This window comes from Aythya ferina, assembly GCF_964211825.1.
Source record: "Aythya ferina genome assembly, chromosome: 2".
Classification (NCBI taxonomy): domain Eukaryota; kingdom Metazoa; phylum Chordata; class Aves; order Anseriformes; family Anatidae; genus Aythya; species Aythya ferina.
Window position 1 is genome coordinate 100,141,448 of NC_140297.1, and position 70,235 is coordinate 100,211,682.

The 70,235-nt window shown below is 40.0% G+C and overlaps 2 protein-coding genes and 1 long non-coding RNA gene across 8 annotated transcripts; 2 read left to right on the forward strand and 1 right to left on the reverse strand.

The window, feature by feature from the left end:
- Positions 1-1,476: 1,476 nt before the first annotated feature.
- On the reverse strand, positions 1,477-23,088 carry LOC311431430 (uncharacterized protein C18orf63). Of its 5 annotated transcripts, XM_084508885.1 has the most exons (16): positions 22,934-23,088; positions 19,962-20,035; positions 18,150-18,319; positions 17,346-17,424; positions 16,759-16,815; positions 15,191-15,302; positions 13,989-14,030; positions 12,968-13,044; positions 11,364-11,473; positions 10,637-10,733; positions 10,426-10,511; positions 9,800-9,983; positions 7,656-8,720; positions 6,294-6,413; positions 4,119-4,206; positions 1,477-1,861 (listed from the first exon to the last, which is right to left on the reverse strand). In XM_084508885.1, exons 1-15 carry the CDS (start codon positions 22,992-22,994, stop codon positions 4,150-4,152), a joined length of 2,391 nt encoding a protein of 796 aa, XP_084365011.1. In that variant the 5' UTR covers positions 22,995-23,088; the 3' UTR covers positions 1,477-1,861; positions 4,119-4,149. The 5 variants fall into 5 exon arrangements, with proteins under 5 accessions (XP_084365011.1, XP_084365010.1, XP_084365009.1 ...); XM_084508884.1 differs by lacking the exon at positions 4,119-4,206 and having other exon boundaries at positions 9,806-9,983; XM_084508883.1 differs by lacking the exon at positions 4,119-4,206.
- A 370-nt stretch (positions 23,089-23,458) lies between these two features.
- Positions 23,459-36,508, forward strand: CYB5A (cytochrome b5 type A). Its single transcript, XM_084508897.1, has 5 exons — positions 23,459-23,684; positions 30,703-30,831; positions 32,724-32,753; positions 34,554-34,588; positions 35,370-36,508. Exons 1-5 carry the CDS (start codon positions 23,532-23,534, stop codon positions 35,446-35,448), a joined length of 426 nt encoding a protein of 141 aa, XP_084365023.1. The 5' UTR covers positions 23,459-23,531; the 3' UTR covers positions 35,449-36,508.
- A 7,498-nt stretch (positions 36,509-44,006) lies between these two features.
- Positions 44,007-59,515, forward strand: LOC311431441. 2 transcript variants are annotated; one of them, XR_014689429.1, is made up of 2 exons: positions 44,007-44,062; positions 52,394-53,542. It is a non-coding gene; the product is annotated as an uncharacterized lncRNA (long non-coding RNA). The 2 variants fall into 2 exon arrangements; XR_014689430.1 differs by lacking the exon at positions 52,394-53,542 and adding an exon at positions 58,078-59,515 and having other exon boundaries at positions 44,020-44,062.
- Positions 59,516-70,235: the final 10,720 nt, after the last annotated feature.

Sequence of the window (70,235 nt, forward strand, 5' to 3'; positions counted from 1 at the left end):
ATTGACTCAGACATAGAGCCAGATCATTTGAAAACTGGTAAGAGGGCTATAAAAAACTATAAAACCCACTAACCATCAAAGGGCAGGTGATATCTTCTGCCGTTTAGCCTCTTACCAGTTTCTCACACCTGGGGATTGCTTTAACCTTTTACATTTCTATTTGCTGTGATGTACATCACAGGATATTGTGGGGCAGGTGGGTCTGTCTGTTCCTTTAACCTTGAGATATCCAGCCTGCAGACATCGCATGTGGAGGCTCCAGCTGATCCTATGTAGTGAGGGCTTCTGTGCTTTGACAGCCAGGCGTGCCTGCCAGCAGCAAGGACATCTGCCCAGTTTGTGAGAATGGATTAAAAGGGGAAACAAACAGGCTCTTGCCTCCCCTCCATGTGAACAGTGAAAGGTAAAGGCAGCAGCAAAGGTCCCTTCAGCATCGATAAATCCTCAGAAGGCAGCCACAGCACTGTTCCTCCCTCATCAGCAGTGGCATTTCCACCAGCACTCCCACACCCCATGTGTTTTCACTCCGTATCAACCCCTTACTACACTTTTATGAGGAGTGGGAGGCAGGTGGGTCAGAGAAACAGGTTCCCTCCCACACCATAGACTAGAAAGGATTTGGCAATTCATCACATATGAATTATTCAGTAGTTTATTTTAAGTGGAATAAATTGCATCTAAAATAATTGTGTTTTCTCTATTTGGAGTAGATAACACAAAATGATGCAAATGTTTTAAAATACAAGAATAATGAAGAATGACTTCCACTAATAACAAGATATGAGGCAAATGTTGGCAACAGGCACCATTTAAAAAGCAACAACAGGAAACAGATCAGATGAAGCATTAATTTATGTGGCACAGCAGAAATGTAGTTGCTCTACCAGCTTTTCCATATTGTCAGAAAGAAAAAGAACAATTACATATAGTGAAGCCTATGAAGGAATAACTAATTCACAGCATTTGAAAAGTAGCTTTGTGTACCAATTTCCAGAAAAAAAGGTAAATATGATTTAATGTCTTGCTGACTATATATTGCTCTTCTTGTGTTATTTGTATTATTTTGAATTTTTTGCATTCCATACAAGAAATTTATATGTTGAAGTGACCATTTCCTTTTAAACAGTGGCTCCATTAAATTAGAGCTATGCTAAAAGTTAACATTAGAAAATAATAATTATTAAAAAAATCTTGTTGTAGTAGGGAAAAATCTCAATTTGAAACATGAGGTAAATAAAAACACAACTATGACAATGTAAAGTTTTCATAAAGCACATAGAATTTCACTGTACCAATTCCTTTAGAAAAAAAAAAGTTCTGCAGATGTACATGTATATCCAAAGCAAATGTTATACTGCAGTTGAATAGTATCTGAGTTTATGAGCTAGTGTTGTGACATTTACTTCCTAATTTCCATGTAACACAATAATATTCACTTAAAAACAACAATTATGGAACAACAATCACAGATACATATTTATAACTACATCTTCAAGTAGGTCTTTGAAGATACATTTATTTTGATAAAATTACTCAAGCGACAGCACACATATTCTGCATGAATTGCTAAAGATAGACTTCAAACTTCAAAATAACTTGGAACAGTGATTAAGTATGTAAGCAAGTACTAGGACAGACATAATGTGATTCAAGGACTCTAAGCAATTAGCTGAATTTACAAATCCATTTGAGGATTATTAACTAAACTGTCTGGAGATGAAGCTGATATATGGATTCACTTGACTGCATGTATTTAACCCTCCATTTTTCATCCAGAAACAGGTAGCAATGACACAAAATAAACAGAGCAAAGTTCACGAAGCTCAGAGATCCTCAAGTCTGTTAATGCACTCTTGAAAGCCTGAAAATAGAGAAAAAGCTTAGATCACAAAAGAAAATAAATGGCAATTCAGAGCTGTATGGCTACTATAAAAACAAATGCTGCTGTATTTCTGAATTTGTATTTTGATTTTCTTTACAAAGTTTGTATCTAAAGCATTCAAGTTCATTGTTTTTGCAGTTTCACACAGCAAAAGTAACAAAATCTGTCCTTGATAAAGCTATGGTAAATACACACTATACTCAGCGTTGTCTTTCCTCTTATGGTTGGGTCTTTAAGTTTAAATCCCTCAAAATACTGTTCCTGCCATGCTGGAGAAAGCAACTTCCATTGCAGAAGTGTATTCACACCTTCTTAACTAGCTGAGATCAGGTAACCCAATCACATTTTTAGTTCTACAGAAAAGTAAGAGAAAGAATCTGAAGAAACCATTCTTCAGCATTTTAAAACGTTTGACCACGAAGTAAATTGGATTATCCCTAAGCCGGAACAAATGTGCAGCAATGAAAAATGGAGAGGATAACAGCAACAACGTTATGGTAGCATCTACTTTTTGGGGCATGGCTGAAGTATCTAGGTACCAACAACTTACTAATGCATGTAGTCCAAAGATTGTATCTGATAGTAGGTCTGATTTGGAAATAAGTATTCCTTCCTCATAAAAGAAAAAGTTGCTTGTTCATTGAAAGATTAAAATCTTTCAGAATCTTTTTTATAAAATGAGAATACAAATGTTTTCACCACATATAATTTCCAGGCAAATGTTTTCAAATTTAAGTTGAAAGTGTTTCTTTATAAAACCAGATTGTGTAACATTTATACAATATACAAAAAGGTATTATTTTGACTTGATATGTCACATCAAGAAAACACTTGAAAGATGGCTTTGTTGATATTTCTGTGCTATATCCTTCTAATCACAAGAGAAATTCCTAAATATTAGCCTTGGGCAATCCACGTTTTAGAAGAAACAGTCCAATAGAGCTCTAGCCTTTATATACAAAACTAATGAAAATTTTTACATAACTCCAGTTGTGTGAATCCCCTGCCTTCCTCTTTTGTTCATATAGCTTCCTTACAGCAAAGGCAGCAATTACTTTCATGTAAAATAATATTATTACTACTATATCTGATTGCTTCTTGTTTGCTAAATGGAATTGGTCAACTAAAACCAAAAGTCTTTTTATCATTTGACAACACAAGGGTAGAGCTACAGGAAGAGTTCTATAGACTATTGGCTTGGGAACTTCAGCTCTGCTATTTTGAATATGGCCTTCCCCAGAGACTGGGGGAACAACTGATATACAACGGATATATATGTTCCTCTGAGGAAAGTTATCCATGCAAAGAATGGAAGGACATAAAGTGTACTTCTGAGACAAAAATGCATGCTAGGCTACCAGGCACATTATCCCTTATGTTGAAGCCAAAAGCCCTGTTAAAAGACAAGCATTTTATATTTTGCTTCTTTCTTGTTGTATTTTTCTATTTGTTCTGTATAATGTATATTTTCATGCTGTTGTGTCATGCTGTACTGTCATGACTGTTGTGTTTATACCAGTATTTTTTTTCTGAGTAAATACACTTCTACTTATCTCTGAAATAGTTAACTGCAAAGGCTACTGCTTCCAGCATATTTTACTCCTAGTAATGTGCAATAAGCAAGGAGAACAATAAAAGTAGGTGTTTTCGTATGCTATATATATCCTTAATATTCAAAGGAATATTCAATGCAAAAGATTGTTCTATCCTGCAAGACAGTTATCAACAACTGTCTATGCTGTGAGTTCAGATATCTGGCCACAAAACTAATTTTCATTAATTTTGCATGACGGGCCATTTCATCCTTGGATTAGATCCTGGCACCACAAAAGCATCTAGCCACACTATTACATATAGCGATATTAAATAATATACAAAACTTCACTTTAATGGTTTATGGTTTTAACTTTAGTTCGGGTTCCAATAAAAACCAACAGAAAAAAAGATTAATTTTAGTCTAAAAGAAAAGGAGCCAATCCAAATACAAGTTGAAGCCAAGTTCTCAGTACCACTAAGTACAAGATGCCTTCGTATTTATCTGCTAGTGTCCAAAGAAACCAAGAATCCTGGCTTCTGCTACCTTCTTATTTTGCTCTAGAAGCTATTTGTTCAGCAAAGTGATTCCTCTGGAGACATTTGATATCATTATCAGAATCCAGATGAATACAAGGAGCTATTATAGATGTGCAGTTATTTTAACAAAGAGAAAACTCTTTTAACTCCGTAATGACCATACCAAGAATTTTCTTTCAGTACTCCATGACATCCTAAATAGAAGGCTTACTTCTTTTGACTTTCTTTGGTTTTGAGGAACCTTCTTCTTTCTGTTAAAAAAACAAACAAACAACAGGAAAGCCAACAAAGCAGTAATACTAACTAAAAAGTCCTTTCTGAGTGAAAGGTTCAGCTGAATGCAGTGTTCAGCTGTGTCCCCATTACACTATTACTATTCCCTTTAACACTATTATATTTTCATCTGGATGGAGGAGGGATCAGACTAATGAGCACAGAAGAGTCCCTAGAGCTGTGCATCCACCTCATGTGGTGCCAGCAGCAGCAGTGCTAGCAGTCAGCCAGCAAGGACTTGTCACCTCCTGCCACTTCCCTAAAGCAGCTGTCAGGACTCAGGTGCTACCTGTGCTACTACTGACCTGCCTGGAGAGGGAGGAACAGCGCCGGGCACTTGTGATTCATGACTTGGACAGGACAGTGCCCCTTCCCATCTCAGCAGGGCTGCTACAAGCCCTGCTACAAGCTCTGTGCTTGTCCAGCCTGCTTACACCCCCTGGTGGGGCTGAGATCGGTCTCCCCCAGTGGAAGGCAAAGGCCTCCAGCACTTCATTCGGATTATGGTCTAAATCCCTCTTTAGTAGTCAGACACGTGGGGTTGTGATTCTTATATCCATAGCTATTTTTACTTGATTTTTGTTTTGTTTTGGTTGGTTGGTTTTGGTGTGTCTGTGTGTGAGAATGACTCCTGGCTGCTGCAGCATCCGCAGTGACTCAGCTGTGGCTGTGTTGAAGGGCTTTTCCTAGCTGCAGTTGGTCTGGGCCAGCTCAGAGCAGCTGGGCGGTGTCCCCCAAACCACCTCTTCCCGACCCTGCTGCAGCTTGAGCTCTAGGGTACTTCCCAGTTCCTGCTGCAGGCCTTTGGGGCTGCTCTGCTGGCCATTTGAACTGCACTCACTTTAATCACCATTCAAAGCCCCAGAATTGTCCCATTTGGCTTGAAAAACGTTAACAAAACAAAAAGATGGCAAATCAAACCTAATGTTAACAAATGCAAATTACGTGGAAGAATCTGAATGATTTAGTTCTTAATAGTTTAGGAGTAGGTTTGACAAGTTTATATATTGTACCATGTGATTAGGCACAGGCAATTCATACTGAGCATGGGTAAGGAGACCTCTAATGGTCATGGGATTGCTTGAGATAAAATATAAAAGGCAAGAGAATCTGGGTGGAAAGGGAGTAAAATGTAACTTTTCCTCCTTCTGGTTTATTTTGTAAAGTAATTGCACGTATGTTCAGTTGCCTATTAGCACAAATAATTACGTATCTATATAAGAACATACAACTCTACTGAGCTTTGGAGACGCAGGACCTTTTCCTTGCTAATGTGCCTCATTTCTAGGTAGTGAAAACATTAAGAATGTGGTTGTAAGGAAGAAAGGCTAACTGATGATACCACCGAGTTTTAAAGACCTGATATTGCGAAACAGAAATGAAGCCCAGAGATAGGTAAAAGCAATACTTAAGAATCACGGGAAAAATAGTTTGAGGAGGAATTTAAAAGCACACACTGCATCACACAACGGTAGAGCAGAATCCAGAGGAAAAGGCATAAAAAAATCCAATTGGTGTTAAGAACCTATTTAATTGCTGCTGTTGGCTCTTGTCAGTAAGACAATTACAACTGAAATATATTTTAAAAATAAGAAAATACTTCTTTTAAAATGCCACACTGAATTACAAGTAGCCTCTAAGAGCTCATTTCTGCTGAATAATGCTGAATTCAAGTTCTGAAGATGAGTTATTTACATAGCCAGTGAGAAGGCCCATAATTCAATTAGAGAGAATCAAACTGTTTTCTGTAGAATCAGAAAACCTGCTTCAGAAGCATATTTACTTTACATACCATCATTGAATGCTTTCATTTTAGTATTACCTTTTGCAGAAGATGAACATTTTAGATGCGTGTTTGAAGTAATATTAACATAACTGACAGTTAAGGTTAATTTCACCCAGGGTGGGCTCAAAAATATTTATTGGTTTTCCTATTTTAAGTGGAACATGATAAAATGATAAAACTGACATTTTCCTTCTTATCTTTTCATTCAAGTCCTCATAAACTGGGCTAAGGCGTGTATGTGTGGTGTTTTTTTGTTTTGTTTTTTTTTGTTGTTTTTACCTGTCTCCTTCTGGCACAACCTTTCTTTACAGATGCTTCCATGCTGCTCTCCTTCGTTGAGTAAGTCAGTTTTGATGCCATTGTTTCCTCACATCTCAGATTTTCTTTTCCTGTAAACATCTTAAAATAGAGACGTTTGTACCTTTATTAGAAACAAAAACCACAGTATCTTGTCTATCAGATCTTATCAACACAACACATCCCGATCTATAATTTTTATCACCACTAACACCAACATGATTTATACAGATAACCTCATTGCTCCTCAACCCAGGCATCATCTTGATAACCTTAGTTATCCCATTTAGCAACTGCTGCATGTTTTCACACTCTAAAAGCTAATCTGTGACTGTCAGATGGTAATAATCTTATGCTGTTTAATTTATGATTGTTTGGCATTTAGGAACTAACACAACTGAAGGGCTGTGCTCATGGAATGGCAAAATACGCACTAATAACACGAAGTTGAGATAATCCTGCAAATTACATTTTATAGGTGAAGACAGTGATAAACACAACACATTTGTACCCATGTGCTCAATCTGTGGGACATTATCCTCATAAAAACTGCACTGAAATCAGCTCAGCTACTTATTTTATTAAAATGCAGTCAGAATCATAGAAATTTAGGCTATAAAGGATGCCTGGAGGTCATCTAGTTGTAACTTTTACTCCAAACAAAGATAACTTCAAAATTCGATCACATTGCTTTGGGTCTCACCCAGTCACATTCAGAGAATCTGAGTGGGTACCAATTCAACAGTTTCTCCATGCAAATTGTTCCTGTGCTTAACCACGCTCTCTCTAAAGATTTTTTTCCTTATGCCCAAAGAATTACAGTATGTTAGGGACTGGAAGGGACCTTTAAAGATCATCTACTATGCGCAGTAGGTTGTCTTCTTGTTGGAACTTCTGATTTTAGTTAAACTTTGATTAAACTTGTATTTTCAAAATCTTCCATGTTTGTCTATATGCACTGCAGTCAGGTTTGGTATGAAGACAGAATGAACACAAAAAAATTCACCATACTCTCCTTACACAAATCTTGATAAGCCGATAAAACTCTTTTAAAGAAATTAAAACTAATTATCCCACCTTAAAAGTCCCAATAAAAAAGTGTGTATCTCAGAGGACAAAGTAAATAATCCCTTTTGGAAAAAACAAAGCAAGCAAACAAACAAAAACAAACAAACCAAAAAAAACAGCAATGGGTGAAAGCATATATATATGGTACAAATTTTAGAAAACTATATCAAGAATGTTGGTAGAGCATCATGAAAGTCACACTCTTTATTGCTTATTATTGTTTTAGAATATATAGAATTTGTGACAACCAGTGAGAGTGAGCGTTATTTACTATACCTGTTCACAGTTAGGTCTGGAATGAAGACAGGTTGTTTTAGCAATACAATCCTTAGAACTGCAAGATGCTTTCCTTTCATCATTTTTGGTGATGGACACCGTATCATTTAAGATGGATTTGTGAATATTTAACCCTGGTCCTTCGTTTGTTTGTTGCTGTGATAAATTGCAATTTGTCATTCCATTGTCTAATTTACAAATCTGCAAATGTGCTTTCTTTGACTGGTGTTGTTGCTCTAGAACTTGAGTGGTATTTGGACTTGCAAACATTTTTCCCCTTCTTGAACTGGAAGTAATAGATGCATATGTATTCAGGCTTGGACTGATGTTAGATTTCGAAATCAATGGCCCACCATTCTTCAGAAAGGAAGGAGAGTTTGCCTTATTGTGACTCTCTTGGCCTGAATTGTGACCTGCAGCTGAGTTATCAGAATAAACAGAAGCAGTCATTTGTCCACTGGAATCTCTTTTCCACTGAAATACAGATACACCTTGTTTTACGTAGGCTTTCTCAGTCATTATCTGAATAAAACTGCTGTGGGTAGGAATTTTGCCTGATGTATTTTGAACGGGTTTGCAAACTTGAGTTATGCTGGACTTGCAAACAGTCAACGCAGAAGACGAAGCACCCATATTTTTTACTGGTGAATGTCTTTCAGCATTTTTTCTTTTCTTCCCATCAGTTTGATTTGTAGTCTTTCCATTCATTTGCATTAACTTTCCTTTGAAAATTGGTATAGTTCTGTTGACTTTTTTGCAGGGAAATCCAAAGGCTGAACTTACAGGCATTCCTAAGGATTTCAGAGCTGGTAAATCTGATACTCCTGATATTCGCCTCTGATTCATTGATTGCTCTTTTACTTCAACGCTAACCTTTTCCATACTTCTGCTACTCGAAAAAATATGTGGTTTTGGCTCTTTGATCAAACGCTCCATCCAGTGGCTATTTTCTGTACTGCATGGTGAAGAAACGCTAGGCAAAGTCTGTTTCTTTGGAGGAGCCTGGGTTAGAGATACTACACAAACCATCTCATCAGCCAATTTCATATGCTTAGATTTTATTTCCTGCAATACAACAAGAGTTTTTAAATCGAATGAACTGGTTTTAAAAATCTGACAGTGACACCTAATGCATCACTGTATGACATATACCTGATACACACTACAATGTATAACTGTAAGCATTCCCGTTTTGAGTTAGAGCAATCTGTATTTTAAACAGTATTTTGTTGTCATTGCAAGTGAAGATTTGTTTTCTCCTCCCCCGGTTGTTTGTTTATAAACTATGCTGGAATATCATACTTCTCAGAAGGAAAGACTTAAATTACAGCCATTATCTTGGTTTAGTGCTTTCCAGTTGGGTAATACCCTTTTGAGGGGGGTCTGCAAAGAGACTTTTTCTGACAGTGCTCCTTGTCTTTTAAGCCTTCTAAGGACGTTCCAAGCAAAAGAGAGCCTGGATATCTATAAAAACTGCAGATGACAAGGAGGAGCCATTTTAGCTTTGATCACGGAGGAGCCATAAACAGGAACTGTGTTTTCAAAGAGGATTATACCATTTCAGAATCTCTGCCATTCCTGTCACTATTCTTTGTTCAGAATTAATTACTTTACTTCTCCTCTTACACATTATGACCAAAGAAATTTGAGTCTCAGCCTTTGTTAAAACCTCAAATTACAGGCATTGTGATTGCCTGCCTCCTTTCCTTTACTCCACAGAATAAATCTTACAGTTTTAGTGCTTTTAAATGCCTAAATCCATGCAATTTTATCTTTTCCTCAGTTTGCTTTTTAAAAATAAAATACAAACTATTTTTTTAAGTAACATTTTTATGGAAGAGGTGTGAGAAAGTTCTGGAAACCCAACTGCAAAATGAGGACAACAGAACACCACAAACTGACAGCAACTAATTAATGCTGTAATACTAACCCCAACTTTTTAAAAACTGTATTTATCATGTGAACAACAATATAACAGCGTCAAATAGAAATATATACCAGATTACACATTTACTAAAAAGAAGATAAATTTTCATTGTGAAAATATACCTCCATGCTATTACTGGTTTCTGACTATGACACAGACTAGTGCATACCATAAGCAAACTGCCTGCCATTAGTAAGTTTATTAAAAAAAACCTTACACGTACTGGAGCCCTGGAGAGTTCCTGTGTAGCATAAAGTGCTTTGCTTGTCATCTTTACTGGAAATCCACACAGATGTGAAAACTTACACTTCAGATCAGAAATAAAAGAGTTCAACACACTTTCTGAATCCATTCTAGCAAAATACTGCACTGGTTGGCTTCGAATGCAACTTAGAGGGTAGCTGAATAGTGTTCAGGGATACATAACACAGTTCTTTACATTTCTACCATTATGAATCTTTTTTGGGAACAAACCATTAGTGTGTCTAAACATATTTCAACAAGGTGAACAAAATCATTACTTTCTTAAGGGACTGAAGCTTAGAAAGTCAAAGGACTTCAATATGTTTATACCATCCTGATCTACTGCAATAAAGATTACTCAGTATAAGTAATCTTCAGTCAAGTCTTTCCTACCAGGAAAATTATCTTTAAAATGAATCTTTGGTGGACATATTTTTACAGGAACAATGCACAGTATTAATTTAACTGTCTAATGAAACAATTCCAGTGACATCTATGAAATTACGGAAGAAGAAAATGTGGTGCTATCAAAAATGAGAAGTTAGGTCTTAGACAGAAGAGTAGTAGAGGGCATATAAGAAAAATATTTGCAAAGGATACGTAAAGAACCTTTCCCCTATAGGCTTGAAATAAACACTCAAGTATATTTTTCTCTCTTCAAGATCCTCTGGAAGAATATATCCGTACTAAAAAAAAACACAAACAAACACTAAAGAACACTCACAAATGTGTAATACAAATATAAATTCAATATCCACAAAGCAGGGAGGGAAAATACAGTAATATGTTTTTTTTTTTTTTTTTTTTTTACCAGATTCTTCCAGTGCATCTGAAATTCCTCATATGAACGGAAAGGTGATTCTGGAGGAATTACATGGCTGATGTTTATGATCTGACCCATTTTCATGCTGTGCACAGGTAAAGAAGAAATGTTTACATAGGATGTCTCAAAACTCAGCTGAAAATACATTGGACTTCTTAAAAAAATAAATCTTATTTTTGGCATTGAAAGTTATGTATTATTTTTAGGTTAGGAGAGCTAACATCTTTAGCTCATATTGTTTATGACAAAACCATAGTGATATTTGCTGAAGTATGGAAAAGTGCTTGGAACCTACCAGTCTGATTAGTCTCATCCGCAATGCTCACTACCAGTGAGTATAGAACAAAAGAAAATATATCATTACACCTGATACAGCTGTGATGAAAATCAGAGGTGAAAATAGAGATTGTGTCAAAGATGATTATTTTTTTCTTTGACTCTTTCTGCTATAATTATACTTGAGGACAAGTAACATTTTTACATGTCACATTAGCAAAGAGCTTACTAAAAATGAAATGATACTTAGGTGCATAATTTATGATTCATTAACTTTTCTTTCACATTTTCCATAACATTGAGACCTAAAAGAAAACTTCCTGAACGTAAAACGGTCTATAAAACAGATGTGTTCTTATCACTAGTACTAAATTTGCAATTTGCATGTCATACATTCCAGGAAATGTTTGCTTCTGCTGGAATTAAAACAGATGCTTACCTTGGCAAAACATAGCACCAGTTAGTTAATATGGAGTGTCTGTGAATAACTGTGTTTTCATTGCTGGCAAACAGCTTTATGGCATTTGCTGAAATATCAAAATCTTCCAGCTTAAAACAGGGAAAAAAAAATGGTATTTGCAAATATCTCCATAGCAGTATGGAACTTATAATTTCAAAAAGAATTGTATATCACAATACAGGGAAGCTTAGACCTTATTATTCTCCTATCAGGACTCACAGCCTGCTTATTTCATAAGATATCTCATTATCAAATTGCACACTATGTTATGCTAGAGCCTACACTGCCCAAAGATACATAAGTACAAGTTTTAAAGGCTACTTAAATCAGTGAGATTTAAAATTTAAGTGCTTTAATAAATAACAGTACAGAACAAATTTCCCAAACTCGAACTGTCTCACTTTTATGCATTTAAAAAAAAAATTCAACCCAGAAACTCATGTTTGACAGTCTAGTAACTGTGTATGCCACCCTTCCTAATCAAGTGCAAGGATCCCAGCAACAGAATTAATGAGACATGTAGTTTCACCGTGTGAGAAGTCACAAAACACCATACTTTTTCACAACAGAAAAAATTGACTGTCAGAGCCAATCAAACAGAGATTTCTCTTTCTATGATCTCTCAAGGCTTGCATTTATTCCTGGAGAAGAATATCTAGCCATTTCTGTTTTAGAAAAGTATGAAAATGGTCAAACTGATAATGAAGTCACACCATGATCACTTCTATTATTACTTTGTGTCATTTTGTAATTGGATTCATAAAGGCAGCTTTAATACTTATGCTGTCCAACTAGCTCACAAAATAAATCTTATTTTTCTGTTCTAAAAAAGAAGAGTTGGGATCTGAGATACTAATTTTGGAAAGAAACCAACCAGCCTGACAAATATGCCCCTGTATGCATGAACTTATCAACAAAAGTAACATGGCTGTCAGAAAGGACAGACATTTTTTAACCTCAACTATGATTTATTAATTTATTAATTATGTTCTCTAGCTGCATGGTACAGGCTGCTCCTGTATTTTGGCAGCTACAGAGAAAATGAAGCAAATTCCAGAAAAAAAATATATCCAGGGACCTTACACATAGTGCTGACAACTTACCTGCAGCTTCACTTTTAAGAAGTTACTCAAAACTGGTTATGTATTACAGTGAGACTGTGAATGCCTTCTAGAAAACACTGCTAGAAGGAACTCTAGAAGCACAAATACAATTGACTTCTATAATCTGCTAGGGTTTTTCAAGAGGTATTTCAAATAGTATAGAATCCGTTTTACAAAGATGTTTGGTATGCTTGCTAAAATGCATCAATAAAGGTAACATACGGGTGTTATGCACTCAAAAGTGGTGTATATGGTCAACAGAATCATAGAACATCCCAAGTTGTAAGGGGCCCACACGGATCATTGAGTCCAACTCCTGGGTCCCCAAAGGACCACCCAAAAATCAGACTGTGATTACTGTCTTAACACAGTCAGAAATAAGCACTTCCCTCCCCATCACACTAATACTATGTCACCTTACAGAAAAGAAGATAGTTTAGCATGACAAATACAGCCACAGAAAATGCAACTGTTTTATACCTCAGGGGGTGGTAACCGAATTGAGCAAGCCTCCACACTGATGCAAAGCTGTGTCTCCGATACATTGAGGTCTAGAACTAAAATAAAAACAAAGTCCAAAGCCCTGTTTTGAACTATAATACATCTGTTGGAAAGCTAAACCAAATGTTTATTTAAAATAACTGCTAGTCAAAATGCTGAGTTTGAAAATCAAAATGCAAGACTTCCTAAGCATGGAAATAAAAAGTAATTGTATTTTAACTGTGGGAAAAAAATAAAAATAATCAATTACAATCCATACACCTCCCTATGAAGGTGAGGTGTATGGCTCCCATGGTTGTATATTCAACCAGATGTTTGACATCTATACGATTGATAAAAAATATCCATTTTCAAAGCAAATGTAGTTAATATAAAAATAACCACCAGCTGTATTCAGTCATCAAACCCAGTATTACACATCCAAAAATGGTCAATATATATGAGAAAGGCAAGCACTTATTGATGCTTCCCCAGAATATTCACCCAGTGTTAAGTAAGCTTTAACATGGGGACTGAATGCATTAAATTCCTGAATATATAGTCCTCTTGCAAATGTAGACTTCAATATCCCAAAATGTAATCTTTAATTTTTATACTGGAAGTATAAATATAAATTTTATTTTGTATTTTCTGCAATAGCTAAGCAGCATGCTTTGTGACTTTAATTTTGCAAACAAACACTGTACAGTCAGTTTAGTTCATTTGCCTATCTATTATTATCTGGCTTTCACATTACTTGCAAGACTTGTAATCTTAGGCAAGTGCATTTAATTGTTATAACCATAATGTTTTAATGGTAGGTTTCAATCTATGGCCATAGATTAATAGTAGGAAAAAAGAATTATCAACCATCAAGTCTAACTTGACTGAGATTAGTCCAGAATGAAAACCAAAAGGCATTGTGTTGGTAATATGAAGATCATGGGAGTATTTCAATCATAAATTCATATAATCACACCTTGCTCACACAGGCTTACCACTAACAGAAAACTGTACTTACCAACTGCATTTTGCTTTCCTGTACAAGACAAAAAATCTTTACCTTAATAAACAAAATAGATAAACATTATTTTCTAAACTATATGTATGCCTAATATCCTCATGCAAAAAATGAAGAAATGACATGATTTCATTTGTGTCAAGAGTGATGAAAAGTGTGTCCCCTTACAGAGAGAAAAACCCTCCACATCAATTAAATTTTCACTGACTCATTTTCTTCTTAATTAAAAGAAAGATATATGAATAGGATATTAATGGACAAAAATTTACACATCATTTTTTCTCCCCAAAAAAGAAATTTATACATAGAATTATTTTTAATTGACTAAGAGTTAATACATTTCTTAAACTCAAAAGCAAACCTGTACAGTATTACTATATATTTTACCATCTATCATGAATTTTGCCCCAGATTTAGCATAGATATGATTAGACAAGCTGTATGCAGCAGGAGCACATTGTTGTTAGACAATGTTTTCCTGAAGTCAGTTTTGTATCAGCAACCATCTAGCCCTCAACTTCTAGCTGTTATTCCTGAAAGATGATTTCATTTAAAAAGTTACAGGTTTTGAAGACACTGAAAACAAAGACACTGCTAATATTGTGACTGGAAATAAGACAACATGCACTCTTCCCAATGTATATTTTAAATGATCTACACAATTGCTTTGCTTAGTAAGAGCACATGTATCTGAAATGCATATTTGTCCACACTTTGGTAATTCACCCCTAGATACGAATTAGAGTAGAGGTGTTAGGCAAAGGAACTTCTATCTAAAAAGACAGAGCTTGGTAAAAGGAGATGGTCTGACAGAAAAACACTTCTCTATTAGAAAAACATGCAATCCAAGTGCAGAAGTGCCACTGATGAAAGCATGAGTTTGAAAAACAGGCTGAGTTTTTAGAAGACATTTACTGTCCAACAATATTTGGTTTGGAAATGATCAGTCTGGTATGTTGCATTCAGTCGAAATAATTATTTTGTCTATTAAAAATAACAGGATAAGGAAGTGCAAAAGTGAATGATATATCATTTCGGACTGTTAACTTGGATAAAGAAACAATAAAAATGCAATCAAATAAAAATAGAATAATGAAATAATTATGGAAATTATTAATGGGGAAATTAAATTAGGAAAATAAATGCAATAATAAAGAACTGAAAATTAAATGCTTGATCCCTGGCCCAGGTGAATCAAATACCTTGCACCAAGAGATGACCAGCCTTGTTCCACATGGGTGCAAGTCTGGCTGTAAGTGTGTAGGAGAGGCAGCTTTGGAGAATGGTTGGACTAACTCTTTGCGGTTCTTCCAGCTAATAACAGCAGTGAGAAAGGAGAAGTAAAACATTAATCATTCGATACGCTTTTGTAAAGGCTTCAGTGAAAGTTTTACCAAAGACACTGCTACTGTATCTTGGAGCCAAATCCCAGTGTTACACATCTTTACTTTTCATCTGCACAGCTACAAAGGACAGTTAGCACAATATTCAATGTAGGCATTTAGATTTCATGGGTCATCAGAGTAAGGTTTGCTACAATTCATATGATGTTTCATACAGCTGATAAAAGAGTCGGGGAAAAGACTAGCTGAAGTATGGAATGCTCTATTAGGTATGCATCTCTTTCCAGATAATATCCATAGCTCCCCAAATGTACATATATTAACTCTGCTGTCAAACTCAAGACCAGAGACATTCACTTGCAATCACAAGAATGATATGTGAATGTAGCTTTGTTCATCTAGCAGTACTAGTTGTCTATTTGACTCTGTCCTGTACAGCCTGCTGTTGATATTAAGCAAAAAATAATAAAAAATAAAATAAAAAAAAGGGGGGGTGTAAAAAGATCTAATTAATACACATTCAAGAGGTTTCTAATGAGATTCTGCAAAGATCTGCTTGCCGCTTATGGTTATTAAATATAGGCATTACTACACATCTGTTGGTTTTGGAAAATCTGACCATGATGAGTCAGTTACACAAATGAACATAAAACAGTTTTGTAATGCGACCGTATTTGAGCAGTATGTCTTTAAAAAAGCAGAGATGCATTTACACAACTGGGAACCAAGAAAAATACATCCAACTGTTTGTGCAAATAAATCACCAGAGCTACTGGCTTTGACTGCAGTCAGTTGTTGTTTTTTTTTTTTGACCTAGCAGTTTTAGTACACCCATCATAAACCCCATAAACATTGCATACAAGATAGTAAAGCATGTGAATAATGGTCTGAAAACAAAAGTTGCTAAGCTTGCTAAGCTCTTGGGTTCCATTTCTTCTCTGTGTTTTTGTCTTGGTTTGGTTTGGTTTGGTCCTCTGCAACAATCCTATACGTGTTGGACAGAAACAAAATGTGAATGGGGAGGTAGTTCAACTCTCTGAACACCCTCACTCATGGGACCTATAGGACACAGAAAAATAGGATTACACCTGCCAGGGAGCTCTTTGGTCTGTCTTTGGCAGGTCTGTCTTTGCCTCGAGGTCAAATATTATTTCTCCTGAACGGGATCAGGACTCCAATGCAGCAGAAGAATCTAAAGAAATATAGCAGGATGATTTTTTTAAAACTTTTGACTCTGATGAAGTATACTTACTATACCCAGATTCATAGGAGACATTTTGTCTATGGGACAGATTTATTTATTTTTAACCTGAAATTTGGCTTCTGCAGAGCAAATTGCACGTCCTATGAAACATACTCATCTCTGGTAACAGCAATCACAGAAATGCCTAATAATCTGAAGAAATGTGACATCTTTCAGCACTTACGGTAGCTCCTTGTCTCTCTATATAGGCTTGACATATTCCTGATTTGTAAAATGGTATCTAAAAAAAAATAAATAGAATTCAAGTGTCTGAAATTAATGGGTGTTTTATCAAATCATAAAGCAAATGTTGGTCCATCAGTATCTCTACTTTAGAAAAATATACTGAGGAATACTCAAAGAAAATACCAGATCCTGTATTTTAAAGGAGAATGATAGCTAAAATAAGTTCAAGGCATTTGTCATAATGTAATCTCATTTCCAGGTAAGGATATATTACCAAGCAAGCAAAAGACTGCCCAAAACAAAATGGCAGAAGTTGCTCCTGCTGATCTCATTGTGAATTGAGCGGCATCTTACTGAGTTCATTCTGTTCCACAAAAGGTTCACCATCTGAAAAGGTCATTTTGTCAAAAGAAAAAATGACCTAAGCTGTCATCTACATTACCAACACATACAAGTAAAAGTTTGCTTTAAATTATGTAATTTTACTTACCCTCAAAAACAAAACAAACTACAACACTTTTTTTTTTTTAAAGAAGCATACATCACATATGACTACATATGCTTATTTGCAGAGTGATTACTGACCGCCATTACAGCTGAAATTTGGTTTAGTGTTCCAATAACAGGTGCAGAAAGGATGTCTTGATACAGGAATAATAACTGTCTACAAAGAAGGCAGAAGAAAATCAACAATAAACTTCCATACTTGATTCTATCAGCCTACATTTCTTTTCCTTACCCTTTCAAACAAAATACATTCCATTCTTAATTGTTTTTTTTTTTTGGTGGTTCAGTATAGTATGTTGGACTAGTCCAAGTCACTTGCTCTTAACCCACACATAGTGGGTCTAAGATGTAATCTACAGGCCTTTGGCAAACTAGCAGATCTGCCCCAAAGCATTCCATTTGGCAGAATTTCTCATTTCTTCCCTTTACTATCACAGGGAACAACATAAAGGTTTGTGAGCACTGAGCAGAGTACATACTTTTTCTGAGTATTCTGTTCACTCAGTCTCAACCTACATAAAGCATTTACAATAGCTCAAAAGATGCTACTGATTTGGCTCAATAGCAAAAATTTGGATGCTCTAAAGCAACCCGAATTTGCATGTTAACAGGAAACAATTTTAACTGTTTATCAGTTCAAAGGAGGTGGTCTTGTTGGTTTTAGATGATGACATTTAGATGATGACACAATAGAAAGGGTTGTTGTTGCTTTTTTCCAATACCTAGCAAGTCCCCCACCAACAACTTACATGTATATTACTTGGAACAATTTTATAGTGTTTACTACTAATTATATTACAGTTAACTCTAGTAGTACTAATAAAATCTTTGAATAGCAACCACTAGCAGCTTCTGAAAATAATAATCCTCAACATTCATTACCTGCATGTTTTTATCTGTGTGCTCCTTGTCTCACTTTCTGGTAGCTGGGAACTCAGTGTTATTGTAGTGGCACAGAGTTTTTGTAAATCTGGCAGACTGACAAAGAATAGAGACTGATGCCTTGTGTCATTCATGTTATATTGTTGATTTCCCCAGAACAGCACCTGGGTCTTGAAATAAAAAATGTAATTAATTCCCATAAAGCAGATATTTATTTATGGAACTTTATAAGTATATGTTATCAGGTAAACCAATAATCAGTTAATTATCTTCTGATTAAGACTAGGTAGGCAATATGAGGTAATTTGGTTAACTGGAACAGACAACTAATTCTTGTTATAAACAACGTGTTACATTTTAAAGATATACATATATATATATATTTTTTTTTTTACAAGAGACAAAATATTCAGAGTAAAAACAAGGACGAAAGCATCCTTTCCATCTTCTTCTGAGTCTATGTTTGGGCTGGGATCTATCTGGGATCCAAAACCTGAGGAACCCTGTGAAACTCATCCCCTCCTGCGCAACAAGAAATTTTATTTGTTAGGAACTCAACAGAGATATCCTCCTCAAGCCATACGAAGACAGCGGCCAGTCTGGTAGAGAGAATGAAAACCATGGAAACAGGGATCCACACTGAAAATCTTTTCTTTCTTGGTGTTACAGGAAATTTGTGTACTTTCTGCTTAAAACCACCTCTCTTCTCAAGTGTCAGGTGAACACCATGTTCTTGTCTATGTAGAACACATTACCTCCTTACATCATACTGAAATCTGTACTAATCCAGAATCACATTACATGGTGAATAATGATCACAGACAACCTGTTCTCCTGCTCTTGCTCTCAAAGGAGGAATGTATGCAGAACAGCATTTGTCTTGGTCAGAATTTTAGTTGCACTCTAACATTTATCAAAAGATTGAGACAACATATCTGGTATATGGAGTGGAATGTGATCAGACAGATGGTGGTTCTAACAAAGCTGTCTCTCACAGCTTAAGCTTTACATTGTAATAGAAATTATTGACTATATTATTTGTGCAAGAGTATGAGGCAGTTTTGGGCTCAGCTACGATCATTATCCTGAAATGAATGTGACTGGGTATTTTATGAGAAGTCAGAATACAGAGCGTATGTATGTTGATTGCCGTGCCACTGAAAAGACATGCTGCAACTCTGTAATTTTGGGGATGTTCTTAAAAGCACTGAAAAGGAGAATGAGAAGAACCAGAAATTCAGACTGAGAATGTGATCCTTTTAGTCCTTCTTGTTATTTCTCCTTCAGGCAGACTAAGGGACCAGATAGTGCAAACTGTTATCATGCCATAATGATTCATACCACCTTAACTGAGCAGTGACTATTTCAGGATGATACACTGAGCAGAGACAGGAATTTCCTCCTTGCCATAGATTTATTCTTTCAAACACCTTCGGTGGGCCACGGTTTGTGAGTGGGATGCAGCAGCACTAACCAATTTCACGTCAGTGGGAGTGACACAAACTTATGGCTATTACCTGGTTGTTGCATGCCTGCTGCACAAGCCCAAGCATTGCAGAGCAGGCCAGGCTCGGTGTAAAGGAACTAGAATATTGATGCCAAAAAATAACAACTAACATTTCATTATTCAAAGAAAATATACCCCTTTACTATAGCAGCATTCTCAATCAAAGTGTCTCAAAGAAAAGCAGGCAGGTTGAAAATCTGGTTGCTATCCAAAGCCAGCACAAGCAATGCACACCAAAAGCAAACATTTTGATAGATCTCCCACCAACTTCCAAACCTGAAAACCCTATTTGGAAATGGACTTACCAGAGCAGTGAAGATAGGAATAAGTATAAAGCAATTTTGTTGCCCAAACAAATCTGTTGTCACCAGGTATTCACCTGAAAAGCAATTTTGTAAATCATGACTAAAAAATGATGATCTGAAAGGTTTTTGAGGAACTATGTCAAAGATAACTTTGCTGTTCTGATTTTGTGTTGCATTGCTTACAGTGTAACCCATTAAAGAGCTTTATCTCAGTCATACTCTGCAAAAATCAAAAGACTAGTGCTTTGTAACCATAATTTTAAGTATTTTCTTTCCCCTTAAAGGAAAATGCTTTTCAAATTTCTTCCTTCAGTCATGAAAACTAGATTTTTTAAATGGGGAAGAGAGGCTGCAGAGATCTTTTCCCGTGGAAAGGGATCTGGGGGTTCTGGTCAATAGTGACTTGAATATGAGCCAGCAGTGTGCCCCAGCAGCCAAAATGGCCAGCCATATCCCGGGTGCATCAGGCACAGCATTCCTAGACAGTCAAGGGAAGGGACTGTCCTGCTCTGCTCTGCACTGGTGCGGCCTCACCTCCAGTACTGGGTGCCACAGTATGAGAAGGACATAAAACTAATGTAGAGTGTCCAAAGGAGGGCCACAAAGATGGTGAAGGGTCTAGAGGGCAAGGTGTATGAGGAGCAGCTGAGGTCCCTTGGTTTGTTCAGCCCCGAGCAGAGCAGGCTGAGGGGAGGCCTCATGGCGGCCTGCAGCTCCCTCACAAGGGGAGCGGAGGGGCAGGCGCTGAGCTCCGCTCTCTGGGGACAGCGACAGGACCCGAGGGGACGTCACGGAGCTGGGACAGGGGAGGGTCAGGCTGGGGGTTAGGGAAAGGGTCTGCACCCAGAGGTGCTCGGGCACGGGGACAGGCTCCCCAGGGCAGCGGTCACGGCACCAAACTGCCAGAGTTCAAGAAGGACAACGCTCTCAGACATAGGGTCTGATTTTGGGGTGGTTTTGTGTGGAGCCAGGAGTTGGACTCAGTGATCCCTGTGGTTCCCTTCCAACTCAGGATATTCTATGGTTCTGTAAAATGCCAGTCAAGATTACCACTTTATTAGATAATTCCCAAAGCTATGGCTTAAGGCAGAGCACCCTTTAAAACAAATGTGAAAAAAAATCTTCTCAGATTGCAAACATAGAAAAGAAAGGCTGGGTCCTCAACTTTCATTAATGCTTAAAAGAATTCTAAATGGCCATCTGGGGATTTTTGTGGAAAAGATGTTGTAAAAACACATGCTGCAGTGCTCCAATGATTTGCTTGCTGTTAGAGGACAACTCCCCTGTGGGAATGACTCACTGTGTTCAGCGTAAGTTAAGCCTTTCCAGTGATCATAAAAGCTAATGGGACAGAGAGCTGATAAATGGTTTGTCCCTTCGGGGGAGAGGTAAAAGAGAGAGAAAAGTACCACTTAATATAGATGTACTAAATAGAAATCATATCAAATAAACCCAACAGCCTTCTCTTCAAGTAACAGGCCTTAGGTGTGTAGGAGAAATTGCATCTCTAGATGCTGGTAATCATAGCACATGATGTTGAAACCAACACTGAACTCATGCTAAGATGAACTTCAGTCAGATAATGGTCATCACTGTTTTTTGTTCAAAACAGAAGGACAAATCATAGAATTTTTAAGTAGTATTTATTATTTTCATTATCGACCTGGATGATGGAATAAAGAGCCTCCTTATTGAAACCAAAAATGACACAAAGCTGTGGAGAACTGCAGTTACTCTTCCCATTTGGTTCACTGTAATAAACTGGAGACAGGACCTGAGAATCAGTATGGTATTCAGCAAGGAAGTACGACACTGTCCTGCACGCAAATAACCAACAGCACCAGCACAAGTGCAAATCCACTAGCTAAGCATCAGCTTTCAGGAAATGGATCTTGAGGTCACATTCTGTAAACTTTATGTCACTTAAGTTACACTGGAAACAAACTCTTTAAAGGAAAAAATAAAATAAAATAAAATAAAATAAAATAAAATAAAATAAAATAAAATAAAATAAAATAAAATAAAATAAAATAAAATAAAATAAAATAAAATAAAATAAAATTAGTCTGTATTCATAGTGGAAAGTGTAAATTGGGGTACTGTTGACCTAAAGTTGCTGAATGACTTTCCTTAGTGGTGGTACCACAGTGAGGAGAGCTGCCCTGGGCCAAAAAGAAAGCAAAGTCACCAAAAACGTTTGTGACCACAGCAAAGAGGCTGATGTTTTAGCTTAAATAACACTGAAGGAAAACAGGGAGAGGCATGCTAAAGAAAGTTGTCAGGAGGTGAAGGAGCTGCTCTCTGGGCCCTCAGCACCACAGAATGGGGGCCAGCAGGCATTGAGCAACACCATGAGGAAGCACCTGTGGTTGGAGGCTGGACCAGGCTCCCCAAGCAGCCTTGCTGCTTGTAGTGGGTTTATGTGGCAAGGTTTTGGTAGTGAGAAGATGCAGGGGTGGCTTCTGTGAGAAGAATCCAGAAGCTGCCCCGTGTTAGGTAAGGGCCAGTTTCAGCTAGCTCCAAATGGGACCCAGCGCTGGCTAGAGGTGAGCCGATAAGCAGTGTTTATGCCTCTGTGAGAGCAGGTTTAAGAAATGTGGAAAAAAATGCTGCACAACAGAAACTGGGAGAGAGGAGTGAGAAAATGTGAGGGAAACAACCCTGCAGACACCAAAGCCAGTGAAGAAGGGAGGAGGTGCTCCAGCAGTTCCCCCACGGCCTGTGGAGAGGCCCCAGGTGGAGCAGGCTGTCCCCCTGCAGCCCATGGGTGCCCCATGGAGCAGATCTCCACACTGCAGCCCCCCCGTGGGTGGAGGAGCCCCCGGTGGAGCAGAGGGATGTGGCCTGGAGGAGGCTGCGACCCATGGAGAGCCCCCGCAGGAGCAGGCCCCAGGCCGGAGCTGCAGCCCGTGGAGAGGAGCAGGGTCAGGGAGTGACCGAGGAACAATGGAGACAAAGCGTGAGGGACTGACCACAGCCCCCATTCCCTGTTCCCGTGTCGCTCAGGGGGAGGAGGTGGAAGAGTGGATGCATGGAAGATGTTTTTATAATTTTTTTGTTTCACGCTTCTCTAGCTTGCAATAGGCAATACATTTATTTCATCTCCCTACTCTGTTTTGCCACCGCACCGCACCCCTCCACACCACACGGCTCCCCCTCAGCGCCACGGGGCGGCGCCGCCGTGCGGGGAGCAGCGCCCAGAGGGCAGCAAGATGGCGCCGCCTGAGGCGGGGCACGCGAGGGGCCAGGGCGGGCAACCGCCGCTGCGACGCACGTGACCGGGTCACGTGGCGCGGAGGGGACGGCTCCGCCCGCTCCTGGCGGCGGGGTAGGAGGAGCCTGTGAGCCCGCCCCGCGGCCACCTCGCTAAGCCCCGCCCCTCCCCGCGGCGTCCTCCAATCCTGGCGCGGCATCCCGCCGCCCTGCTTGACAGACGTGCCTGTAGACCAATGAGCGGGCCGGGAGGGCGGGGCGGTGGGCGGGGCGGCGGCCGGGCTCTAGGCGTTCTGCGGGGCGCCCCGGGGGCCGTGTGCGCGGCGCGGCGCCGAGGCTGGGCAGCAGCGGGCGGCCATGGGGGGCTCGGGAGAGGCCGGCAGCGGCGGCGGCGAGGCGTGGCGGGGCCGCTACTACCGGCTGGAGGAGGTGCAGCGGCACAACACCAGCCAGAGCACCTGGATCATCCTGCACCACCGCATCTACGACGTCACCAAGTTCCTCGACGAGGTGGGCGACCGTTAAGCGGCGACCGTTAAACGGCCGGCGGGGGGGGGGGGGTGCCAGCTTTCTGAGGTAAACTCGGGTCCCTCCGAGTGCCAAAAGCGTACTCTGTGCGCTTAGAAATGTAACTCCTGAGCAAAGTGATTTATCCGTGATGGTTTGAGCTTTCTGTCTCAGCTTTCTCCCCGCTCCGCAAAGATCTGGCACCCGATTTAAAAGAGTTCCTGCGCTTTTACATTAGCCTGTAGTGGCACGGCACTGTGTGAGCCTCTGCTGTCGTGTGGCCCTGTCTTGGTTTTCGTGACTGTAAACACTTGAACTTTAAAGTGGAGTGTTCTGCAAATAAGGATTTGACAAGACAACTCTTAAGCTGTGTGTCAGTGCAGTTGGGTCGTGAACTGCATCTACCAATCCTTCCTGAACTGGCTTTCATCTAGCCATAGCCCTGGTCTGGTTCATTACCTAGGTATGGAAATGTTTACTTACACAGGCAAGGCTAGTTTAACTGCAGAAGCCTTGGGGAAGAAAAGTTTTTCATGGAGTCTCAGAAACAGAGCTGTTCTTGGAGACTCGCTCGGTTTTGGTTGGTACACAGTTCTGTGAGGTCTTCCTCATTTAAAAGAGAAACAAAACAGAAAAACGTTTGACAAATCCAAGAACTAACAAGCTTATGATTTAAGTAGCTGCACAGTGAGGCAGACTGCCCCTTCGTTCAGAACACATGCGAAATGGATAAGTATTAGTTTCATGTTTTGCAAGGTAGACTTGATTTCAGCTCTCAGGATAACTTGGCAAATTCACTATCAAACCAAAAGAATTCAGTTTGTAAGCAGTTAAGTAGGTTTTTTTTCTTGGACAGCTGCAGGATGTCTGATGCACTGTGGTATACCGGCTCAGGCTTTAGCCTCACGGTAAACAGTTTTTGCTGTGATATGGCTGGCTTTGGAGCTGAACTTCCTGGTTGATATGCTAAGATAATAAAGGAGCGAGATCAGATTGCTTTGTTGAAAATGACTATCTAAGTGCAGCTGCACTCCCAAGGAAAGTTCTTGAATATCCTAGTGTTCGTTGTACTGCTTTTTTTTTTTTTTTTTTGAGGGTAGAACCCTCAAAAAAACATTTCATAGGGTACTTTGGGTTTTGCCTTTTTTGAATGCTTTTGATAGGTGGTTAACTTACAAAGTGATGTACTAATTCATTCTGGTCTGTCAAGCACTTTGAGGGATTTACACGTGACAGATAAGGAGAAATTGAAGCGAGCCACTTGCTGGTGCGTTCTGGACTGTGATAAACACTGCTCAGGGAAGCAGGGATTACATGAGCAGTTTCTATAGCATTACTGGTCAAATTCAGCTTTACCTATTGGTGTTCCTTGCAGGAAGTAGAAAAGCTTAAAATATTTCAAGAATTAGTTATAGGCTATTAAACTAAGTCTATTAGTCTTTCAGAGAGAGCACTGTTAATGCATCGCTTCAATCCTCTTCCCTACTAAGTAATATCTAAGCGTATCAGTTTACTGGGGAGTAAAGAACTGGGAACAGAAGCTGACTTTACTGGTTCCAATTCTTAGTTCAACAAAAAAAATCTCTCAACTATTGCATTAACCTTTGGAATTATTTTCTTTCTGCTTATGAAGTTGAGAACTTTACAGTGCCTCACTGTTACGGATACACTGGATGTTTTCTTGCTTAACAAGTGAATGTATGCTGTTGCCTTTCACTTCATTACAGTACTTAAAGGCTGTATTTTCTCTGTACAGCTGCTGTCTCTGCATAAAGCTCGCAGATGTTTAGTGAAACTTTTTCCGGGGTGTGGGGAACCGTCAGCCTTTGCCAACACTTGACTGAAATTAGTAAGTGGACTGGGAGCAGTGTGTGCGCACTGGGAGTGGTAGGGCTGTGTGGAGGCATCACACAGGGTGACCACGTTGGCTTGGTTTCCTAAGGCCAAGGCTTAAAAATAAAAAGATCCTTTGAAATAGGGATGAAGTGCTGGAGGAAAAAAAGGATTATGTGCGTTGGCACCTTATCTTAGAGATTACTGGAGGTGAAGACTCCAGCAACTGTTCTTTTCCTCAAAAAGTAGGATCTCTCAAACTGTCATGTGAATGTATATCTCTGAATATTCTTCAATTATCCATGTTTATCCCCTAAAAGAGGAAATCTGGAGACCTCAGCTTTTAGGGTGTGCTATCTGAATGTTCTTGATGTGAAAGAATATTCTTGGGGCTGGGAACTCCTATATCATTTTTTTTTTTCCATCGAAAAGCTGTTGGACCTGTATTACAGAAAACTTGAGAAACCTTTTCATAGTTTCAGGCCCTACATCCATTAAGGAAAAACAGCTGTGAGAAGTGAATGCATACTGACAGCAGGATCTTATGGCTGTATCTGTCTGTATTGGAGATAATTCCATATGTGTGTGATCAGAAATGTCAAGTAACGGAGTCAGTACGGTGGTATTGCTTGATAGTGTTTTTCTGTAGTTTAAGAAAGCAATTCTACTGTTCAGGAGTGACTGTTTGACATTGATCTCAGGAGTTAAATGAGTGATTGGGCTTATTTAAAATGGGAATGAAATGATCAGTACCCTGATCTCTGCTTCCTGTTGTGGTGAGGGTCTTCCCAATTCCTTTGCTGAAATCGTGGTTGGATTCCTAAAGCTAGGCAGAGAAGCCAACACCTCAGCCTCTGAGAAATGCTGTGTTCTGGAAACTACCTAGATACATATTTAATATTCATCTAATATAGTCCTTTTGGTGGTCTTAAAGCTTGCTTTGGATGTACAGTTTATATTGTGAAAATATGAATGGACGATGTCTCTTTTTCATGATCTGTAAGCTTGTGCTTTTACAGCACCGTTTCCAAACAGCATGGACAGCTCTCACAAAATATCTTTTGGAGTGCTGATTGAATAAAGTGCAGAAAAACTAATACTGTTTTACTGCATCCCAGTGAAAACTGGTCTCCCCACCATGTGGAGATGAATTACGTTCATGTGATGTTGTGGAGGAGTAGTATAAGTTAATGAGTAGTTTACATCAAAGGGTGCCAATAGTGGCACATTCTTAAGTCTGCCAAAATACTGCGTGAGTTTTTACTGCAGAACCTTGCAGTCTAAAAATAAAAACTGGTGCTATCACTTCCTAAAGCTGTGGTGAAGCTTGCAGGAGGACTTGAAAATGCTTTGGAAAATAGCAGTTCTAAGTGTTCTTTGCAAAACACACACTGCAAGCTGTAATCATTTTTTAAGTGGGAAAATGGGCACTCAGCTATGGAGCATTTCTTTTGCACTTTGTCTAAAACCCTAATGATGGCTTTCAAAACTGTGAACTCATAAGGAGAAGTACTCTCCTGTGCTCCTTAAATTTTATAGGTGCAGAATTTCTGTCCTGGAACTTGAATGGCTTACAGAAATAATTTGGAGGACTACATGGAAGTGGCTTTAAAGCAAACAAGTGTTAGTCTTTTTTACACAATAAAGTTTTCAGGGCACCTTTAGTTGTGTCTCTGCTCCTTTGTATTTTCAGTAGAGTGCAAAACTTGAATGCCTGAGGTTGCCACTGGTGGAGGCCTTCAGTTATCTCCCCTGGGACTTGAATTGGATCCAAGACTTGATTCCCGCAGCTTGCAGGGGGGGGGGTGAAGAAAGGTTGATAAGAGTTGTGAATTCAGGTAGTTACACTTTAATAGTCTTGAACTATGACACTGAGAAAGTTGCATGACTGTAGCAAGAGTGAGATCTGATAGGTGTTCAGAATGAAGTAATTAGACTCTTGACCCAGATGATAACAGTGAATTTAACTGCTTAGTTGCTTCATCTAAATCTTCTTAACGTGCTGCTGTTAGGAGTTAGCCTGTACTAGGTACTTTTGCTGGCTTTGTGCAGACTTCTGTTCCACATCTAACTTAGATACGCTGTATTGGGACTGTCCTAGGAATGAACTAGACTAGTGAAAGCTTTTTTATTTCCCTCGAACCACAATTTTACCTGCAAAAATACTTGTTATTTATATCATAGCATTTCAGTTTAGGAGTCATTATTGGTACAGTGTAGGCCTCCAGTTCAGGGAGCTAGCAAGAGGCTTTTTATGAAAATGGAAATCCTGGTAGCAAGCTTTGTCATACAAAGTGCGAACAAAGGCCTTGTGTAGACAAACTTTGAGAGACTCATTGAACCACAGAAAATGCCAAGCTTTTGATACAAAAGTAATTTCTTGGAATCTGTAAGGCTTTTCAGTTACACCCTTTCATTGGGGAAGGCCAAATCTTCACTAATTGCATGTTTTGTGTGCTGGTTGTTTGCACTGAGGTTGTAAATTTGCGTTTTTAAAGCAGACATTTTCAAAAAGAAATGCATGAAGTTTCAAAATACTTTTAAGTACATCTAGTAGGTTATTAAGGATATCTTCTGCTAGTTGGCTTAAGTTGGAAGCACTGTGCATTTATCTTTGCCATAGTCTTGCTGACACAAGGGAAAAATTAACTTCTATCCAGCTATAGTGGCAGAGGTCAGGATGAGTTTCACCCCTTCAGCTGACACGTGTGATGAGTTGGTCATGGCCATACTTCCTCTGTGGTAACACTCTCTGCAAAACCGTGGCATTGGAGGGATCAGCTGCTGGTCAGACTGAAAACAACCTCCAGAGAAAAGCTGAAGTGCCTCAGTGAGGCTGCTCCTGTAGCTACTTGGTTGCTTTGTAGCAGCACACAGGAAGGATTTGGGAACACAGTGGATGGCCATGCTGTGGTCAGCAGCCTGCAGGTAGTCTGTTAAAGTACCCAAATGGCTGTAACGTAGATGCAGTCGTACTGCTAGGGATCCTCTTGTCTTACAGCTTGCTGCAGTAACTGATGTTTTATCGACTTGTGCGAGCAGGTCTTGGGTTCACCCTATGCATGAATGTGAACGTACGTGCCGTTAATGCTTTATGGGTAGTGTCACGTTGGTTCCTCTTGCTGGGTGTTGATGTCTTGTTAGATAAGCGTGTTTTTTCCAAGGAGTTCTGCCTCCTGCTCGAGATGTTGCATATATTTCATACTTTCAATGTGGCATTTCACAGTTTATACAGCATGACTCATGCCTCTGAGAATAGGCTATTTTGGGGAGCACAGTACTTCAGCATGGTATAAAAACCATGGAGTGAATTTTATGGAGACTTAGTTACGACAGTATCTGTGAGCCTGTTAGATGCAAGTTCAGCTTCCTAAGTGTACTCTGGATTTCAAGGCACTGAACTCTAATGATCTCTCAACGTCTGTCTAGTCCTTTCCCTGAATACTTATCAGAAAGGATTCAAGGGCAGGATTTGATGAGCGTGCCATGTTTGCAGGCCTGTTTGCATAATCTTTACTCTACATGTACTCTTAACTTTTTTTTTTTTTTTTTTTTGTGCTCAGCTGCTATGCCTAATCTCTGTATCGATTGCTTAATCTTGCTTTTGCTTAGTCATGGTAGGCATCCCTTGCGCTTCTAGCTGTGATGTTTTGGTTATTTATTTTTTTATTTTTTTTAAGGAACTTTCTCAATCTTTAAAAAAATCTTTGCAAAGGCACAAGTTTAACTCAAGTTTTGGAGTTCTGTCACAGCTGGGAACCGGTAGTCATACTGTCTTCCTAATCTGTATGAACAAGTCTTACTTTTTTTTTTTCCCCCAATTAGAAGAAAAGGATTGATAGGAGGTTAATATGGTGGATCTGAATTAAATGCAAACTTGAATTCCTTGGGCTGATAGAAATGTTTAAGCCATTTCTTTCATCTCCTTTGTAAATGTGGCTTTTCTGTTCAGTTGTACGCTAGGCATGGCTCTAAATAACAGAAGTTTTGCCTATTTTCATCACTTTAGATTCTGCAGTCAGGAGTGTTAAAAATGAAATAAGGCTTTGGAGACTTAATTTTCCATTCCTATGTGAGGCATTAGTATTTATTATATGGTTGCCTTAATCTAAGGCCATATTTAAACAGTCTCAAATTGCTCATCTAACAACTCCTGTTTGTATAGAACAGTTTCATAGTTTTCCACGTGCAAGTTGAGTGGTGAATTTTTTGGTTACTTACCTAACAACAGAGTAACTGCAGTGAGTTTTCTCAACCTTAAGTAACCAGAAGATGCACTGTCACTTGGTGTATATATATGGGGCTATTTAATGGACAGAAATGTGGAACTGCTTGCAATCCCAAAAGCGTATCCCGGGGAAGAATAGAAGTCAATGGATAGCAGGTATTTGGTTAAGGGAATGGTCGTGGGTCGAGGCATCAAGAGGTACAGGGGAGTGACTTCTCTCCATCTCAGGGGTTTTACCAACAGTGCAGTTTGGGGATTCCGTGGTCTGATAAAACAAAATTGCTATTGTAGTGTCTTGTACGAGCTTTCAGTGGTGCTGAAGCAGCTCCAAAGTAGCTGGCTTACTAGATAACCATGCAATAATTTCTTTTGGAAAGGATTCCTAGCAGTTATCTGGTCCTGCCCCAGCTTGAGCTATGATTAACTAGGTCAGGTTCCTCCTAGCCTTGGCTAGGCAGGCTGAAAGGATGGAGGTTGTCCAGGGAACATGCACAACTTGCTCAAATGTTTGATTACTTTTGTTGTGAATATCTCTTTTTGTTATACCTACCTGGAATGTTCCTTTCTGCAACTTAAAGCCAACTGTTTGGCTTTTGTCCTTCTGCTGTATAAAGCACTGTTTGGGTAAAAATGTTTCCTGTTGAAATATGAGCACAGTGTAACTTTAGATAACAGTTTGGCTGCTAAAACGCTGATACCAGTAATGTTTTAAATCCATCCTTAGCTGCTGGGGATCCTTAACCTGTTACTGATCTGTCACTGGAGTAGAGACCTAGCTTCTTTGGTTTTGGCTTCTGAGATTGCACAGAGCCCTCTAGTTATTGAGGGAGGTTTACAGTTGCTTTAGACATGTCTAGTGACTCTTCTTTGCAAGGACTTTTAGAAATGTGGAAATGAACTTCTGTTTTCAGAATGTGCGATGGTTTTTAATAACAAATAAACGTTGATTAAAAATTGCAGCACCCCGGTGGTGAAGAGGTCCTCAGGGAGCAAGCGGGGGGAGATGCTACTGAGAACTTTGAAGATGTTGGCCACTCCACAGATGCAAGGACGCTGTCCGAATCATTTATTATTGGGGAGCTACATCCGGTGAGTATGCAAGTGTACCAGTATGTAATGTCTACTATAGTGTCTTTATGTCTAGTTATTTCTCTGATAATTTTCTTCAAGATAAAGAGAGCTGCTGTTTGGGTTGGATGCCAGCTCTGCAGACATTTGTGGATAGACTTGTTTTTGAGACTGTTTCCCTAGTGCAAAGTGATTTGACTAGTATAATGTGAGGATGGTTATGTGTAAAACTTTCCTTCTTTGGAATATTTTACAGCTTAGTTCTTGAGTAAACTGAATGTGGAATTATGCTGTTCTTGCTGTACCCTGTGAGCTTTATAATAAGACTCTATAATCCCTGAAGGTGGAATGTTGGAATGTCTAGGCCTCTTTTTAAGTCAATGTGTAAAGTGATTACTCAGCAACTTTCATGCTTTCATCATTGTACACGTATATGCCAGGCTTCCATCTTGATCCACAATTACAGTCTGGATCTTCGTGTGTATATTTGGAAGATTGCTGCTGCAGAATTGTAGAATGGATAATGTTAGAAGGGACCATCTTGAGGTCACCTGCTCCAACCCCCTGCTCCAGCAGGGATACCCGGAGCAGGCTGCCCAGGGCCACGTCCAGGCAGCTTTTGGAGGTCTCTGAGGAGGAGAGCGCACAACCTCTATGGGCAGCCTGTGCCAGTGCTCGGTCACCCGCCACAGTAAACAAGTGCTTCCTGATATTCAGATGGGAAGGTGCAAACATAATCTAATTGGATGCTTTGTGTATTTTTCCTTTCTTTGGCTCCACTCATTTTGTGCTGTATTACCAACTTGTTTGCCAGGCTTATGATGTGTTCCCACTGTCACTGACATTTCCATCTGTCACTTCCTCTTTTTCCTGTGATCTCCATATCTCCTGTACTTTTACCAAGCACCAGTCTTTGTAGTTCATAGGTACAGAGCTGCTGTAGCGGCCATGGCTGCCTTCAGATATGCCTCTTCTGAGCTCTCCTGCGTGGTGGTAGTTGAAATCCATTTGTTGGAAGACCCAGGCAGGTAGTGTGCAGAGACTGCCTGCCATCCCTGCCTCTTCTCTTGTCCTCAGCTGTCTGTCTTGTCTGTTTTGTCTTTCATTTGAGGTGAATATCACTGCCTTTTTCAACTTCAAACATTCTGTCTTGAAAATTGCATTTAAGAGTAAGAGTCCTGATCCTCTTCCTGTCTTAGGTCCTTTCCTGGTGAATATTGCTAGTGTAGCCTCTGCTAGCATGAAGTAATTCAGCTCTGGTGCATACTTGTAATGCCCTAGATTTATCTATTTCAGGCAGCAGCTGATAACAGTAAAATTGTTCATAACCTGCCACCAGTCCAGTTCATCCTTGTTTGATAAATGCCCGTTTTTATTGAATATGAAACACGCAGTTTGATAGTTGTGATAAATAAAACAATGTCAAGAAGATATGCTGTTTCTTTTTGAAATGAATGTGACTATCCCAAGTAAATCTTCATGGGTTTCTGAGACATCCATAGAATCTGGGATGTTTGTATTGGATGTTAGACCAAAGCTAGTTAGATAATTTTGTTTGATAAATATGAGTAGACTAGGTAGAAGTAAGCTAGTACCACTGTAATCCATGTGTAAGCTAAAGAGGCGTGTACTGTCGAGAGACAAAAGAAATGCAAAAACGTGTGCACAAAAAAAAAAAGTTTAAGACTCAAGTTTCACTTCTTTATTGTATCCTGGGAAGTATTATTCAAGGCAGTGATCTTGCTTATGGTAGCTCAACAACACATACTGATACCTCTTTTATAAGTCTGTTTCCTAGGGAAAAATAGGTACATGCTAACAGAACAGAATCGTGAACTGAATTATTCTTTGACTTTTTTCATGTTTTGGATGTTTATTTAAAACTCATTTTTTCTCTCCTTATTTTCATGCAGGATGATAGAGCAAAACTTCAGAAACCAACAGTAAGTATTGTTTCTTAAAGTGTCACCTTATTTCTTTTGGGCATTGTAGATGGTGTATCTCTGGGTAAACGATATACTCACATGCAAAAATAAGTCAGGTTATTTAAGTGTAGTGTTTCAGATCATAAATCTCTTAAGTCCGTTGATCTGTCGTCATAACTAATTGAACTAGTATACTAGGAAAATTAACAAATCCAGTGGTGACTGGAATTTAGAGCTTCTTCCCACCAATAAAAACATCTGTCATTCAGACTTCTTTTGAAATTCAGGATAATTTACACTTAAGCTGTAAGAGCAACAACTGTAAGTGCAACTGAGAAACAGATTGCCTAGTGCAAGTTGTAGTAATACCACCTCTTACTATAGGAAACTCACAGAATCTTACTGAATTGAAATACACAGGGTTGTAGTTTGGCCTAAGCACAGTCAGTTGGAGTTGAGAGATCCAAATGACATCTTACTACCTTCCTGTTTGGCTTATTCCCTCATTTTAGTGCTGGTGGTCATGGTTATCTACACTAATGTGTGCTTTCCAGCTTCTCTCTGGAAACACAGAACACTTTGCTCTAACAGGATGTGTGGGCATAGCTGATAAGACAGCTTCACGTAGAACTGCCCTCTGGATGTGTGACAAACCTATGCCCTGGCCCTCTAGGAACCTTCAGCAGGCCTTGTGCTTGTCTTTTTAATCTTTGCACAGTTTAAAGTACCATCAGTGGTACTTTCCTGTGTCATAATGTTTGAAAAACGTATTTTTGGTGAATTTATTAATATTTTAATAGTATTTTGGTATTTTGGCTTGCATTCTTCCTGTCTTAGTGTTGGGGGGAACCATTCCCTGGCCCTGAATGCAGCAAGTCTGTTGTAGAAGGTGCTAGCCCTAATGGTGTGGTCATGAGCCGCTCCACATGGGTTGGCTTTGGGGTTAATTCTCTAGGGAGGTGTTCACAAAAACAATATGGATGTAATTACTGAGCTGTGTTATTTTAAGATGTCATTTGTTGTGCATCACCCTATGATAATTCGGGCTTTTGAAAATGTAGCCTGTTTAAACCTATGCAGGATCCCTGTGAGGGATCTTCTTCACTCTTTGCCTTGGTATCAGAATATTTATATCTCAGTCAGTTCATTTTTCAGTGATGGATCTTGTACTATTAAAGTACTTTTTTTTTTTTTCAGTGCTTGGATCTTTTAAAAGCAATTAGGGCCACGTGCAATTAGTAATACTCAAATGATTAAGTCTTCATATAAACTACATAAATACCCAACTAGGATTTGGTCTTGTAGTGGTTCTTTTTCTATGCAAATGGAACAAGAAATACAAGTCAGAATCAAAAGCTGGAATAGTTTGACAGCAGTTCTTAAGCAATCTGAAACACCACACTGACAAGCTGAGTTTAATAAGCCTTGTGTGGATGTAAATCAGCACCTTGCTTCCCTGTAAGAAATTCTCATGTATTCATTTGGAGTCTCTTTGATGGGATTTTAGACAAGCAATGGATCTTTGTCTTTTAGGCAACTACAGCTTTTCAAAATGTATCTTGAGGTTGACGTTAACTTCATGGAAAACTTGCAGTGAAGTTTTTTATTTTGGGAAATCACTTCCGATGCAGTGCTGACTGCAGAAACTGCTGCTATCTGGCTTATAATACGACAGTTCTGTTACAGCAAATCTGATAAAATGTTTTCCAAAGGCAATGCACAGAGTTGTTTTCAAAATTAGTTCCCCTTAATTTTTGAGAAATTGAGGGGCAATTAGTATGAAACCTGATGTAAATATCTTTTTGTTTTCCTTTCCAGGAACCTCTTATAACCACTGTGCAGTCTAATTCCAGGTACAGTATGACATCTGGTATCAAACCCAAAGCTCCCAATGATAATGTTTCTGAAGCTCAGAAAGCTGAATAGCATCTATTTACAGGAAGCATAGATGTCAAAGGATGCAGCACAACCATTTTTGTTCTGTGTAAAGTCCAGTTTGGCATCTATGTACGATTTTACAAGCATGTTAATGTAATATCTAAATTTTGCTCATTGGTGTGTGTCAGTTTCTATTGAATTGTTTGTGCTGTACAAGCCTTCATTTTTGAAGGCTAGTAGATAAGTAGAAGACACTTGGTTCCACTGCTGACTACTGACATGGATTCACTCACTTTTAAAATTTGCTATAATTAAAGGAAAAAACTGTCAGAATGGGGTGATGTGGAGGATATGTTCAAAATTGCCGAAATAACTTTGTAAAGTTATATCCTGCTGCCTGTTGCTGAAACCTCTGAGCACCATTCCATATTCCTTTGAGTGGGGAGCTTGGGTACTTGAAAGTGTCGTGTGTAATGTCTTAAATGGCTTCTGAATGAATGATATTCTGGGCAGCATGCCATGACTTTAAGCATGTCTAGAGTCTTATTCTTCTACTAAACAAATTTGTAAGCTCTCTTGTGAAGTCTGAGCAGGACAAGCTTTTTTACTTGGCCAGAGCATTACTGGGCCAGTCCAGGTGTCCTGCTCTTGCCCTAACGTTGAAGGATATGTTGGGAGGGAAGGACTTTAACCAGTGGCTTTTTTAACTTGGTGGTTGTCACTTCTTAAACTGCTGTTTCAAAAACTTCTTTCTAGTTCATGGTCCAACTGGGTGATCCCGGCAATAGCAGCAATTATCGTGGCCCTGATGTATCGTTCCTACATGTCAGAGTAAGCGCCTTACCAAGAACTAATGCAAGAAGAGACTGATCGGGGAGAGAATATAAGCAATCCTAACCCAATGTTTCCTGACGAAAGCCTGGTGTCTGAAGACAAATTCAACTTTTTCAGAAAACAACAGTTCTTCTCTGCTGTGCACTTTTCTTAATGTTGCCTTCTTATTTGCTGTACTGAAGTGATAAAAAGGCAGCATTTCTTTTTATATAACAATTTATTCTCTAATGAATTACTTGATAACTGTATGAGTTTCTTTGTTAAAGTAGTTTTATATGTAACACCCTGATTCTGGTTATTTCTTCTTAACCTGTAATGGGGTCTGTAGGACTTTCTTTGCATATCAGTTTTGCAGCTTTAAATTACTACCAAAACTTTGTACATGCATTTGTCCATGTACACTACTTAACTCAAAAATCATGTTGTCTTCTAAGTAAATTTGAAATGCTAATTTAAATAAGCATAATGGGGAAAAGCTCGGTAGAGTAATGAGTATGTAAGGGCCTGTACATGGTTGGGCCCTATGTAATGAGATGATAGACTATAATTAGGTGATTCTTTCCTTCCCTCTTGACATCTGCTCTTACAGTTGTAGATATTCCTACCGGCAAACTGTTCTGTTTGGCTGCCACTGGAAAATTCAGACCAAATATGAAACCCAGTGTTTGTCCCGATAATGTTTGTCTCAGTTTTGTGAAAAGTAACACTTCTGAGCAAAGAAATAAAAAAAGGCACAAAATAAGTGCTGCGTGTAATTCCACTACAGGTAATATAACTACTACTATGTAATACTGTTCCTGCCAAGCACTCAGGTGACTCTAGAATTTGTTCTGGAACTTTTAGACTTTTATGTAATCTTCAACTTTGTCGTCGTACATTGTGAAGGGAAAAAACTGATAACGTGGAATCTGTTTCTGACTGTTCTGTTGTGTGCTCCTTGGTGCTTTACTACAGAGATGACCATTTTCTATGCTAAATACAAGATAACTGAAAGTCTGCATTTTTGTGGTGAACATTTTGAGGCATATGTAAATGATCATGAATAAAAGTTTAATTGCTTACTCTTGCCTGGCTTAAATACTTTTAATTTCAGCCTTTTATTGAAGGCCTCAGAAGGGAGGCTTTTGCATATTGGGACACTTTTCAGACAAACCTGTTTGCCAGTGAAAGCTGGATGCTTCCCTTATGCAGGGAAGTTTATATTTGAGAGGTGGGATGGTGTGCTGTGGAGCACTCAGCGCCAAGTAGCCGCTGTTAGCAGTGGCCCTGTAAGCTTTGCCTGTCTGACAGTGGCCAGGACTTGTAACGTCAGCACTGACCCTTGGCAGCACCAGGGAAGGTGTGTTCAGTGTAAGCCCTGCATCAAGCCAAACCAAACTAAGAAATGGTATGCTGTAAACAACAGCTCTTTAATAAATATATATTTTAGCAGGGAGAAGGGGGAAGTTCTGTGACTTGAGGCATTAAACACATTGCTACATGTGCACAAGACAATGTGGTAGTCTTTTACGTATTCTTTATGGGATTCCTTAAGTGGTAATTCCTTTACTGTTAAAGCAGCCAAGGATCTAATAAAACTTGGGTTCTTGCAGTAAACATCTTGCACAGCTTCAATGGTGAAGGCATTTAGTATCTTACAACTTTGTTCTCTTCCATCAGTCTTGATCTAGAGATACAGATACACCCTTAGAGTACGCCCATCACCATCTTTGCCTTAGAAGTTTAACTTGAGGTATAGACGACAATATGACAATAGTTGGGATTCTGTCTGGTGCTAATTTCTTACACCATCCTGTTCTTGCCCTAGCTTTTGTTCTGAATGTGGTGTGGCTGAGCTAAAAGTTCAGGCTTTATCCACTTGTTACAGATGACCTTTAAAAAGGATGTATTAACTCTAAGTTGATATTTAGACGTGTAAACTGGGTTTGAAATACTGAAGTTTCTGTTAGTTTTTAAAATAACATTTAAGTTTGCGTGTTTGGGCCAGACAAAAACCAAAAAGCAAACACAAGCTTAACCTTTCAAATAATTTTGCAAGAATTTCCAAATGGGATAATTATGTTGGCATCCACAGATAGGGCAATGCAATCAAAGTGCATCCATAAAGCAAAAAGCAACACGCTTGTTGTGAGAGATGTGTTTTTGTTTTGTTTTGTTTGTTTTTTGTTTTGTTTTTTCCTGTGTTATGCATGCTTTGGGAACTTTGATATGGTATAGCTCTGTTTGTGTCCCTTACATGCTGGTTGCTTACTGGGGCTGGATCACATCATGCAGTGCCCTGGAGTATCTTTTCAAACTCAGTTCCATCTCAAAGCAGTCTAGCTGGCACGCTCAGAGAATTTCCACAATGTGAACCAAAAATGCAGTGAGTGGAGACAACAGGGAAACTGATCCGTGTTAAAAACCTACTGTAGATGCACACAGCGTGCTCCCTGTAGTTGGTCTGTTCATATTCCCCTCCACGGGTGCTGATGGAAGCTGTTCCTGAGAGGTGAGCATTACTGTTGCAGCTTTCTAAATGTGAAATGATAAAGTATTAAATTTCCTTTTTATTACAGTAAGGCTAGACCTGCATTCCATAAGGGGTCATAGAGGAATTTTTATGAGACTTTAGCTTTTAATTGCTAATATGAGAGGAAGAAGAAGGATGGGTGTGGTGAGGAAAGAAGTACTGTGCTATTAAAAAAAAAAACAAACACAAGTGAATTAAGGAGAGTCATTGTTTTCATAGTCTGACAGCAAAAAGAAAAGAAAGCAGAGACTGATTTATTCGCAGAACAAAGCCCTTTGTCCCAAAATCCCATCCAAGTTACTTGCTCTAATGATCTGGCAATTTCCTTTCATACTAGTTTTTGTTTGGAGAAGCTGGTTTTGGTGGTCTGTGCTTTAAACCAGATGTATTCCTACCTTGCTTACTTATACAACACCACTATTTATACTGCCTTTGTATCCTGAAGTAATTGTTTTGTGCCCTGCGTTTTTGACCTTAATTTGACCATCCTCTCTTATTCAAAAGTATGCAGAGTGGCAAGTGGGCTCCCTTCAGTGGAGACAGCATTGTCTTCCTCTTGGTTTGTGCAGAGTAAAGCCAGTACACTCACTCATTTGTTTCATCTGATAAAATGGGGAAAGGAAAATGTCTCTTTTGCTCACTGACTTTGGCACAGTGGTCTAATGCCTTTCTTTCTCTTGTGCCCAGCGCCGTGCTGCAGTCAAGGGTTTGCAGAATGCCAGAGAGGCACTGGCCAGGGAGTAAAAGCTAGGCAAATGGAGCCTGAGCACAAATCTGTAAGTCAGTACGTCTCTCTGCAGAAGCAAAAAAGAAAAAAGGAAGTCACTATTGTTTTTGTTTCCTGAATGAGTGCTGGGGGTAAACGGGTGCTTATGAATTTTGTGGTCGTGTTGACAAAACTGTTGCAATGTTTTCTGCAAGGCTGTGGCAGTGAAAATTGTCATCTGAGACTCGGTCAGAATGAATGAGCTGAACATAGAAAAGGATTTCAGAAATAGTACAGAAGAAACAAGGAGGAGGAGGGAGCTATACTGTCTCCTTCCAGACCAGATCTGGTGTGAAGCTAGTAACTGGTACACTGCATATTTGAGTTTTACTTTCCTGATTTAGCTTTCCTTTTATGTTACATTGCATTCATTCTCCTGGTTAATTCATTATGTATTGAAATATTTCACCTAGTGAGTGACTTGGCTTGTAAGTGGGAGGTCAAACAAGCGCATGAATTGATGCTGGCACATTGCATCTTGGTTGAGGATTAATGCTGGATTTTCTCTTCTTTCTGAAAAGTAGTTAGACTTGTTCTCGATCTTCTGACATGCCAGAGTGTGCATAAAGCAATTCTTGAAATTTTCTTTGCCAGCTTGCTAAAACGGGGGACACGCAATGCAACTACTGGTAGATCTTGGTGGCTGCCAACACAGAGCTCAGAATAGAATGGATTGCACTGTCGAGTCTCACATATAAGGAATAGATTTTGACTTCTGTCCTGTTTGGTATAATTCATAGAATCATAGAATCATTAAGGTTGGAAGAGACCTTCAAGATCATCTGGTCCAACCATCCCCCTACCACCAGTATCACCCACTAAACCGTGTCCCTAAGCACCATGTCCAACCTTTCCTTGGACACCCCCAGGGATGGTGACTCCACCACCTCCCTGGGCAACCCATCCCAGTGCCTGACTGCTCTTTCTGAGCAGAAATGTCTCCTCATTTCCAACCTGAACCTCCCCTGGCACAACTTGAGGCCATTCCCTCTAGTCCTATCGCTAGTTACCTGTGAGAAGAGGCCGACCCCCAGCTCCCCACACCTTCCTTCCAGGTACAGTGCAATAAGGTCTCCCACATAATGCCAGGAGCAGTTGATTCTGTTCACTGAGAGAAAAGTAGCGCTGTCAGCCAAGAGGAGTTAGGCACAAGAAAACCTTAGGGAAGGGTTTTGGTGTCCCTGAGCAGAACACTGCAGAAATCCTGTGGATTCCCAGTGTCTATGAACAGTATCCAGTAGCACAGTTATTGCAGAAATCTCTCCTTTTTATGTAAACTCTGGTGCTTGGATAAAGCTGAGTGACTGATCCCATTACAAGGTAAGAGTTCTCCACAGGAGCTCTGCAGTTCCGCCTACTTAGGTCCTGGATAAATGTGGCCTCGCATTGCTTGAAATTACAAGGTTACTGTCCATTAGCTGTGGGTAAATAACTGACAGAATATATTTTGGAAACTGCTTTGAGGGCTAGGAGAAGGTAGTTAGAGTGGAAAATGGTAAGCCAAAAAAGTGGAGTATTTCCCTTAATGACATTTCTGAAGCCAGTTGATGCTTTTAGCATCGCTCATCATATATTAACAGGGCTTTCAGGGTTGTCCTTGAGAGCATGATAGGTATGATTTCTATGAAGGTCCTGAGGGTTCACGTGAAAAAAGAGCTTAGCTTACGACACAGAAACCCACAGGTTGGTGGGCTGGTAACTGGAAGCAAGCAAAACTGGCCTTTCATTTGTAAACTGAATGGATTCCCAGCCTGTGTTTATTTGGATCTGTTTTCAGAGTAGGGTTGCAGTGAGTAACAGTCTCTGCATGGGTCTAAGGAGTACAAGCACTTCATAAATTATAAAAGGAATTTGGCATTTCAGCAGTCACAGTTTCTGGGTTTAGAATGGGAAATTCTTTTATCTTCAGGTGATTCTGTAGAATTACTTTTTGACCCTAATGAAGTAACAGAAATATTTGAGTAATACAAGTAATTATGTACTTTGTTGTCTTGGTAAGATCTGCTGTCAGACCGGAGGATATGGATGAACAAATTACTAGAAAACGAACTAGGGTGTGTAGATTTAAAGCTAACTAGCTTCTTGGCAGCACCTGGGGGTGGGCTGCTCTGATTCTTAGCTGCATATGCAAGATAATTTACTCCACCTTTGCTGAGGGATGTATGATTTTATGCTTGAGAAGCTCAGCATCTAGTGGATGCACAAGTCTGACCAACAAGGCTTGTCTGCTTTGAGGTCCCATGGCAGGCTGGTGTCTCAGACCACATATAACAAGCACTTCGACAGGATCAGACTTCACAACTAATTGTACTTTTTCATACACTAAGTTGGTGTTGGCAAATAAGTGTCAGTAGGTGAGACAGAGAGAACAGTCGCTGGAGAAGACAGAAATGGAGTTTGAAGCAAGGACAATCAGCCAGGACTTTCTTTCTGAGCTCTAACTGCTGAGCTGCAGAGGATCTTTCTCTCTTCTCTCTGCCATGAATCCAGCATTGTTTTTTCTCTCTCTGGAACAGACAAACCACCTGAACATTTACCCTGGTTCTTGGACAAAGTGTTACAGCTTGAGCAAACTCTGACCTAGTTTAGTGTGAGCGTGGATGTGCCTGCACCGTTCCCGTAGGCGTGACTTGCTGGGTTGCAGGAGGCACAGGAATGCAGCTCCAGGCTTGTCGCAGGCTTCCAAGCGGGGACGTTTCAGTTTGTTCTTCAAATCAGCATGAGCTCATTATGAACCCCTTAAAAATAGATGACCTTCTTACTTCCAGCTGCTAATCTGAATTTAAAACAAACACTCATAGAGTTAGCATTACTAACAAATCACCAAACTACATTATTTTTGTCCTTTAAAAATGCACATATTTTAAACTCATCATTGCAAGGACTATGCTTTGGGTACGAAACTCAGAATACAAGAAACTGTGATCTTGCTTGGAGCTGACCAGCCCTAATAACTCTGCTAGGAAGGGTGTCAGTAACAGGGTTAGCAGGCAAGCTGATGAGTCTAAATTCCCTTTTAAATAGAAATCTCTATATGTCAGTGTTGGATTTTTCTTTTGTTTTGTAAACTACCACAGCAATAAAAATCTGAAGTGTGGAATGGATTAAGACTACAGGCTTTGTCTTGAAATTGAGAACAAAATGAGTAACCAAGGAGTGTGAGTGTTGTGACGAACTGTGGGTGCGTGCTGTGCTTCGGAGTGTTATTTTAAAGTAAACACGGGGAGCATGCATGTCACTTGGCACGGCTTTTCTCCTGGCATACTGCATTCTAGTTATTCTGTCCCTGGGGTAAATCTTCATGTAATAATCTCATTTTGAATCCACTCATATGATGCTGTTAAAAGGTTAAATTTCCTTTCATGTTAGATTTAGGGGTCAAGTCAGTTGATGCAATAAATTACTGCCATGCCACAATGCTCTGGAATAAGGATAGCCTTATTCCAGGAACATGTCTGCTTAGGCAAGCATATTTTTTAGTGATTTGTTTCATAGATCAGCTGTATGTAGATTCCAAATCCACTCAGCACGACAGAATTTCTTTCCTATAACAAAATAGGGATTATTTTAATCAGCGTGTTGCAATATAAGCAATGTAAACAGAAAACACTATCACAACAAGTTTTACTGGCTTTCAAGTGGCGAAGACATTGATCAAAGATATCCCATATACCCTGGCTATCATCCTCCTGATTTCTCCATTTCATGAAGTAGTTTGAGTCTTACTATTACAACTAATGTGTCCATACTAGGGTGCAGGCATTTCGTATCCCTGCCCTGATAACAAAAACTTCACAGGATACATTCAGGGACATCACGAGTTCAGATTTCTACTCTGAAAGGCAACTGAAAAGCTCACTGACATGTTACATGCTATTTTTCAGACTGTAGTACTCCAAATACTGACATTTACATCCAGACGTTCCTCCAGTTTCTAAAAATATTGTACAATACCATGTCACCGAGCAGCTTAGAGATTGTGTCATAGTAAAATAGAATTAGTGTAAGGGACTCATCAGAAGTCATTAAACTATTGGCAATAGAAAAGAATAATGCAAGTAAGTACGAGATTAGCACGTCTCTTGCAACACAGTGCAAAGGCAGCTGCGCCCCAGAGGCACAATCATGAAGGAGATGCAGTGCTTATTAGAAATACTTGAGCAGAGTAAACAGATTTACTGAACTAAGGTAGAAAGGTCTTAAGGTTGCTTAATGCAAAAAAAAAAAAAAAAACCACGAATGGACTATTGACCCATGCTGTTGAAAGGACCTACATAATCCTCCTAATTGTTTATCTAGCTGCACATACATAGATGTATGTTAATAATTGAAACAGGGAAAGCTGTCATAAAAAAAAAAACAATTCTTGAGCTTATCTGCTCATCCATGAGAAAGTGGCAGTGAAAAATATTTCTTTTTGAAAATTTCTGTTCAGATTTTTACCTCAGAATGAATACCTCTCTTCTGCCTTTTCTCTCAACTTCTTAATATCTTCTTCAGTGGGGCAAAACCTGTGTCTGGATTTTGTAGCTGTGCAAAAACATAGCATTCAGCCCAGCCAAGGTCTCAGCCCAAACACAGAGCTGCTCTGTTGCCAGACAACACGACCAGTGAGGAACAAAAGGTTTCCTAAAAGCTTGAGGTGATCTATTTATTTTTTTTTTCTTCATCAAGATAAAATAACAGGGATATGCGCTGTGTGGGGTTACCTGGCTTTTGTCAGCTCTGCTGCTGTGTTTTCTTCCTTCAAAACTCACCCACCCACGGGTGATGCAGACAAAGCATGCCACAGCTAGAGGTGACTGGGGATCAGCACAGGTACTGCACGCAGCCCTGCTCCCTCAGATTTACTACACCTTTAGTTCAATGTTAGGCAGAGGCAGATGAAAACTCAATACCTCTAAAAAATTTTGGGGCCAAGTGCTTCTTGACCGTAAGTTTAAGCTAACACACTCCGGCCTTACTGAAATGGCTTGGCTCTGAGTCGTAGAGGGGCTTGGTCTGTTCCTAGTGGAGTTTTTACATGATTCCCCCATTGCTTGGAATTTTTTTTTTAAAGCGTTCAAGGTTCAGAGGAGGAAGAAATACTGCACACCCATTTCAGAAAAGGAGATTTTGTGTTTGTGTGCATTTAGTGAATGCTTGCCAGTGGCGTGCTAGCTCAAAGCAATTGCTGACTCACTCTGTGGCCAAGTGTTTAATTAACTACAGCTGAAGATTTTTAAACAAATGTCCAGCTGTAGGGGAGTTGGGTTATAAAGGTGAAGTTTCAGGGTTGTTTATTGTGCTTCTATCTTTTCTGTGAATACATCCTTATTTGCAAGACTGCTTTCACAGGTACCCCTGAAAGCTGCTAAGCTTTCAGAGCACGTGCTTCTGTATAGGTTATGAGAGTTTCTTTTGATGGTGTGTTGGGATCAGCTGTGTCATGCAAGGGCATGTTCATGAAAAAAACTCCATTGACCTTAGACACGTGTCTTTATGAAATTGACTAAGGGGACAGTGTTTGCTGTGATCCTTGCAGGGATCCTCTGAAGCTGACTAACCTTAAAAAAAAGGTTTTCTACAGTAATGAGGAATATAGTCATGCCAGGATGTGGGCTTAACTGGAGAGACATAACAAAGCCGATATCTTGAATGAGTGTAGTGGTGTCTTTATTTTTCCCAAAAAAGTTACCATCCATAAAGGACCATAAAATATCCAAACCTGAAAGAAGTTAGGGAGGAGAAAAACTTTGGATATAGTGTGGTTTTGTTTTTGTTTTGTTTTGTTTTTCAGGGTAACTATAGGTCAAAATCTTTCTTGGTCTTAGTAAGCTATTTGTAAGTATGAAGTGTATAAACAGCAAAGTATTGTTTTAAGCAAACAATTTTCTAAACATTTGGTTTAGATCCCTTTTAAAAGCTCTGTGGAGGGGGTGTGTGTGATAAAAATATTTTTTCCCTTTCCTATTCGGTATACTTCTTCAGTGTCTGTGTGGAATGACTTTTCATATAAATATAACTGGGTAAGGCTTTGTTTTTGATTTTATTCTATTTTTTTCTTCCTCTGTCACTGCAAAACTTGAATGAACTTTTTCAACCTCTACCATTGCCCTACAATAGTTCCACCAATCAATCTTTACGTGGTTATCCGAGCAGTTTACTTTATCGTTCCTCCTCTTGCCTGAGCCATCCAATAACCTTTTGTTTACTTGAACTTCGGCTGTCCTTCTGGACTGCGTGGAGGCAGTGGTCCTGGGACAAGAGTCCAAGGCAAAAGAGTTAAATTGACCCTGTTGCATGACAGCTCCACTCAGAGGCTTGCTGCTTAATTAACTATTTCTGTTGCCTGAGAGCCATTGTCATGGTCCAGTGTCCAAACTGCAAGGAAAAGCATCCAAAGCACTGCATGTCTTCAGGCCTAGGATGTCCAGAGACACCAGAGAGAAGGAGCCACAGGGAAAGGTGAGGCTGTCCTGGGAACAGTGAACTGATTTGAGCTCTCCTCGTGCAGCCTCTCTCCCATTTCTATGCCTGTTGACACAGCGGGACCCTTTGCCAAGCTTCAGCCCCCCATATTTGGGCAGCTGCAGCAAGGGAGGCTGCAGGCACACGGGTGCCAAGCTCACCTCTAGCCTTCTAGTCATGTCTGTGAGTCTGAGACATCCCTTGCCCACAGCCTAACCACAGATAGGATGTGGGATTACACCAAAGAAAGTGATGGGTTAAGAAAGGTGGCAGCAGATTAAACTCTTAGGTGATGCCTGTGTGGGTCACTGAGTTCTGCCTATGCGCTGGTCAGGCAACGAGGATCAGTGTATTTGCCAGTTAGGGATTCCTATGGAAATGTAGCTACAGATGTAGAAGCATCACAGTGAATCACATTGGTTAGCTCAGCAACACCTGATGGGCCTTCTGGAGCCCAGGCTTTATGCTTTGTGGAAGAGCCCTGCAAACCTGAGATATAATCCTGACCTTATACCAAAGTCTAACTCCAGCTCTAGCCAGAGTCCAGCAATCCTTGTCATCCTCTGCCTAAATGCATCCACGCTTGTGTAAGCCCTGTCACACTCAAAGTCCTGTTACAGGGGAAGGGCAGGGAAAGCTGAGAATTTCTTGTTAGCATACATTTAGTTTTGGCAGGAGGAGAAGGAGTTATGCAGATTTATTTATTTATTTATTTATTTATTAAAAAAAAAAAAAGGATGAAAAAATTAGGAATATAGCTATATATGGGAGAAGCCTCAATAGGAACAATACAGTTAAAATTGTTATGCATGCAGTGTCTAGGATCTATCCCTTTGCTTTGGTGTCCTGCTCACCCTTCCACTGCTGCTCTGGGTCAATGGCTCCAGTCTGGGAAGAGTGGGGATGGCAAGGTGTCAGCATCCCGAGTTCTTTGCTGGGAGGAGTACAGTTGCTTCTGGTTTCTTCCTCCTTCTGTGGGGTCCTCTGAGGGTGATTTTCATGTTTCCTAACGCCCCTTGTGCTTTCCTCACAGGTCTGCAATTCTGTTACAATGGAATTTACTATATATGGTGCATTTTATCTATGTTAGATGCTTCTTCTTTGTTCTTTTTGTTACTGATAATGGGTCTTGTTGAGCTGCCAGGCCATGGTCCTGCAGCCCTCAGCACAAGCCCGTGCCCATCTCCTGTCCAGTGTTCCTCTGTGCTGTGCCTTGTGGGTTCTCCCCAGGCCCCTGCTCTCACACCAGGCCTGTGTTTCTCTGCATTGCATCATTATGCTAAGGTCGTAAATATTTCATCCTACACAGACAGAAGCTGCGTGCTACTGCTCTCTATAAAAGCTGTGGTTATGCCATGTGAAGGTAAACAAAGCAAGTTAGGCGTAGCTACCCAGTCCTTAGAAAAATTGCTGTTATAGCAGCAAATAAAACTAATAAAAGGAAAGCTCCAGGCAGGTCTAGGCAACGTCAGGCAAAGCGAGCCTGAAATACCTCAGAACTGAAGCTCTGCAAAGTCAACATGGAGCCTGGGTGCTGTAACCTGCAACAGCCATACCATCTGCACAGGGACCTAGCACACAGAGTCCCCCAGACCACACATTTTCTGAACGTGGGTACTCGTGCTATCATGAAAAGTTACCCCAAACCTAATCCTAGGCTGGGCATGCTATGTAGACCGAAATGCTGATACACAGTGGTGTTGAACATGGAGAGAAGCACTTGGTTTGGCCTGGCAAGCCCTTGCCAGCTCGGTTACCTTCTTGCTTTGAGTTTGGCAGGTCTGAAACCTTACCTTGAGCCATAATCCCATGTGTACATGCCCTAAAATTCATCCTGGGCCTCTTCCTTTCTCTAGGGATGAACCCTTAACAAACTGTACCATGCCCCATGGGGGTGCTGGTGGTGACACCTGTGAGAAAGAAAGCTCAGGCTTCTCCAGAGACCATGCAGGTCAGCCTGTGGGTTGACCAACATTGCCTTCTCAGCCCCTGTGGGTTATGGCCCTGTGCCATCATTCACAGCCCTGTCCTTGGCAGTAGTGCATGGACCTCCTGTGGTGCTGGGGACCCTGCCTGAAGGCAGGCCTTTGCTTCAGCCTGAGACCCATGGATGTCCTGGGCCAGGAGCCACCAGCTCATGGTGGCCTCAAAGAGAGAGAAAAGTGGTGGGAAAATGCTGGTCTTCATCAGGGATATCAAAGCGAATTTTGACTGGGCCATGGCAGAAGAGGACATTTTCTCTCAATTTTGACTTACATGGGTCATGTGCTGGGATCTCCTTGACACATCAACTGTTAGCCTTGGAGTCCAAGTTTTTGCAGATGCTAATTTTTAATCCTGTTGTGTGAATGCATTTATTTCACAATTAACATGTAAAGCTCTTAGTTGTTGTTTCAGGAACTGGTACTCCTAACTTTATCCCTATTTTCATTCCTTGATCAGCCTGATTTCTAAGTGGGGAACATTCTGGAGCTGTTTAGAATAAATAGGACTTGTCTGGGGATTTGTATTGGAATTTGTCAATTTTAAAAAAGAGGAGGATGATGTGGGTAAAAATAATTTTTATGTTAGAGCTGTGGGTTGAGGTTTGAGGAAATTTAGAATTTATTGCTGTATGTTTTAGACTCCAGGTTTTCTGAAATGTGGTTTGATGGAGTGCTTCCAATACACATTGATTGCTTTCACAAAAATGGCTGTCCTGGGCTACCATGAGTTCAAGCTAACTCTGAGTCTCTTCTAGAAATATTATCCCTTTCTCCAGGGGAACAGGTTGTTGTAAAGGACAACTACACCAGGATACAGCTGTGCATGAGCATGGTCTGTGAGCAAATTTTTTTGAAGTCTTCACCTTCAGAAAGTCCTTTGTCCAGAGATCAGGTTAACATTTGTGCATTTTGGGCTGCATTGATGGGATGGGAATAAGGGCTGGGACAGACAGAGGCTGATTTAGAAATCAGCATAAGACAATTTTATGTGTGTAAAAGGTGCATGAGTTCACTTGAGTTCATTGAACAAGAACTAGGCCTCAGAACAATCCCCAAGGCATTAAGTGTATGACTTCTTGCCATGCTCTGTCCTATAGCTGATGGTGTAAGATTATGGCTGTAATTGTGGCTTTAGCTTTTGGATGCTGGTATCTTTCTGATGCTCAAACAGGGAAATGGCATGCTTGGGAAAACTTGAGAACAGGATGTCAATAGGAAGGCACAGGCTGTGCTAGGGCTTGGAGTAAGGACTGCCCTTGCTCAGGTACCAAGAAATGGGGCCTTGCTAAAGGATGGATCTTTAGGATCAACCTACTTGTCAACCTACTGACATGTTGATGTGTTGGATACTTTGTCAGGAGAGTGAGAACAAGGGGAGCTGATGGTATTCCCAATTTATGAGAGGCCCAGGCTAACAGAGAGAAGTCAGCTGGGGCTGCAGGAAGTCCTAGTTTGTGGTCATCTCTGCATGGTGATGTCTCTCTTAGCTGCTGCTCGGTGAAGGAATGGTGCCACATCAACAAGCAAAGCCCAACCTCCTTGGACACCCTCATCTTCTGTGGGTATTTCACCTGCTACTGTGATAGTAGCTATACCCACAGTCCCTTAGCTGTGGAGGGCTGCCTGGGCTAGGTCTAAGCAGTGGAGATCTGTGTCCTGGTCATGTTTTATTTCCTACTGCTACAGGAGTAATGGTGCTGGAAGCTAGATGAAAATATTGCCCCATGTCCAAAACTGAAGATCCTGAAAATCATGCTTGGCTATTGTTTCACCCTGGAGTATCTCAGTATCCAGAGATAACTCTTTGTTTGACTTAGATATCCCAGTGTTAAACAGGCTGAGTAAATTGGTACCTTTATTATATGAACGATAACATAGACTTCCTTCTGTTTAAAGTCCCTCAAGTCCCTGAGGGCTTGATGTGGGAGGGATGGTTTCAGTACCCTGTGAGCACATGTACAGGCTGAGGCTCAGCACACTGCACAGGTGGGGCTAAACTCTCCTAAGAGATGAGGAGTAGGTGAAAGGAGAAGGAACCTGGAGTCTGTTTGGCCTCATTTGGCGCCAAATGTTTTAATGATGTGCACTGCTGAGCCTAATAGCTCTGACAAACATGTATGGGTGGATTTAATCCTGTTCAGATAGAGGTTGCAGCTGCGTACCACCTGCAGCTGGTAGCTGGTGTGTATCCCAGTTTGCAAATCAGATATTAGTGCAATCCCATCTTCATATGTGAGAGGTTTGCAGTGGCCATGGCTGGATGGGGTGGGCTCAGCAACCTTCAGTGGCAAAAAGAGGCCTTCAGCAAGGTTAAGAACATTTGATATGACTTTGGCTTAAGCTTCATCAGTCCTTATTTTCCAGTCTGGTCCTGTATTACGCCTGGGTCCCACCTAGCTGAGAAATTTCACGTTGCTATTCAATGTGCTCTGTATTCAAAATATTGTCTGTGATAGCGTTTTCTGAAACAATTCATATTTTTAAACAACTATATTTTATGATGCAAAATATCAACATTTTGTACTGTCTTTCAAAATGAATGTGGAACACATCAAATACTGCAACATTTTGAAACTTATCTTGAAATGGGCATGTTTTTTTTCTAATTCATTGTCTTTTTCTGCTTACTGATACTACTGAGCTGCTGAAAAGTAGTATTTCTTCCCCAGGTAATTCATTAAAAAAAAAAAAAAAAAAAAAAAAAAAGATTACTTTTACAACTCTTTGAAAAGGTTCACCATTGATAAAGTGCAAAAGAGTTCAGACCTTCCAGTAAAACTTTGGACTGTTTGATTACTAAATGTCTATTAATCAGTAAAGGAAGTTTTTCAAACTCTGTGTGTGGGAGACAACCCAAAAGAAAACATCCTGATACAATTTTAATGTTAGCCCTTGAATTGCATAACTTAATATAATACAATTATTATTTTTTTTCCCTTAAAGGAAAAAATGCATGTTTTTTTGTGACATTAGGGTGAAAGTAAAACATTGGTAAGGGAGAAGAAATAAATCAAAGTAGATTATAATCCAAGCCCAGATCTGATTCTGGTGAAAGGGATGAAGTTTTTGCTTTTACATAACCTCTTCAGTTAGTGTTCTTAATTTATTTTGTAGATAAACTCCAAAAGTCCTTGAGCTGCATGTGCTCTGGATCTAAGACACTTGTTTGTTATGGAAAGAGCATACATCTCCATCCTTGGAGATATTCACAGCTTGACTAGACATGACCCTGAGCAATCTGATCTAATTTTGAAGTTCAATCTAACTTCAAGGTTGGCCCTACTTTGAATCAGGATCAGACTAGGTGACATCAGGAGGATCCTTCCAACCAGGGTTTTTCTATTAATTTCTCTGCATGTCTGCATATATGCATATGCAGACAAGTACAGAAAGGTTGCCCCTCAGCTCCAGTGTAAGCATTTCATTTTCACTGACAACAGCAGTATGAAGCTTGTTATAAGGCACTCTGGCTAAATCAGTGAGTGAATATGACAGTCTCTTATAGTGCCCTTCCAAAGCAGATAAGTATGGAAAAGAAGCCTTATAGCAACCAGCTTGTATGAGTAAAGGGCTATTTGTCTATGGATTTCTTCAAGTTAATTTAATTTTCCTGGACATGTTTGTTTCTTGGAGGAAAACAATTAGAAACAAGCTCAAAGCCCTGCCTGTCTGCACAACAAGAAGTGCCCTGCAGCAGCTGGGCAGAGGTGGTGGCCTAAGAGAGGGTGGAGGCGGGTTGTAGGTGTTTCCTCCAGCTGTTGCTGATAACCCCTCTGTGGTTTTCCTAGTTTTTCTTTTCCTCCCTCTATGCCTGCTCTCCTTCATCTCCTCATTTCTCTGCTAGTTGCTATTATCTAGGAATGGCACTTGAATTCCATATAAGTCCTTTTTTCAGTGGCCAGAATATATGTTCTGTGTTTTCACGGCTGAAATGCATGTTCATCAGAGAAGAAACTACTGTTAGGAGAAAAAGCCTCCTGGGAGACATGATGTACTACAGTGTCTTGTTTTTTCACCTGCTCAATATGTGATCACAGAGCTACTCCGGTTGTCAGAACGGAATACGATGCTTTAAAATTTAAGTGGATTTTGACAGCAGTTGAAAACTGAAATTATAGCTATTATTTCTTCAGCCTGGTCTCTGAGGGTTTGATGATTCTTAGATTCAGGCATTCATCTGTGAAGCCTGGAAATTTTGTAATCTAATACTCAACCACATGCAGAAAAAGTTGTGCAAGGAGATGGAAATCACTTTGCAATGGGTTAAAGGAATAATGTAATTGGGAAATGAACTATATAGAGATCAGAAGCTAGGGTGTTGCTGGAATGAAACAGCATAACCCTGTGCCAAACCAAAGGTTTACACCATCTTTCAGCATCTGGGCATGGGACAACAGAGCAGTGAGGCAGTAACTCGTTATACTGGTGGAGATGAAAAGAAATACAGAAAGCAAGGATGGCAAAATGGGGATCTGTTTGGCAAGAAATCACTCAGGATCTGCGGTACTCACTAAAATATTTTCATTTTTTCCTTTACTCATAACATAAAGTTCAGGGGTTAAAATATTCTGATATTTAGGTGCAATATTTGAATGGTAGGGAGCATCAAGTTATAAAAAGAAAGAAAGAAAGAAAAAAGCACAACAATTAAATTGTAGCAATTCTGTTTCATTACAAATGAGCTTTTGGTTAAGAGGAACATAAATAATGCCAGCTACACAGACGATACTGATTTCCACAGTGACTCACCACAGAAGGTCACGGTAAAAACAGCATGAAATGGTGTTTCTGGAGACGAGTTCAATTTATCCTGAAAAGAAACATTGAAACCAGAAATGGACAAACAGCCATACAAAATAATAAAACAACAGTGGCTCGTACAATCCTCTTCTGTTCTTTTAGAGGCTTGCCTTGACTTTTCTGTCAATGAGATCCAAAAAAAAATACTATGAAATCTGTAAGAAAATAAAATTGGCTCCTTCATTAGATGATCTCTCTCCTTCGTTTCTTTCTTTCTTTCTCTCAGTGGTGCAGCCAAGCCTGGGGAGAGTCCTCATGTGCATGGCACGTTCATGTTCCTCCAGCAGGCAGTGAGCGGGCATGGGAGCACACGAGGGGACATCGAGATTGTAAGGCAGAGCACAGTAAATTTGTCTTTGCATCACCCCAGCTCTCTGCTTGTGATGCTTCTCATGTATGAGCATTAATTTGCAAACCGTTTATTTGTTCCCAGGGATGCGTCCTTTAAAAGCAGACAGAACCAGGTGTCTTCAATATCTTGATGGATGGTCAGCAGCCAAGTGAACACAGGTGCAAGGTGGAGACTAGCTGGGGAAAAACCAACTGGAAATGATTGTTTACCAATGTCTCAAAATGCTGCAGTGTTTTGAGGGCTGGTGGTGCAAACAGGCTTTACTATCTTCTTTCCTGCATTACCCTAGCTGAGAGAGCTTTCTGCCCTGGTTTTGGTTTGGAGGCACTGATGCAAGGCAATTGCACTGCTAAGATCAGCCCAGTTTGGAGTTTTCTTGTTCCTGGGAACGCTTATGTTCCAGCAACTTCCTCTGCATTACCTGGTGTGACCTGATGAGACTAGGAACAGTTCCTCTGGGCACCCTTCTGAGAAAGGAAAAAACAGCCTTGCCTACGTTGTACTCGGCTGCTACAACTTTTGCATCCGAACTCAACTCTGTTGCGCATTTTGCAGCTCTGGAGAATAGTCTGCCTACCTGTGATACTGAGCAGAGCACTGTAATGGATTTCCCTCTAGTGATGAAATATGTCAACTACAGATTAGTCAATATACCTGCAGTCCTAGTACAGTGAGAGCAGGTGTTTCTCCCTTGCTTTCAAACAGGCACTTTGGGAGGGAAGGAAAAGAAAATCAGAAGTTTTTTGGATGTGGAATGCTTTGCAGTTAAAGCACAAACAACAAGATTCTTTGCCATAAAAACAAAACAAACAAAAAGAAACCCTTTCAAATTAAAAACATAGTTGTGCATTAAATGCACACTCGCAGCAGGTTTATTATTCTGGAGAAAAATTACTATCTCTGTGTCATAACTTGTTTACTGGTGGAACAGATAACTTTTTAATCATTTCTTTTCTTGGTGTTTAGAAAATATCTCATCTTCTCCAGGCCTGAGACTGACACAATTTAAAGATTTTTCATTCTGTATTAAGATTAAAAAATTGTATCAGAAATAGATGCTCTGGGGCTCAAAACCTGCATGGTAGATTCAGTGTGGATTCATCTAATTTTGCTCAACCAATGAAGAAAATATTTACTTAACCTGAGTGCAAAATACAATAACTTATCTGTTGCTGTTATTATTTTCTTTGGAACTGTCACTTCTGAAATCAAAAGCGTGTGTTATTTCCCCTAAATAATTTTGAATTTATTGATTGTTTTCAAACAAACTCAGCAGTAGGAAAAAGGTTTTGGAGATATTAGATTTTGGCATCACTTGTAAAAAGAGGCAGCCAGCTACAGAGGAAAAGCCATTAATGCATGCCCTGAGGGGCAGCAGTGTATGAGCAGCGTCTGTATGGACACAGCGTGCCCCTGGGTAGCTGACTGGGGAGGGCAGCCACACCTTCACCAGTGGGTCATGCCTTATTAGAAAGCAGATTATTTACACCTGCCTTGGGGAAGTCTCTTGAGGATTTTTTGGGGGGGGATGTAATAAGAGGAACAAGGTTAGAAATAAAAAAAAAATCTCTGGAGATACGGTTCACTTCTATCGTGGAGATAAAAGAAATGTGGTATGGCTGGGCAGCAACCATGGACTATCGTCAGTGAACAGGGAGTGGCCCTTTTTTTTCTGCAGAAAAAGATCAGAGGACATTTGGGGACCGCAGGGTTTGAGGTGCATGGTGTGAGGTGGGCAGGACAGGTGGTGTGGCTTAGGCATCCTGGTTTTGGCTGTGGTGATCCTTGGAGGTTTAGCCATGGGCTAAACCAGGGCTCAGTGTGCCCTCACATCCCGTGCTCCCTTCAGCTGCCTGCCACGTCTGGCCTTTTCTCACACAACCTCCCCTTAACCACCCATGAAATCCAGACATTCCTCATGTCATGCCTGACAATTTCTCCACGTCCTGATGAGTTCATGTCAGCGGGCCAGGGACCAGCTGTCTGCCTGCAGCCCTGGCACGTCATCCCATTTCTTCCTTCCACTTTGTTTGCGCGATGATCTGCCTTACCCTGAGCCCCCATCGCTCTCCACACACATTACACTCTTATTATTTATTTATTTATTTATTTATTTATTTATTTATTTATTTATTTATTTTTCCACAGAATACTTGTGTGCGCAGAAAGACAAGCTTAACAAATATTTGAAGAGATGATTTCATTATGCATTTTGCAGAGCAGTATTTTCTGCCATCCTTGGTAAGGGCTGGTGAGAGAAGGAGCAACTTACGGTTGCCACATACATTGAATTACAATTAAAATTATATGTTTTTTTTTTTTTTTTTTCTAAACTTTATGCTTGGTGAACACATAACACTCACAGAATAAACATCTCCCAAAGCCAGAAAGGTTGCAGAATCTGAGAAATAATCAACGTTACTTTAGCGAGGTCTAAAAATCATTAAATATTTAAGCTAGTCTCTCTGAGAATTTTAATTACATTTAAAGAGCAATTCTTCTCTTACACATGACAACAAGAATGGTGTCTTCTGTGCCAATAAATTTGCATCTAGGTTGTATCTGACATCAATTCTGCATATTTTAAAAATTAAAATAAATGACTTCTGTCTTTTAGAGTTGTTAGCATCACGACACTGCTTAAATAATCCCCATTTAACTAAATCATCTCCATTCCCTTTGACAAGATCACATCCTCAAATGTTAATTTTAGATATATTACCATACAAAACTTCAGGGCTCTTTGCATCTTTTTATATAGATAGATAGATAGATATTTAGAGCAGCGCATAAAATGCATACCTTCTCAGTTTTACTTATGGTAACTGGGGATTTTTGTGTAAAAAATCCCTAATGTAGGCAAGCACTGTAAGCTAAGAGCCAAGAACAAAAAATTTTCCTTCCTGCGGATGCACTTGGGGTCAGATTTGATGTTACTTTGCAATCAGGAAGCCAATCAAAAAACTCTCAAGGCACTTCACAGTTTTCAATCTTGTTAAAATAGATTAATGAAGAGCAGGATACAACTGAAGGACACAGAAACATGGAAAATCCTCTGTCCTGTGTGGTCTGGAGATGCAAAAGAAGGAAGAAAAAAAAAATACCCAAAATTTTACCCAATTTGACCATTATCAGGGAGGCTTTTCAGGGCTCAAGATGTAAGATCTTCCTGACCTTGTACGTTAAGTACTTTTAATAAGCATTTGAGAGAAGTTTAGGTAGCCAGCCTCATTGCCATGCTTGCTTAAAAGCTGTCTGTTCAAAACAAATGTGGTTTCAGGAATATATAAACCTTGATTAAAGGCTGTTTTAGAGGTTATGTTTGAGAAGATTTTTTTGTTGTTGTTGTTCTCTCTTAAATTGTATGCAAGATACCTATTTTGTGTCTATACCTCCCTTTAATACACTTATTCAGTGCCATATGTTTTTGTTTTCTTTAAGGCAAGAATTATTTTCCTATAACTGTTCTGACTTAGGGCACAGACTAGCATCTCTTAAATCAGGAAACCCAGGCAGGCTTCTGGATGCTTTACAGCTTTCCATTCTAGCAGCGAGGTGCCGAAGCAGCTTTGCTTGGCAAGGCGATAATTCCCACGCTGGGGGAAGACAAGAACAGACCACAAAAGCTTTAGATAAATACAAGAAGAAAGCTGTTAAATGCATTTCAGTGGACATTTACGTGCGTCCGAGCACTATAGGACATAAAAAGCTGATTGTAAAAATAAGCAGCTCCTAGAGATGAGTTGCTTGTCACTGCGTATGTTTTGGCAAAGGGTGTAAAACAAAACAGCAATGAAATGTCCCCCCAAAACTAATCACGACATTCAACTGAAGATTAAGATCCAAAATGCTCCTCGTATAAACTCGTTCCTGTTAAATAAGCTGAGAAATGTGAGAGACTCCACCAGGCAAGAAGCTATCACTGTTGCCCTTGTAGCACAAGAAAGGAGCTATTAACTTTCTCATAGTGAGGTATGGAGGGATAATACTTTTCTGAGCCCAGAACGACCAAATCAATCATGTATAAAAAGAGGCCAGCAATTCTTTCTCTTCAGGATTCATTCTCTTCCATTATTTGCAGGTAGCTCGCTGCCATCCCAGGCCTTGGCAGGAGTTAGGAGTGAACCAGGGCAACCCATCACCTCCGAGAGACACAGCCAAGAGAGATTTTGTCATGCTCTCTTTATGGAGAGAGCATGACAAAGCAGCCCAGTTCAGCCTCACAAGCAGCCCAGATATAAGCTGTGATCAGTGTGAGCTGAGCATCAGCTGGCTGAGCACCACTAGAGATGAGATTCCTGGCCTAAAGTGGCTCTTTGGTTAGAATTAATATGGCTTCTGCTTGATTTTTTTTTCCCCTTTCTGTTGTTTTGAAGGGGAAAAAATCCATTGCTGTAAGAAGTGGATGAGGTAGACAAAGCCCAGAGCAACCCAGTCTGACCTGGGCTGTATGAAGTTGTTTAAGAATTTTCCCACTTATTAAGAAAAATAAATTTTCTTTAAATTCCAATTAAATATCTTCTCGTGACCTTCTAGTGTGTGTTGCCTGTAAAAATCCCCTAACATTTATTTGCTCTTATTTAATGGTTTCTCCAGGGAAAAGATGTTCCTGCTTTAAATTTCTGGAAAGTCCCTAGCTGTTGTTAATAAACATGCTGCAGATATTTTAATCACAAAATATTTTCTACTTAATTCCTGTTTCATTTATTTTCCTACACCATTTGTTTGGATACTGGTAGTGTTGGCTCTGGGTCTGGGGTGTGCTAACTTCAGATTTCTTTCGTAAGAGTCCGTCTCTCTCTCCTGTGACTTTTGAGGTCTAAAAGCACAGCTTGCTGTTTCATGACATGCTGCACCTTACCTGTGCGTGCAGCAGCTCTCTGTAACACACACTCTGTTGTGCAAACAGAGTGAGAGGTCTTTGGATTTTAAGTTCTTGGCAATGGTCTGGATCCAGAAAGCATTGCAGGGTGTCCTCCCTGCCTCCTGCAAAGGTGACAGATGCCATGCTGTGTCCACAGAGGCTTTTGGGCAAAGCTGGGGAAAAGCTGTTGGCTATTTTCTGCAGCTGCTGCTGACCTCTTAAAATGAAGTCCATCTTGATTTTATCTGAGCTTTTGTCTATATGGTATAAAGCATTTTCCTCTGGGATGAGAAAATATGAAAGCCTGAGCCAGTGTGTGATGCAGCCCAAGCCTGGCAGGATGCTAACTCATCCATGCTGCTTTAGCTGTCTCAGATATTGCAGATATTTCCCCAGTATTGTGTTGTACAGTGAAGAAATCCTCAATCTTGCATGCTGTCTCTGTCCTTCCAGAGGTATGTGCCTTCAGCACAAGAAAACTTGCAGAGGACTATATGAGTACTACAATTAACATCTATCATTAACAAGTACTACATCTTAACATCTTCTCCTAACAGACAAAAAATTGCATTAAGAAATACTGCATATATTGTATATTTGAGATACAGTCATGTAAATGAGCATGCACTTTCTCTTGCATTTTGCCATGATATGCTAACATATTTTGCATCTACACTAGAAAAAAGGTACTTGTTTTGAACTAATGGACTACTTCTGCTTCTTGGTGAAACACAGAAAAGGAATAGAAAGTATTAACTCTCCATGTTTGCTGTATTTTCAAAGGTACACTCCTGATGGTTAAGGTGTGATACAACACATTTTAATTAGGATGTTTGCAATTATGTTAATGCAGCTATTTTAAATTCTTTTTTTTTTTTTTTTTTTTTCCTTTGTTATTTAGGACTAGTGCCTGCAGGCTGACTCACCAGAATGAAATCTAGGCAAGCCTGCAGTTACATATCTGGAAAGATCCCATCAGTCAGGGGCAGCGAAGTCAACAGGAGTTTTGCCATTCACTTACCGGCAACCCGTGGACTTTGAAAGACATTTCTTAAGTTCTCAAAAACTCTTGGGTGTAGCCAGTTAAACAGCTCATTCCTTTGCCAGCCATAGCCCCTTTGCTGTTAATCCCAGTTATAAATTATTTGTTTTACTGAAATTCAAATGAAGATTTGAATCTGTTTCCTGTTCACACACACAAACTTAAGACAGATATTTGGCTGTAGCCAGAGTTCATACAGCCTCTTGGGGGCTATGTGAGTTTGGTGTGAGTCACAGTTCGCTGACATTCAGCATGAAAAGAAAAATTCTAAAAGTCAAACCAAGTCTGCTGGTCATTGGGAAGTTTGTAAACTTGTCAGCCTTGTTTGGAAGCTGTTTTCCCTATTGTGGTTTGCAACTGCAATTATGTAAAAAGTGATGCAAGATGTGGCCAAAGGCACTATGAAATGCTCTATCTGCTTTCTGTGAAGATCAGCTGAACAAGTTAGGTTATGAATAGAAACGAAATATTGCTGGTTCAGGAAAAAACAAACAGACAAACAATGAAAAAACAACCAACCACCACAGAGGCATTTCCAGCTACCTTTCATCTATTTTTCATTCAGGATAAAGTGCCTGTCACTGCAGTGCTGCCATGTAGTGTGAAGCATTAGATAGCCAGGAAACAGTTTCAAAGCAAAGACATAATTCACAGGTCTGAAATTTTATGTGGCGATGAATCCCAAAGAAGATGGAGCATCAGCGGATCCGAGGCAGCAGGCGTCAGCGTGCCGTCAGTTGTTATGAACCCTCCTGCTGTCAGTAGACTTCAAACCTTCTTCTGCATGTCCTGAATTCTAAAGAAATGACCAAAGGGAAGAGAGTTTTCCATTTATAGGGAAGAAGTGAGCTTGGGAATTTTCAGTACTTCTATAAGAAAGAAGAAAGCCTGGCTTTACTTCCTCAGAAATTGCCACATGGCGTTCATTGTTCAGTGCAGCCTCAGAAACACCCATGCTCTATGGCCAACACACGCGATTCAGCACTCTCAGTGGAACCAAAACAATGAAGATTAAACAAATTGTACTTTCAGATATAAATAAGGCTTATCTTGGCTACCAAGAGTAGCCAAGAGTACAAAGAGTTCTGATATCAAAATGAAAATCTGAAAGTATCTAATCTATTTTTCCTACTTTATTTTCTAGTCTACTCCTTGAATTCTATTATAATTGGTTAGTTGAACTTTTCTTTCCCTTTTGCTTATAGACTTTTCAATTACAGTCAATTTTCATTCTTGTGGGTTTAGAGCAGCACTACACTTTTTGAAGAGATGTGCATAAACCTATTTCTGGAGCCAAGTGATTTATCAGTTTTTATTACGCTGAGTGTAAGGAAAATCAGAACATATTTAAATTTAATTCAAAATGTAAATAGATAAACAAGGTAAGTGAAAAGATAAATGTTTTTCAATAGGTTTGGTTCATGATTTGTGACTAGGTGGTGTTGACATCAAACAACGTTTGATTGTAACATATGAAAATAACTACTTCTAAAAAAAACAGTTTACAGAGTATCTTGAGCTGGAAGGGACCCACAAGGATCACCGAGTCCAACTTCTGGCTCCAGACAGGACCACCCAAAAATCAGACCATGTGTCTGAGAGTATTCTCCAACTGCTTTTTGAACTCTGTCAGGCTCGGTGCCATGACCACGTCCCTGGGCAGCCTGTGCCAGTGCCCGAGCACCTCTGGGTGCAGAACCTTTCCCTAATGCCCAGCCTGACCCTCCCCTCTCCCAGCTCCATGCTGTTAAATGCAACTTCAGGCCACAGCTCATATTAGGCTTGATAAAAGATCATTTTTAAAGGGTTATTAGTTTTTCAAAGTCTTAAATTCTGGGCTTAGCAAATCTAGAAATATCATCTGAGACATAATACTTAATCTTTATGTTAGTTCTTCTTCCCTGGAGTTTTCAGTGAAAGAACTGAAGACAGTGAGTGGCTCACAAGGGACCCAAAAGAGACTTCAAGGCCCCAGGTAGGAAAGTGCTACAGAAATACACGGATGTGGGGAATAGCTGAGGCTAAACCTAAGAATTATACTTCCAAAGTATGAAGATAGCAGCTAACTGAGAGATCCTGAAACTGTTCTCCTTTTCATATAGGTTACTGAGTTATTGGTATTCCAGAGTAAAACCCAGGAGTGTTACGTTTTATAGATCTTCACTAAGCTCTGGAGTGCCACAGATAATAACTGTAAAAGCAATAATTAATAATTGCTATTAAGATATCATTTACAAAAGCCTGCAAATAAGTTGCCATATGTCAGAGAAGGTCAGGCAGTAGCCCAGAGGCAGACAGTTGTATCCCAAAGTCACTGATGAGCCAGGTGAGAGCACCAGGTGCTGAATATTGCCAGTGACTGCGCACACCAGGAAGCCTGGCCCCTTGCCCTTCTGCAGGGAAGTGTTAACAGAGCAAGTCAGAGCAGAAAATGGTGGAGAGCAGGGAAAACAGTTCTTCAGGGTGTGTAATGGGATATTTTGAATTTTCAGTGAAAAATGCTTGCTTTTCTCAGCATTGGTAGGTGAAGAAATCAGTAGTGCATGCAACTGCTGCTGCTAATGAGGGATAACTACTGACTATGGCTGGCCATCTTTCCAGGAAAGCAACTCCCAGTATGTTTTGTTCATCACTCAGCTGAGGAGTGGCATTAGAAAGACCAAAAAGACTGGGAGGTGAACAGAATATCATGCATGGGGTAGAAGGTCTCAGTCTCTGTACTCTTAGGTCACTTCTCTCTAATATCTGTGTTTGGGTGTCTCACTTCTGCGGGCTCCTCTCTGATGGATGTCATTTTCTGATGCTTGCTTTATGGCTGTTCAGCACTTTTATTACCCTACCATCTGTTCTAAACTGTTAAAGATGCTTTTATTCTTAATTTTTCTTCAGGGATGTAGAAGAGGCATCTGCCTCCAAACACTTAAAATTTCCTAATATACTTCTACTAATTATTCAGGCAAAGTAACTCAGAATTATTTTCAGTATGATTTACAGATGACTAAAAAATAAAGAGTATATTGCTTACACCTTTATTTTTTTATTTTATTTTATTTTTTTTTTTGAAAACTGGCATGCATACCAACTTGGAAAATTGCTTGTCTTGCATATGAACTCAACAAAGTTAGGCTAGGAATTAGTGGAGTTCTTATCCTAAGCCTTTAATTTTAAACGTGCTATCAAGTATTTTGCTAAATGAGGAACCATAAATATCTCCTTACTCCAGTCTGTTAGTCCTAACACTGCTAAATCTACAGAATACATTTTGGCAAGCCTTTCCATCACAAAGCTCTGTGTAAACACCAATTAATCTAGTTACTACAGTGGGAACTCTCAAGCAGAAAAAGAGGCTTCTTAAAGGCTTCAGAGTGGATTTAGTGAGTCTGAGCTGGGCTTAAAACTAAGGAGTTTCAGTTGTTAGGCTGCGGAAATAAATCCCCTCCTGACCCAAGTGTATCAAAGATGAGGTGATGGTCCCCATGGGGTACTCACCCCTCTCTGCTGGCAGCCTCCTCCCCAGCATAGCTGCAGAAGCACAGCTCACATGAGTTAAATACCTTGGGTGACCTAAGGCTCCTTAGCCATTTTTTTCTTTCTTTCTATTTTTCAACTGCTACCGCTGAACAGGGTTTTGCCAACATTAGATAAGAGCTGCTGCTAAACACCTTAGGAAAAACATCCTTTTCTGTTGCTACAGACCTCTGCTCCAGCCTGTGCTTATCACTGTTCCCAAGGTGATAGGAAAGACCTAAGGGTTTGTGGATGTGACTGGGAGTAACTGAGTGACGGTGACTGAAGGAGCTGCCTGTCCCCAGAGGAAGGTGGGATGTGTGAATTAAATCAGATCTGCCAGCCTGGCCAGAGATGTCTGTTGGTGCTGCTGCAGTTACTGAGGTCAAGTGGCCAGTGCTCTCAACGTAGAGGAGGATAGAAAAGAGCAACCCCATATTGGAATACATTTCTAAAACCCTTTTCAGTTATTGATATTCTTCTCTGTATCATGATCTCACAGCTCCATGTTAATTCAGGAACCATCTCCTGGGTACTTGAGTGGTGGTGCTGAGCCCTGGACCCAGGCTTCCCATGGTGTCCACCTCGGGTCTGGGCTCTGGACTTTTGTGGCTATACAGCTGCAGTTGGGCCCACCACAGATTGAGTGGCAAGTTGTTCTTCTCACTTCACCATCCCGAGCATGGAGTACAGGAGGATCTGTCAGCATGTGGAGAACTTTTAGTCAAGGATAAGAAGTCAGGTGTTAGATTCCAAAAGTATGATGGAAAAGTTTTCTGAGAAAGCTATCCCCTGTTGCCTGCAATCAAGCCTGGAGGAAAGGGTGGGGTGCTGGGGGAGAGGCCGTATGCAAGGCTCCAAGGCTTGGTGACCTTGGGGTGCCTGAGCTTGGGCACCCCAGGTTTTTCATGGTACCACAACCAAGGAGGGCTGCCCAGGCCTGGTTAATGTGGGACAGAGGGTATGGTGTTAGCTTGTAGGAAGTAAACAAGGATTGTCATCACTTTTTGGTATATTGGCAAAATTTGCCTACAGTTTTATGGGGATAAAAGGCCATGTCTCTATGGCAGAAGCTGTCTGCAGGCAAATCCAAAAACCCCTGCTTCAAATTGGAGGTTGCTAGAGCTGCCAGAAGAGGGTCTTGGTATTTTGGATTAGGCAGAGGAGAAATGGAGACATTTGGAGGTTTTTGTTCCTCTGTGGCCCTAGAAACAGGCAAGCTATCTTGGCGGAAGCTTTTGGTGAAGGAGTGTGGGGGAAAATTGGCTGAGAGCAGATGCTCATTGTGTAAAATTTAATTCCAAGTTGTTAAACAACTGTAAACATGATTTTCTAGCTTTTATAGTTGGCGCTGTCACTATGTGTCATCAAACAATAATTGCTAATACCTTGCACCTTCTGTTCTCTCTGTATGCTTTTCATTCTGTTAAGATTTCTCATGCAGCCATAACGTCGGATTTGAAGTGCAGGAGCTGAAACACAAAGAGAACATCCATAGTGGCACAGTTTTCACACAAATGCTAGTTCAGGGAGCTAACTGTGAAGTTTGGTTGCCTGAAAGATGGAAAACTGCTTGGTGAACAAACGTTTTCATCAGGCTAGTACATTTGAGGTAGAATTCATGAGGGAAGATGGATTACTCTGAAAAATAAATAAATAAAATAAATAAATAAATTGAAGTGGTTGAAGGTCCACAGCTCCCATTTTTATTTCTTTTATGCTTCAGACTGGACTTGATTTCTCCTGGGCGGCCCACAGATCCCACTCCATGCCTCTTCCGTGAGGCCTCCAAGTCTGCAGGTGCTTCTTTCCCACTTTGTGTGGACAGCCAGGCTGTGGCCCTGCCAGCAATGCCGACTATTGCACGCACACTGGCTGTTTCCAGGAAACATCTCAAAATGGAGGAAGATGGAGAATCACTGCCTGCCAGGTAAGCCAGCCTGCTCTGTGGACCGGGCTTTCTGGGCCTGTGGCTTTTGATGGGCTTTTTTGATGGGTGGTAAAGGGCTTGCAATTCAGTGATAACACCCCTGAGATACCCGCTGGCTCATCTATAGTGCTAATGCTTTGCAAAGCCTGCACAAATCAATTTAATGAGCGGGTTATATTAACATTATAACTGGAAAACATGGTGCTTAGTCCTCCCCATGGCTTTGAGCTACCTATCCCACATATGGCTGCTTTTGATCTGATGCTGAGGAATCTGAGAGAGATTATCTGAGAGATAAGGCTCGGTGTCTGAGGAGGTCTAGAGAGACAATGGAAGTACAGAGGATGTTTTTCCTTGTAAGTAGGAGTAAATTTGTTTACTGCTTTTCATATACATTATTTCTGTGAGTGTAGATATCATACAGAGTTAAAGAACCTTCTGATATAATCCATTTTCTACGCAAAGTCTGGATGAAATAAAAATCAAATTCAAATTTTAACAAAACCATCAAATATACATGTCAGATGAAATTAGAGATCTGTTTATGTAGTTGTCTGTATTGAGCAGCAATGTCTGTGGAAATATTTCCACGCTCCATTAATTGGGACAAGAAAATAATACCTATCTGTTTAACACTGCATGCTGTCAAGACACTCTTCAAACAGTAATGCATTTGTCATTTGCCTTCCCAGAGATGCACTGAAAATGCAATCCAAACTAAAATGAGAATTGAAAAGGGATGAATTAAACTGCACTACATGGTATTACGTGGTTGCTGTTAGAATTACAGCATCTTTAATTTGATCTGTGTTAGTTCTCCTTAGAAATGAAGTAAATTAAATTAAAGCCACTTTAACTTTTGAATTCTTAATAAGAATACCTACACAAAAGTGTAAAGAAGTTAAACTAACCCACATTACAAGACTCATTTTCGTGCATTTTCTTGAGAGTGCCTCCAAAAAGGACACCCTGATTCATATGTGACGTTTGGGAAAGGTTTTAAAGACTGACACCTATAGCTCCTTTCTTATCATCGATCAGAAGTTGCTGCCCAGAGTAAGCAGATGTAAATGTAGGTTCACATCATAACTCATTGTCATAAGTGAAGTAAAGGACGAAACCAAGCAAAAGTCTACAAGCCTCTTCGTTTTTGAAGTATCAACATGTGGGACTTCTGTAAAAGAGGTCATGTCACGGGGGTATGTGCAGCTTCTGGGCAACAAGATAAAGAGCTCAGCTTAAAAGTAGGTTTTGTAGAGGGTGACTGTAAGGTAATTTTGTGATTAAGCTTATTCTTGGCTAGCTGATCCTAGACATGCCCCATGCAAGTAAGGGCAAGCTGGGGAACATGCCAAAGGGGAATATTGAAGAACACATTGTAAAAAATAAATAAATAAATCTGGATGCTTGGCTTGAATTTTCTTTGAGGTATGGGCTTGTCTTTGACTCTAATGCAGGTCAATTGCCCCCATGTCTGTCTCCCCTGTTTTTCAGAACACCTCCTTATATTATGAAAGTATTTCTGTTGTAAACTACAGCTACCAATCCTGTTTGTTTCTAAAGAACTCATTTAAATTTTCCTTAACAGTTGTTTATGATGAAATGTAGAAGACAAGTTGAAACTTGTTACCTTGAATGTTGATCAAACGTATTATGTTCAGATTAGGCACTCACAATCTCTTTGTCAATACTAATATATGCTAAAATTCAGCATAAAATTAACCTATATATCACATTAGAATCTCATTATTAAACATGTCTAGTAATTAAAACAGATCAGGGCATAACTACCGCTTTTTTGGAATTTTGCTTATTTTTTGCTTTTTGTACAAAGGCTTCATGCCAAAAGATCTGGCAGTGCAAAGCTGTCATTCTTTAGTGTATAGGAAGGTGGTGCTAAACTACAAATGATGGCAGAAGCCGAGGGAGTGTGTATTCTCTGCAGTTACACACAGACTCACTGATGTTGATCGCTGTTCCTTGAAATCTGGAAAGACTGTAGAGGAAATGTAGGGGGCCAAGAGAAAAGTGAATGGCCTTAGAAATGGGAAATAGGTATTATTTATGTTCTCTTAATAAAGTTCAGTATTAGGAAATCTGCTACATCTGCTATTTTTGTCACATCAATCTCAGAATTCAGATCTGCTCTCAATTTAGTGGCTTTTTTTCCATGCGCTGTGAAACTCTATTACAAAAACTCTTAGGAAGTTTAATTGCTGTGCATGGACATGAAATCACATAAAATTTTGAAGTATTAACTAAAAACTTCTTTGAAGTCTTATGTGTTCCAACTTATTTCCATTAACTTTTAAGCAAATGTTAAATGAGAGCCAAGCGTGATGGGGCTGGATCTGCCAGAGAAGAGATATTAATCAATTATTGCTGTCCTTTTTGCTTGCGAAGTACAAGTGGGCAGATTTTTGCTTTACCTTTTCCACATACTTGTTCACTCTCACAAATAATTTGCTCACTGCCAACACACTTGAGTTTGTGGATTGTTCCCCAGCCGTTTGCTGCGAGGTGCTGGTTAGTTTAGTTAGGTGCACAGACCACAGGGACCATCTGTGTAATCCTTCTGAGGCTGAACCAGTTGTAGATTAAGGTCTATGAGACAGATGCATGTTCAAGACATGAATCTGCAAATTTCTGTTTGCAAGTGCTTCACAATATCCAGTAAATTCAGACGAGGGAGCAAAATCCCCTGCCCCCACTCTTCTTGTTAGACCACTTCTAGTGAAAGGTAATATGCATGCCTTCAGCTGGATCACGTTTCCATCCCTGATTTGCTCCCTGCTTCACACTGAGGGCAGTTCTGTTCATAAGGGACTCCTGCTCACCATCACCATGCTCTGTTCCTGCAGATGGAGGCTAGGAGCCGTGCTCCAGCCCTTATATGCTCCCCAGGCCTATTGGATTAGTGAAAGAGATTTTTATGAGATGTTAAACTCGAAAAGAAACCCTGCAGTACTGCACAATTGTTAGACCTAAAATGGTATTTCAGATCACATTTTGTAAATCAGTGTTACCACTTACAGTAAATGGCAGTTCAATGACTTTTAATTGCTATTATTTGTGCAGCCCATTATATCATGGAGTGATGTGTGTGTTACCACTCACAGTATGTAATAATAGGGCTTCTGTTTGCATCAGAAGAAAGCTGAATTTAGCCTAAATAAATTTATTGTATTCTTTATATGCATAAAGAATTTTGTACTTTCCTAGATTGATGGCTTTAACTCTGCTATGCATAAACTCTGTTCTGCTTTGTGTTTTGTTTGTTTGTTTGTTTGTTTTTTAATCTGAGTTTAAAAGTGAGATGCTGCTTCTTGTCAAAGTCTTTTCAAGTGTAAGGAGGTTGTTACTAAAAATGGAGATTAACCGCAGTGCAGGGACACAGGATATCCAGGATAAAACAAGATTGGGGCACTGAACCATTCAGTTCTTTGTTATCAGAACTAATAATATTGGTTTCCTATGAAAATTTCCTTTATAATCATGTAGTTTGTGAGGTGTGGTGGAAGAAAAAAGATCGATATTGCGATTTTTTATTTATTTTTTTACTCTGTCATGACGTATTTTGTTATCATTTCATGACTTATCACTTTAATAGCCAGAAGTGATGATACTTTCATTCTGGAAAAATGCTTTGGAGTACCTGACTTGAAGTGTGTCTAAAAAAGGGGGCTCAGGGGGTTCTGAAAACTGGTCTCCGGGATTCTGAGCAGTGGTGTGTGAGCTTATTCAGGCTTTGTGAAACCTGAATTCATTAACTGCTTCTTACAGTACTCATTTGAGGCAGGTGATTATTGTAGCAGAGGAGAAAAACACTTGTTCCAGGCCCACAGAATGGATGACTGACAGAACTTAGCTTAGAATCAGTGTTTTCTGAGCCCCAGTGCTGTGCTTGTTACTGTTTTCTGGGATGGTGAAAATGTCTGTATCATTTCTCAAAAGTCCTTATTTCTACCAAGTAAATTATTTCAGTGTGCAAGTGTAACCCTGTATGTTGCAGCAGTGATTTATAGGCAGTTCCAAGAATATCCATGCTATTTCTTGTCTTTAAAATCCCAGTGCGAGCTGCATGGAGTCACACAGTGCATGGCTGTAGAAAGCATGACCTGAGGAACCTCAGCGGTGCACAGAGATGTGAAAGAGCAGCCTGCAGCTGGCCTCCAGCAAGCTAACTCTTATTACCAGAGAAGAGATGAATGACCCTTGAATTAGAGATGGGAAACTTCACCGAGGTTCCAAGACTGAATAAAACATGGGTTTTAGAAGCCACCTAATGTCTGCTGTTTCAAAGGTAGAAACTCCCATGAGTATGATGCCAATGGATGCAGCAGCAAAACCATTTATAACTCATTGTAATGACCTCAGCGTGGATCTGTTTGTGCTGGATTCTCCTGATCTTTATCACAAAGTACATTAATGAAACTACAAGATTGGGCATATAACACAAGTATTTAATGCTCACGCACAGGAAGATTGCTCACTGATCACAGCACTGCCTGACAATGTGTGTGAAATGTAAATATCTAAACTTCACTCTGTGGAGTACATATTAATTTTCTTGATATTCTGATGACTTCATTTTTAAGAGTAATTGCTTTCCTTTGGAAACAGAATTTAGGAAACAAGGTCAGTTGTTCATGAAAAGGAAGTTGCTGTCATGTCGCTCGTGAGTGGCATAGCACGATGGCTAGCCTGTAGGTAAACTGGACTGGCTGTAATTGGCAGTTGGTTTAGAGTTAGTACTTTGAACGTGAAACATGTACGTTTCTACAAAACTAAACACTTTTCTGTTGTTATTCTATCCCAAAGACTTAAGCCATCAGCAAATGCAGCAGTATTTTCCAGCCTTCATCATTACAATGCAAGATGGAGCGAGGGATTATCAAGGACAAACTGCTGATACACTTGACACAGGAGAAAAGACCCAGAGTTGACTGGTTCTGATCTTAGCATGAATCACATACCTGTAGTGCTTATTTGATTTCTTCTTTTTGATTTCCCTTGAAATATTTTCTACTGAGGCACATCTGGAGCTTTTCTAGATGTTAGTGGTTGGAGTTTTGGATGCGGTGCTGGACGTAAGATTTCATACCACCTTTTAAATGAGCCAGCATGATGGAAAAGTTGGATAAAAGCACAGGAGAAAAGCTGTCAGGTCTAGATACCTTGGAAACCAAAGGTGTAATATTTCTTCCTCATCTTTCTTTTTGCTAACTTAAATATAGGTAAAGAAGAGAAATGCAGACATAGAATCAAGGCACAATATTTTGAATAAAAAGAGGAATAAATGTAGAAGCTAGCAGGACTCCTGAAGAGGTGTTAAAAGAGAAATTCAGGAAAAGGAAGTGGGAAGAATACAAAAAAAATAGTAAAGTAGAACATCTTTCATGGATGTTTTCAGGGAAAAACAGTTGTGGCTCATTGTGGGGCATTTATGCCCAAGATGGCTGATAGGAGGCTGCTTTCTGGTTTAAGTCTTGAGGTGTCTCAGATATTTTTCTCTCCTGTATTTATCCTTTTCAGTGTCACACATTTGACTATGGTGCACACAACTTGCTAAATATCATGCCAAAAAGTGACTAGTAGCATTATGAAAATCCATGCTTCTCCGTTGGACTTTGGGTCAGTGTCAATGTAAGATAACGGACAGTCCCAGACAGCATACAAAATATCACTTCACTTCTAGCTCCAGTATGACTGCTGTAACACTAATGAAGCAAATCAGATTTTGGGGAATATAGCCACATATTTAGTATGTGTATATGCTGTAATAAGATTTTGTTATGGCTGAAATTGTTGCGATTTTAGAGAAGAAAAAAAAAAGAATTAGGATCGAAATTGTAAAACAATCTGTTCCTATAAAAAGTGTAAATGCACTCAGATGAGTGAAAGTTAATAGAGTTAATCGTAGTGAGTAATACAAGAAGGTAATTCATGTTAGAGAACCTAATTGTGATTCAGATAAAGAGGAATTGTAATTAAATTGAGGTTGGATAAACAAGATGATTCTGCCAATGTTTCCCAGCGCAGTACCAGGTTTTAAGATGTGGTGGCAGACACGTGTACGTGATTTGGAGTTAGAGAAGACATCGTAACGGGCCAGGTGGGTACCATACCACAGCTGGGAAGGAATGGCTGTGAACCCTGCAACAACGTCAGCCTTAGTAGCACACAGCAGCGAGGTCCTCACAGTACTCAAGTTTTAAGTCCCGTTCGGTTTCAGCTAGATACTTGTGTGTGTGGTGGGATGGTACATCAGGGGAGACATTCATGTCTTAAGCTAACAGAAAGGTGAAAATGAGCCCTCAGATTTGGTAAAGCAGGGCTCCATGAGGTGAGGCCTGGGCTGCCCCATGGCAGATGCAGCCGGCTCTAAGGGCCCCACTGCAGGGCAGGGCCAGGCCTCACAGCCACGGGTGGGCACCTCAGGGAAAGGGTGTGTAAGAATGGCCAGAAAATATTAAAACTGACATTTTCTATTAAACACCTGATACTTTCTGCTAGATATACTGTCATCTCCTTTTGTAGATAGTTATAAGCTTCCGTGTACATGTTATTTCTGTCAGTC

Excerpts from the sequence above, each read along its gene's own strand:
- LOC311431430 (XM_084508883.1), bottom strand. The coding sequence starts at position 22,994 with ATGCATCCACTCTTCCACCTCCTCCCCCTGAGCGACACGGGAACAGGG. Across the intron at positions 18,320-19,961 it reads TTCCTATCTTCACTGCTCTG|ACCCAGGTGCTGTTCTGGGG; the intron begins GTAAGTCCATTT and ends TTTTATTTCAAG. Across the intron at positions 11,474-12,967 it reads TTCGGTTACCACCCCCTGAG|CTGGAAGATTTTGATATTTC; the intron begins GTATAAAACAGT and ends CCCTGTTTTAAG.
- CYB5A (XM_084508897.1), top strand. The coding sequence starts at position 23,532 with ATGGGGGGCTCGGGAGAGGCCGGCAGCGGCGGCGGCGAGGCGTGGCGG. Across the intron at positions 30,832-32,723 it reads TTATTGGGGAGCTACATCCG|GATGATAGAGCAAAACTTCA; the intron begins GTGAGTATGCAA and ends ATTTTCATGCAG. Across the intron at positions 34,589-35,369 it reads ACTGTGCAGTCTAATTCCAG|TTCATGGTCCAACTGGGTGA; the intron begins GTACAGTATGAC and ends ACTTCTTTCTAG.